Source organism: Nuphar pumila, chromosome 3, assembly GCF_984573655.1.
Source record: "Nuphar pumila chromosome 3, dmNupPumi1.hap1.1, whole genome shotgun sequence".
In the NCBI taxonomy this organism is placed as follows: domain Eukaryota; kingdom Viridiplantae; phylum Streptophyta; class Magnoliopsida; order Nymphaeales; family Nymphaeaceae; genus Nuphar; species Nuphar pumila.
Window position 1 is genome coordinate 80,824,084 of NC_143251.1, and position 72,089 is coordinate 80,896,172.

The 72,089-nt window shown below is 38.8% G+C and overlaps 1 protein-coding gene across 1 annotated transcript; it reads right to left on the bottom strand.

Annotated features, from left to right (window-relative positions):
- Positions 1 to 15,316: 15,316 nt before the first annotated feature.
- On the bottom strand, positions 15,317 to 26,700 carry LOC149843086 (protein SIEVE ELEMENT OCCLUSION B-like). Its single transcript, XM_090000825.1, has 8 exons — positions 26,512 to 26,700; positions 25,064 to 25,171; positions 19,989 to 20,440; positions 19,512 to 19,621; positions 18,852 to 18,991; positions 17,132 to 17,650; positions 15,559 to 16,453; positions 15,317 to 15,381 (listed from the first exon to the last, which is right to left on the bottom strand). The coding sequence occupies exons 1-8, from the start codon at positions 26,698 to 26,700 to the stop codon at positions 15,317 to 15,319; spliced, it is 2,478 nt and encodes an 825-aa protein (XP_089856951.1).
- Between the last annotated feature and the right edge of the window lie 45,389 nt (positions 26,701 to 72,089).

Genomic DNA, 72,089 nt, shown 5'->3' on the forward strand with positions numbered 1-72,089 from the left:
TACTTGACAAAAGGTCTCTGCAATGATTACCGTTAACCCAGTAAGGTAGGCCATCTTTAAATCCATTGGAGTATGGCAAACGACGTAAGATAGTTTGTAAACAGAAACATTGTTAACAACAATGTTAAAATACGAATCAACTGGACTAAATCAATAACCAAAAACAACATAAAATACAACTGATATACCATGAAATAAGGGTTGACGATGCTTATAGTTTTGCTTGTTGCGTTGCTTTTAATATAACTGACGAAATCAGATATAGTCTAATTGCAGCAAATATGATGTTGTTAATGTACGTACACATGACTTACATATATAGATAACTCCTACTAGTTTCATACGAACAAAATTATTGATCATGTTGCATTGTGCGAATTCATCGTGCATCCGTTTGATGTCCTCCAGGAGTGATTGACTGAGTTTTCGCCCAACTTCGTCGGTGGATGTTCTACTGAAATGAATAAGGAATTTGCAATGAACGATATTGATATTACATTATACAGTACACAACACAAATCGCAAAACGGCATGAAAGAGACGGATTTTGATGAAAATGGAGACGATGTGTAGACAATATACGCCTGATTCGCCATCGTTGGTCGTGTAGCTGTCTTCGTCTGCCTCATCGACCACAATTTGCTATGTAGCTGGTTACATGTTCGAGTGACGAACTCTAGGTTTATAAAGGAATCGTCAGTTTGACTGTTGCTCCTTCACGAAGTAGAAGATAATCACACCATCAAGTACTTGTGCGACTAGTTATGAGCTAAAAGATCTATTGCTCAGCCACCGTGATTAATGAATAATGTACGATCAATGAAAATTTTTTCAATACATCCTTTGCTGTCCGTATGAATCGCATATGTGTTCAACGATTTACATTCAATGACGATGAGGAAAATTGCGATTTCTAAACGACAAACGTACCTTATCACTGCTGACTATTATCATTTAACGGGGAACATTAACATGTTTTTTTGACAGCATACAACACAAATTTATTTTGCGATTTTCAATACAGGAGGTAGAGAATTACAACAATTAGTGAACGTCAATCATTTCTTATCGATCTTTACTTTTATCATTTCCGAACGTCGATTACATGGCTGTGTTGACCAAATAAATCGCAAATGTGTTCTCCGATGTTCATTCAGTTTAGGGTATAGGGTTTATGTTATAGAGAATCGGGTTGAGACTTCATGTTTAATTTTCGTCTCGATTTGTACTGTATTATGCTATACGTACATCGATTTCTGTATTGAAATCGTTACTTTGTTATAAAATTTTCATTAAATCGATGCACAGTATTTGAACTACGAATCATTGTAAATATGTATTAAGCGTATATGAATGACTGTTATAGATTTCTCATACAAATCGCAGCCGGATGACTGCGTAAATCGCTATACAGCGAATACGAAATCGATTCACGCACCACCAAGCACGGACCACAAATCATCATCGACAAATTAAAATTCAGCGAATATGAAAGTCTTCCTCAGCAAGATCAGTGGACGTCTTAGGAGTACCGCTGCGGCTCGAATAAGAAGGGAAACCCAACAATTTTTCAGTAAATGAGCTCTGCTGTAAACCCTAAACTCTTAACAAATTCGACAATGTGGAAATCGGGTCATGCAAAGAGGCATGACAACTTAATTAATAGCCCAAACGAGATTCTTGTGTACCAGCTTTCTCTTGCGAATTCATCAGAGCCTGTCATGAAACAAAAAATATAAAACACTGCCTTAAGTTTCACAAGAAATGCAAACCGCACCCCAACATTGATTACATACCAAAAGACTTGTAAAACTGAAGCTATTGTTGCCGGAAATCTGGTCGGGAGGAATAAAGGTTAGCACGTTGGGTATTACGTCTTTAGAGTATTGCTGCATGTTGGACATTACACGAGTTAGATATTGACAAACTTCACGTAATGGGAAGCAATATAATGTCTTACATACCTGTTCATGAGAAGGACTTTGTTGCTTTTGATTAGAGGTTGGTTGTTTCTTAGACCTTTTCTTGCCAACCAATTCTAGTGCACCCTTTGTCCTCCGACGGCTGCGATCAGAGGCATGTTTTCTTTTGATACCCTTCGCTTCATGAATATGTCCATCATAATCAACAACGTTCACTACTGACTTGTTGAAGATGATGTTTAGGCTACAACACAACTTCTCAGGAGTGTCAAGCGAAGCATGAATTTCACCTACGCTTTTCGATCCCATTATCTTCGACTGATATTCATTCACTGCAACAGACTGAAGGTTAATTAACTGCACGTTTTCAAGTAACTCCCTTGACGCTTTTCTCATGCATACATAGCCTTCTTCACTTCTCAATGCCAAATCAGCAACATGCATAAATGACCTACACAGTTATTGGTAACGAAAGGCTATGTGACACTTCTCGTCGACACCAGATTTACTCACATTGTCCATATCAAGCATTTCAATATTTGCTTGTCTTCTCCATCTTCACATTACATAAGACTCCGGTATTTCTTGTATCTTCTCTTGATTAAGTGCCTTTAATGCATGACAACATAAAATACCTTTGAATTCATACATTTTGCATGAACATTCAACTCTTCCATTGTCCACATTGTACGTGACATGTGCTTCTTGCCTTTTGTGATGATTTTCGCCCTCCCATAAAATACGGTATTTGCGCATATTCTCGGTTTGCACGGGTCCTTCTATATTGCAATATTCATGACATGAAACACCTCTTTCTTGATCCATTCAAATACAGTTAGTGTATACATATCTGCAGGTCACATCAATATTTTTATGCCAAAAGTTGGAGGTCGTGTATTGAAGCATTTCACGTCTTGTTCAAGCTTATTCTATCTTAGACCGTTTATAAATAATTCATATTATTCCATGATGCGAAACATTGTTAAACATAAATACAGGGTTTTTTTTAGCGTGGCATGCATAAATTCAACTCTTTGTGTGCTTATCATACCTGCACAAAAGTATTGTCTTCTATATGCCAATGCCCACTTCTTTTTTTCTGCATATAAATTTTGTAACCACAGACAATCTTTAAGGTCGTATGTCTGAATCATTTCCTCCCAATCAGACATAAAGGTGATCTCGTCTACGCTCTCAAGTATACACCTAGTAAACTTTTTATCAAACCTTGTCTTTTGATTAAATATGTGTCCTATGTTCTTTGCTGCATTTTGAAAGATATGCCACAAACATAGGCGATGATGTGCATCTGGCCACACATGAAGCACTGCAGCTGCAATTGCGTGATCACCATCTGTAAGTACAACTTCAGGTTGTTTCTCGTTCATTGCCTGTGTAAATACTTTGAACAACCACTCAAAGTTTTCCTTGGTCTGGTCATACAAAAACGTGCCGCCTAATATACAACTCTGTGAGTGATGGTTTACTCCGACAAACTGCGCAAATGGCCACTGTTCAATATTAATCTTTACTGTAGTATTAAATACAAGCACATCATTGAAGCATTCATAATCTACTCTTGACTTTGAATCATCCCAAAACATATTCACAACATATCCATCTTCATTCAGTTGCATTGCACTAAAGAAACCTGGGTCATTGCTTGATTTCTTCTGTAAGTAATCAACCAAAGAACATATTTCTCCATTCTTCATGTTATCTGTCCTTTTCTTTCTCAAGTGGTTTCTTAGATCCAAAGGTGTGAATGGCACATTATCGCGACCACCATCTATGTGGGCAAACAAATTATATGTCTTTCTTGGTGTAATGTCGACGCTATCAGCTATTTCAGCCATTACAGCATGCGCTACAATTACTTTACGATGTAACCTTAATATAGGAGTCATAAATGATGCAGATAAATCATGATTATGATCACTGATTAAAGTACGAACTAGAAAATTTTCATTCGGATGTCTTCTCAAAACCATTCTTGCTTGACATCCACATCTTGATTCTGGCATGCTCCTTGTTGGATTTCTCATTGATTTCTTCTAACCTTGCTTGGAACAAACATATGTCTTTCTCACCACACAACTCTGTGCATTTTTTGACCAAGAAAACCTTCTCACATTCAAGCCAACTTTTAAGGCATAATCATTATAAAATTTATATGCAGCTTCCTCATTATTAAACTGCATTCCTTCTACCGGAACATAGTCAAGTGTACTTCCATATTCATTCGCAGTGCCTACACTTTTATTATGTGTACTGTCATGATAATCTACCTCATTATTGAATTGCATTTCTTCTACTGGAGCATTGAAGTCAAGAGTGGGTCTAATGCCTGCACCCTTCTTATCATGTGCATCATTAGTGCAGATATTCAATTCTTCAGTTGCGTCATTAGTATAGATGTTCAATTCTCCATATCTTTCAATTGATTGAGCTAGATCATCTTCATTACAACCTGATGATAAGCTCAACAATGTTATAAGCAATATATCAGTTTATGTTGCCAGCAAAATAGCAAACAAATCGATATTAACTAACAAAACAATACCTCACAAATCGGTAGTATGTTACTAATACAGCGGTTTGAGATACAATGCATATAATGAGTGAATGTAGGATACCTGATGGGGTAGAGACCCTTCCTAGCATTTATAAACAAGCATTCTTGTCAACAGGTCCCAGCGTCTTACAAATATCGATAAGTTTCCAACCATCGTAAGAACAAGATCTACCTGCAGTAACAAAACAATGCCTTAATGGCACACAAGACGACATACGTTCTTCTTCGACAGCATGATGAGATGGAAAGCTACTCACGACGCTTTAATGGCACTGGTCAGAATGTTTGTGCGTCATTGCTTTCTTCCATAATGCCTAACGACAACGCAAAAGAAGAGAAGACATGAGAATGTTTTGTAAGCAATATATCATGTTGCGTTAGCAAGCACATACGTTTACTACGATTTAATCAGAATGCATATAACAACGGATACCGATAAGGGTTAGCAAGTCAAAGAATCGATTTAATGAATGATAGTATAAAAGCAAGTGCGGTTTGATATTTGCTTATACTGAGCATCGAGTTGTCACTTACCATGCCAATAAAAGACACGAAATGTCGTACATGTGTGTTGACGATAACGCTGTCAGTAGATCCAAGAGGCTGTGAAGCGAGTTCAATAGAAATTGCTGAGAGAGCAGCGATTTGAATGTGTGTAACAATGTGTTTCTGCACGCACACATTTTCAAAGTCTGTGTACAAATATCTTATGAATACATATTACAAAACATATAATATCTTACAAATCGATATACATATCGAATAATATATTGAAAATCGATACGGCAGTTCAACATAATAACTTACAAATCGACAATACAAAACCATAATATCTAAAAGGTCGATAAATATATCGCACAATAAATTACAAATCGATACGGAAGAAATTGAGCATAATAGCAAACAAATCGATATTAACTAACAAAACAATATCTCACAAATCAGTAGTATGTTACTAATACAACAGTTTGAGATACAATGCATATAATGAGTGAATGTAGGATACCTGATGGGGTAGAGGCCCTTCCTAGCATTTGTAAACAAGCATTCTTGTCAACAGGTCCCAACGTCTTATAAATATCGATAAGTTTCCAACCATCGTAAGAACAAGATCTACCTGCAGTAACAAAACAATGCCTTAATGGCACACAAGACGACATGCATTCTTCATCGATAGCATGATGAGATGGAACGCTACTCACGATGCCTTAATGGCACTGGTTGGAATGTTTGTGCATCATTGATTTCTTCCATAATGCCTAACGACAACGAAAATGAAGAGAAGACACAGGAATGTTTTGTAACACAAGGCAGGCACAAGAAGGCAACAATGTGTTGTAAAATAGGATAAAAAACAAGGCAGAAACCTCGACTGGAGACGAAGACAAAGTTTGCGTTGACAATAGGAGCTACTGTTACAGCAGATGGCACAAGAGTTTAATGAATAGCGAACGTCTACACCTTAAATAGTTAACATCAAACTTTCTAGATGGAGGACTTTTTTGTCCTTTTCTCAAACCGTAGTTTCCCAACTTTTGAATGGAGGATATTTTTGTCATTTCCTCGAACCGTCATTTCAGGGCAAGAAAAGCAAGTAAGGGTGATTAAGTCTTTGCAACAACACCAGAGTCCGATGCAAAATTATGTCAACATACACGGGAATACAAGCCCCATGTGCGTAAATACATGGCGCTCATTCGCCCCCCGAGCACAGACGTGGGATTCAGTGAATCATTGGGGGAGAGCATACACCACCCTCTCTCATTATAGTGGTACACAACACTACCATGGGGAATCCTTTTAGGCTCCTTTCAAGGCTATTTTGTACCACTGTTTGAGATCCCTTAAGGGCATTTTTGTATCACCAGGGCATTTTGGTGGTACGGACATGCTTCCTTACTGAGGGGTGTGGTGGATATTGAAGATGATTTATATTATTTTGCTATTTGTTGGGTAATGTTAGATTTGTAGAATGATTTGGTTTATGCTTTTAGTTCTTAAGACAAGATTTGTATATCGTTTGATAGTTCTTTTGTGATTTTTGAAGTGTTCGGCTTTGTGATTCATGCTTCTATTTTTGCCTTCAACCATGGTTGTGTTAGTGTTATCCTATTATCCGCATAAACCCTTATTCATGTTGAGTTAGTGTCTAAGTTTTTGCTACCCACTTTCTCATGAGTTTTGGATCTAGCTGTAGTTTGGTTTTGGTAGGGATGTCATGAAGCTATAATTAGTTTAAAGGTGTTGAGGTAAACTTTGCTCCAGTTCACGTTGCTTACTTGGTGGTGAATCCATTTATGGGGTAAATCATTGCTTTGGGGATTGTGCGGTGGTTGTAATGACAATGAACCACATAAAGAGGGAAGGGACCGTCCAACCAAAGAAAGGTCCAAAATCTACAACCAATGACAATCTAATGGCTCCCCTTCTCCTATGCTTGAGCATCTCATCAATTAGACCTCATATATTTGTTCTTTATAATTTATTTAGTAAAAATATGTTTTACACGAAGGCTCTATAAGATATAGGCATGTTTTTCGAAATACAAAAAATTGACTGCTTACAATACATTTAAAACTTTACAATACAAAGTATTGTGAACCGTTGATTTTTAGCGATTTTAAAAACACATCTAAACATCATAAATTCACAATCCAAAATATGTTGCTTACTAAATGAATGATAAAAATCCAATATATAAAGTTCAATCGATAAAAAACTTGATCGTTAGAGAAAGAACACAGTCCTGTGGTTGGATAGTCCCCTTTTCCTCTCTCTCTCTCTCTCTCTCTATCTATCTATCTATCTATCTATCTATCTATCTATATATATATATATATATATATATATATATATATATATATATATATATATATATATATATATATATATATTAGAGCATAGATGCTTGAACATTAGGTGCTTGCGATATGTGCTTGATAGGTTTTTCAGGTTTTTTTCATTTTATTTTTAAATTTTGACCGTACATATGTGATCTATGTACTTGATTTTATAGGGATCACCTCTTGAAGTGTTCAATTCTGACACATGAGTGGGTTTTTATAAGGTTCAAAAAATCAGCGGTCTAAAATTTTTTAGGCTTCAAATATCATTTTTTCATCGAAAATAGATGCCCAACACATTTATGGGGTCAAAAATGCGAAAAAAATAGCAGAAGAGAAGGAAAACCCATCAAACACATATATAGGGATAATATTGTCTACACTTGTAGGTAAGGAACCACTAGTGAAAAATATAATATTTTTATTTTTTTCAGTTTTTTTATACATTTTACCTCCAAATGTGATCTATATATTAAGTTTACTAGAAACTGACCTTTGGATCATACTTTTTCTCACATATATTTCACATTTTATGAGGGTTGAAAAATCAATGGCTTATAATGTACCAAACTTTCAAACATCAATAAAACATATATTTACGTCCAAAAACTATGATTAGGAGTTGATTCATATATATAACATGCATCATAGGACATGTTGGGCATCGAACATAGTCCGACATGCCTAGTGCACTCGATTCATTTTTTTTTTGGTTTTTGGATATTTAGCGGCCATCGCTAAATATCAAAAATGCAAAAAAACAATGCACATCGTTGATCGTGTGCATGATCAGTAGTGCTTGTTTCGTCCGACATAATCCTACTATACATATATATTTACATATGGGTAAATATTGGCTACTAATAAAGGTAAGGAACTAATGATCACTCTTTTCTTCAATTTTTTTATATTTTTTGGTTTGTTTAATTGAAAACTTATTTTGAATCATGTGATTACAAAAAGACATATAATAAGACAAAAAGGCTAAATTTGTTAGGGGTTAGGCAGACCCCTAACAATTATACAACTATACAACTAGGTTTTGAACGTGCAACATCCCAACACAAGGTGATGTGCACTAGCTGCTCCTACCAGACTAGCGGAGCCCTTCTTGTCTTGTCTAAGAATTAGGTAAAAAAAAAATAACTCAATCCATTCTGACAAATTTTAAAAGGTTAGATATGTATCTTAAATATTTGCAAACTGAAGTGGCTAAAACATAAATTTGGGATATATGTGTATATTACCTCAACCCATATTCCAAAGACTAGTGTTACCATCATTTCACCATACTTGAAATGTGGACAAAAGAAATAATGGGCTAGATAATTTCACTCATTTTATGTTCTCTCAGTATTCTTGCACCCATTTCCTTTTTTTTCTTTTGATGATAAAGAACTCTTGTTGAGAGTCGAGTCATTTAATGGGCCCACCCTGTGTGAGGTAAACCTTGTGTGGGGTCACCGACACCCAAGCCTTTACGGAGCCCACCAATTAAAGACATTTGCACACTTGAGGAGTCAAACTTGAGACTACTATAAAATAAGGAGATAATAGATACATAACTACGGCTTATGAAAGCCATAGTTAAATGTAGTTATTAACTAGGGTTTAATAAGAAACTATAGCTAATAATGAGTCCTGAGACTTTTAATTATAGTTTTAACTGTGCTCAAATAGTGCACATGGTATATCCTTTTAACTATGATTGCAAGGAAGCCATAATCAATGTTTTCAAGTATTCACGGGTTGGGTAATGTAATGCCCAAAAATTTTATTCCCAAAATCATGATATATATATATATATATATTAAGTAGGCAGTAGATTGAGTTGGGTCCAAATGGACCCAACCCAAACCCCCCTCCCAACACTCTTTAAGTGTTTTGGGTTTGGGGTTGGATCCAATCATATCTAACCCAAACCCAAAGCCACACCCACCACCATTGAGAGGGGGTTATAAAACCCCATCCCTCTCTCAGTCAATTTAAAAAACCCAACCCCCCACCGTCCCTCTCACTCTCTCGATATTCTCTCACTCTCCTCTCTCAATTCTCTCTCTCTCTCTCAATTCTTTTTCTCTCTCTTTCTCTCTCTCTCTCACCATCAGGGAGATGCACCCAACCGTCACTGTCGCCAAGGTGAGACCCTGCCCACCTTCTTATTTTGCAGTTTCATTAAGAATCGATAGCAACTGCTGCTGCTTCTACAGCTGGTCTAAGGCCACCCAAGTCCCGCCGTCACCCTCTCTATTCTTCTGACAGTAGCAACAAGTGTTGTTGTTGTCCCTTGGATTGTCACCATGAGCCAGAGTGACCTGCACCACCCTACGCTCAGGGTGCCTCCTGGGTTGCTGGGGGACTAAGCTCGACATGGTCAAGCCCCCACCAACCACCCTTAGTGTCAGGCTGGCTGGAGGCGGCCATAGCCCCGACACCCTATGGTTTTGTGCTTGGCTCGAGCTCAACCGAGCCCAGCTCGGTTGAGCCCCAATCAAGCTGAGCCCCCCCACTCTTATGGTTTCGTGCTTGGATCGAGCTCAACCGAGCCTGACTCAATGGATCACTAGCCAAGCCACACTCCTTAACTCTTGGTTTTTGAGCTTGGCTCAAACTCAACCGAGCCCGGCTTGGTGAAGACCTAACCAAGCTTAGTTAGCGAACTCCAATTGAGCCTGACTCAGTTCGATGACAACCTAATTAGCATGGTTCAACCTCGATTGAACCCGACTCAGCCTAACCAAGTGGAGCCTAGTTCGATTCACTTCTCAACTAAGACAACTTGGTTCATTCTTAAACTGAGCCAACTCGGTTTAACTGATACCAAGCTCGGCTTGGTTTAGCCTAAATCGAGCCAACTTGGTTTAATCGATACCAAGCTTGGCTCGGTTCTACCTAACCGAGCCCGACTCAGTCCAGTCAACTCGAAATCAGTTCGGGTTCAACCATGCTGCCACCGTAGTTGCCACCTCTACCAACGATATGTTTTTAATCATCTCTCTCACCGCAGTTTTTGCAAGAATCTTTTCAGTGCTTCGAACTTGCACAATCTACGAATTTTCGTACCTTTGGCCTGAATAACGAGGCACGGGCAAGCTGTCACTTTTCAAAGATCGTTTTTTTTTAGGTAGGAAAAATACATGCCATGATCATGGTTGTGCAATTCTAATACATGTATTTTATATTTACGTCATATATATATATATATATGTATTATTTATTTAAGTATGCATTTTTTAGTACTCTCGCTTTATTTAAATTACGCACATATTTATTTACAATGGCATTTATGCAAACACAACTTAGTTATATGTGTATATATACCTACATATGTATGTATAATTTATTTAAGTATGCAGTTTCACATACTCCTATTTGCTTTAAATTATGCATGCATTTATTTATGTAAACAGTTTTGAGCATGTTTGCTTTATTTAAATTATGCGCGTATTTATTTATGATGGCATTTATGAGGATACAACTTTGTTATGTGTATATATACATACATATATATATATATATATGTATGATTTATTTATGAACACGGTTTTGCATACTCTTGCTTTCTTTAAATTATGTATCCATTTATTTACGTACATAGTTTTGCTTACACTTGCTTTATTAAATTATGCATGATTTACTTACATACGCATAATTTAATGTGTGTACACGTGCTTTCATGCTTTTTTCAAAAAAAAACACATATGCAAGATTTTACGCTCGCAAGCATCAAACATTCTCAATTATTGAGCATTATGAAACCTTAACCGTGCATGGTTCGAACATTAAAATGTTGTTCAAAAATGAAAATGTTCGATACATTTAAAAAATACACAATCAAAACTATTTTTAAATGAGAAAAATATAGAACTTCAATTATGTGGACCCTGATCGCATGTATATCAAGTTCTCTGATATGCATCTGGGAATAACCTAGATCTACATCAACTTGAGGATCGAGATATCGTTTTGGTAAACAATTATCTCCTACAATACCCCTATTGGTTTTAGAAAAACAAAAGCATTAATCATTTTTGAAAAAATAGGTTGTTTATCATCACTATGTACTATAAATCATGTGAGACATGCCCATACATTGATGAATGAGTCAAAGTTTATGACAAACCTTGTAGTGCAGCAATGCACTATCCTATAAAAAATCACATGCAAATTCAGGGATCGCCTTTACATGCAAGATGCTCTATCAGTTTCAAGACCAAAGCACGGTGAATGAGTTACAATAATAACAAACTTGTGAACCTACCTAGAACGGGTAGATGATGTCCACCCGAGTGAGACATATATCAAATATGCTAAAACCCCCTTAGTAATAGAGGATTCAATAACTCATTCAACCATAATGCCTATCTAGAGAGGATAAGAGGTACAAACTTTGATGAGCAAGTTGTTAACAACTAAGCTCCATGAGTGGTAATGACTCAATGTCCCCAATCATCAGAGTTACGAGACATGACTACCAATTATTACCCTAAGTAGTAGATCCCACAACTTCTGCAGAATTTAGGATGCATTCTTGTTTATTTCAGCCTTTTGAAATTTATCTCTCAGTTGCTACACTATCCCATTTAGATCAGACTCAGCTAATCATTCAGGTTATCAATTTACATAAAATAATAAACCTCCGAGTGGTCTCAGTTGTTTCTACGATTTTATCATGTGAGTACCCATAGGTAGGTAAATATCGAAACAATGACATGATGCACATACTGTTTATTCAAAATAAAAATGATATCCCACTTATACAAATTCGTGGATCGTTTGGTTGCATGTGATACAATATTTCAAATCATGATTAATACTTGTATTGGTTCTATATAACTGTGTAACATCGTTGTACCCATCAGGCTTTCATGGGTCTGACCCTTTTCATGGGATCTAGGTGATGAGTAAACTGTTGCTACAAGCGATGACGCGATAACGTGACGATATCAAGAATTTATTCTTTTTATTGTTCTCTCCTGAGCACATTTTTGATATTTTGTATATGGACTTTTGTATAAAACTATTTTTATCTAAATCCTTAGTTTGAATCTTTATGGTTTTGAATGATTGTGTGAAAATGCAGGCCCAAATCCGAGACATTTGAAGACCCAATGCATTTGCTGGAGATTTCTCCTGTAACTTGCCCAAGGTTCGCTAACTTGATCTTTTCAAACTACTATTCCACTAAACTATCATTTTAACTCTGAAAATGATTAACTACATTTTTTTTTTTAAAATTTTACAAGTTAAATTTTTTGAGGCATTACACCTAAACCAGGTCCTTTAAGTTTTGGACTGAAAACCCTAGTCGAACCGCTTACCGAGCCCAAACCACACTCACCCAATTAGCCGTTTGACCATGTTTCTCATTGTTCTGCCCTAACCGCAATCACGAGAAACCTTAGACCTCTCTCCCACTATGTCAACCAGGGCTCAACACCCTCGACATGTGACCCATAGGTTCCATGACTCAAAAACTGCAGGTTTGATCTTCTTGAGACCGTCAGGCTCAAATTGCAATATTCGTTTATTGTAAATTCAAATCTACATTTTGATTCTTCTTCCAAGCCATCCATATCGAAAAATCTGGAGTGCATAACATGCACTCACATTGATTTCACAAAATTCATTTTCAAAATCAATTTAGAAGATGTGAGACGTTAGTTTCAAGCCTCGTCTATTACTCCATGAGAAGGTGATGCAATGCCATGTTTGACTTTTGTTTGTCCACATACAAAGTCCAAACTTTCAGTTAAATAATATAACATGCAAATTAGATCAAGAGAGTGTATAAATACTTATATATCAAATAATGAAAAATGAATATAAAAGCAAGAGTAAACATAAATAACTGAATAAATCTAGATATTACCTTTTTTTATTTCAAGTTTCGTTAGTCTTTTAGACACCAACTTGCAGTCTTTCTCTGCCAGAACCCCTCCTGAAGCATATATGGTGGTCTAAGAGTCAGCTCCCCACTGCCTGAAAGCACCTTCACATAGATGTGACGGTGTGAAGAATGAATCTGGCCACACCTCCAGGTAGGCATCCAGGATTGTGACGATAGAGAGACAAAGTGACAATGTGGTTAAGGAATTCCTTTTTTCTAGGGTCATCACTTAGGAATGGATTATTGGTTTTGGGTCGTAGATCTTGGTCCTAAGAATCTAATTGGTTGTTGCACTGCGACCAACGGCTGATTGGTTGTATGGACTACATGGCACCCTTTGATTGGCTGAAGATGACATGTCTTATTCTTATGGGCTTGTGTCACCCAACTTAGAGGCCAAAAAACTAAAACCTCGATTAGGAATGCATATGAAACTCATCTTGAAGAATATAAGAAACCATTGCCACACTTGGTTGCATCTAGGGTGGTGGCAATAATTATATCTTTCTCAAACAAGGTAAGATGTGGGATAATATAAACGCCGTCACCCTACTTTCATTGAAACCATTAACAAGCTTCTCTCACTTCCATTGAGGTTGCTTCTATTTCTTTAAATATGATTTTTGTATATTTTATATCAATTTCATGATTGAAATTTGAGAAGACATGCAAGCGATCATTTTCATACTTGCTTATACTTTTCATAAATTCTTGTAAGAGGCAACCTTACCTCATTAGCTTGAGATTGTTATATATTTTTTCTTTATTTAGTTATTGTCTTTAAATATATTGCTTTCAATATTTTGCTTTTACACGTTGCATGAGACATTGGCCCATTGTTATAGCTATACATAGTAAAATTAAGTGATGTTTTGATTTTTAGTGCGTTTGCTTTTCTTAGCATTTCTTTTGTCCCAATATATGTTATGATATTATTCTTATAACATAAATAATGAGATGTAATTTTCATAAACTCATACCATCCTTAAGGGTACCAAAATCTCGTATCCATGTCTATTAGAAACTCATACCAAATTTTTTAGACACACGTTTCAATGAAAATGTACCTGAAACTTTTGAGAGTTGTGGGTACCCATACCAATATCTCATACCAATACTTGTCTCTAGCAACTATAGTCCAAACCCATATTAGAGACCGCTTATCAGACTCATGACTATCATGAGGGCTGTCAACGAGTCTGGTTTGTGTTAGGTACCTGATGCTACTCAAACCTGAATTTTCGGCTATGGGCATGGAAAGTGCTGACCAGAATAATATTCAGGTCAACCCAAACCCAACCCAAGAAACTGACTCGAGTATTTTATACATATTTTTGATAAAAATAAATTTCTAAAATTAAGTGGGTCCAAGTTTGGGATTCTATTTTCATGACCCGACAAAACCTGAACCCAAACCCAGACCCAGTTATTAGTTATATGAGTGGGTTCAGGTCAACCTGACCTGACCCGACCCATTGACAGCCTTGAGAGATTGTTACCGTTTTTTTTTCACAAGTGGGCTTTTATGCTCTTGTAGGTAACTTGTTAATCTTTTCTAATTTTTTTGCTTTTAATGTTGCTATGTTTGGCTCTTGTTCGTCTGTGTTTGACAATTGAAATTTGGTTACAATACAATCTTTTAATGAATTTCGTTTCCTCTTTCTCACAAAAAAAAAGAAATTTGGTTGTGCCTGCCAAGTGTTCGGCTAAATTCCTAGAAGAATTAATTTTTATACTTTGTAGGATTTGTTTGGGTGACTACTTGTGCCTACCAAGTGTTTCTAAAATGACGAAACCAGTTCTTGTTTAATGTAGAGACATTTGGAAATTGCACTTTATAATCATGGAATACATCATGAGATTTTTATTAAATTTAATCAGAGAGAGAGAGAGAATGAGTTCAGCTCTTTGTCTTGCAGTTTCAGTTCCTTGTTTTCCAGTTTTTATTTTTCTACACATCTTTGTGGTGGGTCGTTTAGGTGAAAAAAAAAGGCTTAAGGATGCCATAATTTTCTACAACCGCATCATAACAGTGTAGTTAACCAAATTGATAACCTCAAAGGGAAGGGAAAGCTATGTTATTGAATCACTCTTGAAGCAGCAATCTTCTGGACACTAAGAAGGCTGCAAATACAGGTTCCACAAATGGAACTGTGGACACACTCAACAAGCAGACAGCAGCATCAAACAACATAAAGAAAATTTTAAAAAACCACTCAAACATATCTATTCATGGTCCCCAAACAAGAGCATGCTTTCCAAGGCCTTTATTTAGTGGAGAACCCCTGAATGAAAATGGCTACTGCAGCAGTGTGATTGGTGCTCAACCTTGAGCAGCAGGTGGAGGTGTTGGAGCTGCAACTTGGGCAGCAGCCGCAACTGGAGCAGCAGGTGGAGGTGTTGGAGCTGCAACCTGGGCAGCAGCCGCCACTTGAGCAGCAGGTGGACGTGTTGGAGCTGTAACCTGGGCAGCAGCCACCACTTGAGCAGCAGGTGGAGGTGTTGGAGCTGTAACCTGGGCAGCAGCTGCAACTTGAACAGCAGGTGGAGGTGTTGGAGCTGCAACCTGGGCAGCAGCCGCAACTTGAGCAGCAGGTGGAGGTGTTGGAGCCGGCGTGCTGTCACAGCATTGGAAGAGAAGGTACATCTCCATGACCCGCCTGCACTCAGGGCATGACACATGATGCACTGGACTGTGGCTGGGAAGCACAAGCCGAACGCAGTGATCGCCGGTCTTGAGAGGATCCAGACCCTGTTGAGCTGCCGGTATGAATCCTTGCCCGGGAATTCTATCCTTCCATGTATCATACTTGCCCAAGAGGCTCAAGACCACTGCCCCTTCAGCCTTCACCATGTGAAGAGAGCCTTTGCTTATCATTGCCCAACCATGGGCGTTGTTGCCATATGTGAGCAGGGTGATCACCTCCTCTAATATCTTACCAGCTTCCGTCGTCTTTTCGCTCTGCATTTTCGAGTGCATCATGCTCTCCAGCCTTTTCCAGAAGAACCAAATGCTCTCAAAGTTCCAATAGAGGCTCAGATTCTCTTTCTTGATCACTTCAATGATCTTCTTCACTGGCATTTTTGGATGGTTCTTTCCCACATATATCATCTCAATGGTGATATTTGCTGCCTTCATAATTTCTTTCATCTTGCATGTGAACTTCCTGATCCAATCAATGTCCTCTCCTCCATATAAGCAAACGTACTTGCCTTCACTTATCTGTAATTGAAATCAAATTGTTCACAAAATATTTGATGTTCAATTCAGAAACAATGCAAGATGTTTGTGCCTACAGTTATTTCGTAAGCGGATAAGACCAAAATCAGATATGAGATCCCTTGTTTGCTTGAGGGTCGGATCCAGTGTTGGGCCTTATGCCAGATCAGAACTTGAGCCATGAGATTCGAGGATCTCCGAGCCTAGATATCTCATCCAGTACTCTGGCCGAGTACTTAACAAGGCACTTGGCCCACACAAAACACAAACTAGCTGTGCCTAATGGAACACCGGATCCCATCATTTGAAATAGGATGGGTTCCATCATACATTTAACCCTAGCCATCCAATCAACGGCTAGATGGTTCTGTTGGATGACTAGGATTGAATGTATGATGGAACCCATCATATTTCAAATGATGGGATCTGCATAATGTGCACCTATTGCATGCAGCAACTTGCCATTTTTTATGCAGCGATTTTCTGTGTTTTGTGTGGGCTGAGTACTTAACCAAGTACTCGGCCTTGAGTACTGGATCTGCTCTCGATCTTCAGGGCAATCAAATGCACCCTAAATGTTTCATGGCGTTCTAGACTACCCATTGAAGAAGTAATTTCTTGAAATGTGAAAGATTGCTAATTGTCACAAAAAGGGGGGTAAAAGATTGCTTAGATGTATACCCATGTAGACAAGTTAAGGTCAATGCCATCCACCACAAGCTCTAGCCTCCATGTCTCAGCTTTCCAGAGTGCTTCTTCCTTTGTACCTGAGAAGGGGTAGGCCAGGGTGCCCCAAACGTACACCATATACAAAGCATTTAGGTTTGTTACCTTACCTTGTCCATCCAGAACCACCAAGATAGGCTTCTTGCTGTATTTCCATTCCTTGCATATGTATTTAACAAATGCTGAGTTAGGATGTGGGTGTGGGTATGCAGTATACCATGGCATTTTGGCTGCCAGTTCTATCAGAGCCTTCCCTTGCTGGTCAATCAGACTGGTGCTGCCAGGGTCCGCAACATGAACCAGTGGGCCAGCTTGGTCCAGCATGGGAACCCACACAAACTCGTAAAAGTTGTCATAACCGTGTCCATGGGTGGCTTCATAGACTTGTTCAAGAAATGAAAGCTCCTCTGGCATGATCTGTAGATCTGAGATCAACAGTAGCAGCATCTTTCTTCGCAGAACCTCCACATTTATCTGCAAACAATAGGAAATACAACAAAAAAATTTAAGTGTATACTTGGTAAGTCCTTCAGTATGTGCAAGGAGCTTTTATGCTCTGTCAATCATATTGAGCCCAGTCACTTCTAATAGCTTTTCACATCTTGCACCACCAAATGGAGTATTTTTTTTTTTTTTGATAATCCAAGGAAAAAAACCCTCATCATACAATATTGGCTGGTCTTCGGTTGGTAAAACCCTTGAGGTCCCTCCCTGCCCACTGGGGAGTACACCCAGCTTCGACCTTGAGGCAAGGGATGCCACCCGTGGTTTCAAACTTGTGACGTCCGTCAACTTGGTGACATTCACAACTCGCCCCTAACAGATGAGCAGAGCCCTTGTGGGCATCTTGCACCAAATGGAGTTGTCAAGTGCATAGTGACAAAGGGTTTAAAATGGCAAGTCTCAACAGCCAAAATCTCGTGAGAAAGGAAATTTTTTATAAATCTCACATTTTTTGCAAAATATAAGTAGGAATAAATAGATTTAAAGAATTAGAAAATAGATTTGATGAAGAAATAAAATTAAAAGATATATAAAATTAGAATCACGTATTTTTATGAAAAATAGATGCTAAAAACATAACTAGTGTGATAAAAACATAATATTTACATTTTCATGAAAAAATCATGATATTTTGAAAATCTTGTTAGTTAAAACATTTGACAATTTCTTGCATTTTTTCACGGTTTTTTTTCAAAAAATATGCAATATTTTCACACTGATCAAGTATGCTAGTAATACTTTGACTCATAAGTTATGCTAGCATATATTCTATACTGCACATTATATAGGATACATTTTGACTATATAACCTATATGAAGAAAAATATTAAAAAAATTCAGAACTATTATTCAAGACACCCATTTAAATGCTCTTAAATAAAATTTGCTTGTTATTGTGAACAGACACTCATTTGACTGTATGGAAAACTTAGCTAAAACTATGTCCCTTAAGAGGGAAGGGTTATGACACATGCCCCTGAAGAAGAAAGATTACAACTCTTTGTGGTCATACCCATTAACCAAATGCCATATATTTTTCAAAGTAAAAAAATAAAAATGATTTTACAAAATTTTCATAATTTTAATACATTCATTATTTTGAAATTTTATTACAACATGCTTAAGATGTGCATGCATGTAACTTTGAAAATTAGGCTCTACAAATACTGACCTTCTTTTGATGCGAGCCGTGAATAAAGGGGCAGTCATCTTTTGAAGGGAAAATGAGCCTCAAGATCTTCATGTTATCGAGGTGTGGTGTTACAAATAGATGTTGAATAGCTTGATAGGACTCTGCCTGCCTCTTCTCCTCTGTTAAAATCAATGTCTATGGTGAGTGCAGAGAGAATTCTCATGCTGGTACATGTAAATAAATGAGCTGCTATTTAGTTAGTGGTGCACAATGAGTTGAGCTACTCGATCTCGGTTCATGGCTTGGCTCAATCAATCTTGACTCATGCTGGTACATGTAAATAAATGAGCTGAGCTCGAGCAAATGCCCTGAGCCTGATCAGTTCCAATCGAGCTCGATTAGGCTCATTTAATGTGGTCATACAGATCTTTTGTTGCACAATAGGCAAAAAAAGATGTATGTCCTACGGAAGTCGAGAAATTACGAAGAGGTGGGCGGGTTTGAATCCCTCTCCCCCCCCCCCCCCCCCCCCCCCCAATTTTTCATTTTTTTTTCTAACAATATCAAATGGCTTAAGGTGATTTGAGCTTGAATTTTTTTTTTTAAACGAGCTCAGCTTGAGCTCAGGTGGTGTACAGCCCTATATTTGGTTAGTAAAATAACGCCCAATATTCTTCGATCTTGGTGTTCTTTGCTTACCTATCATACGGCGGCATTTTTCCAGTTGCTTGTTTAGGTGGCCGTATATGTTATTCACTTTGTGAGCCAAGCTAGAAAGCTCCCAAGCCTCTGAAGTTGAAGAGAGATACCTGAACCTAGTGTATATCAGATTGGATTCGATGATGAAAATTGATGTTGGTAATGAAAAAAACATGCAAGTACTAATTAGGCGAGCAGGTCAACAATGGTTATATTCAATCTCCAAAAGGAGGGCAGATGAGGTGCAATCACATTGCACACTTTGGTGTGCCGCGGATCCGCCCTCCATCTCGCCCAACAGAAGATGGAGGGCAGATCAGGTGCAGCAATACACTAAAGTGTGCAATGTGATTCCACCTGATTCCCTGTCCCCAAAAGAGCGGGCTCACGCGCATCAAGTGAGGTGTGCGGTTGGGATTGAATATGACAGAAGAATCGGTTATATGCAATATGACATGATCTGCTCTCATTACTTACTCATGGCCCATGCCATTTAACCCAATGATTTGAGCTGAGGATGTCACAATGCTCTTGATGATCCAATACACTGCAGTTGGGATGTGGGAGCGCGCTGTGGCCACGGCAGTGGTGTCCAAGAAGATGTAGTCCATGTGTATGTCATTGAACTCGGTCATACACCTTGTGAGGACCAGCAGCGACTTGACCAAGTTGTTAAGGGCCTCGAACCGGGGCTTGAGCGCTTCAACATGCTCCAGCATGTCCGGTAGCTGCTTTAGGAGTGCGACAGACTTGGCTAGGGGGTTGACGGCATGGAGCTGGCCAGTGAGCCAAAACTCCCCGTAGCGCATGGCAAAGGCAGCCAGGGTCAGCACCACCTTTCCATCCCAGCCAAAGTGGCTCAGCGTGGTGCTAAGCAGTGTCATTGTTGTTTCATGTGCATCTGCGCTGCCTGAGCACCCGCATGATATCTGTCACCACACCAACAAAGCGAGACTAAGGTTGAGTTTTCTTTCTTGTTTTCTGAAAGGCAAGCTGGGGTTAGGCAGACCCCTACCAGTTATACAACTATACCATTGGGTTTTGAAAATGCAACTTCTCAAAGGTGACGTGCACTGGTTGCTCCAAAGGTACAAAACTATTGGGTAGAAATCACCCTTTTTACAATTTTTTTTATTTTTTATTATAAATCAGACCTTACAGACGTGATTTTTTTTTTAAGGAAAGTAGGAGGGGGACTTTTTTTTTGAAAGGCAAGCTGAGGTTAGGCTGACCCCTACCAGAACAACAACCGCCCCATGTGGTAGAGGGATTCGATCCTGGGCCTTCAACTTGACACAGGACCCCGCTTGGGATACCACCTCGATGATAGGAAATGAAAACTTATGACATGAAAGAGAGATTAAAAAATTAACCGCCCACAATATACCAAAACTTCATAACTCAAATAAATTATGTTTTCATATCCATAAGATAAATTCTAAGGTCCAATCCTTAGCAAACCAAAGTGATGAAGATATGTATTCACTTAAATTGAGTAGATGCACCGAAGTGGTTCGAAGCAGGTTATATGTTCCCCCCCCCCCGAACAGGGGAGTTAGCTACATCTCATGTTCGGGGGTCCCAAAGAGCACCACGTATGTAAGCATGTGCGTCTCGTATCCTCATGTTTGTCAGCATTAATTAGCGTTGGAGTTTGATGCGATTGCAAAGACTTAAGTACCCTCTCCTCCATTGGTGCAAAAAAAAAATGACGATTCTTGAAAATGAGTGGTTGTAAAGACTTAAGTGCCCCGAAGATGATTATTTAAGACCCAGTCTCTGCACTGCAGGATTATCCGAGAAAGAAATCTCCCTTGGAGGAGGCCATGAACATCAACCCTCTCACACTTTCTCTCCCTTCTATTTCTGCTTTTGTGCACATCCAGCAGAGGATCCTACATTGCTCTATCAAGCACCGACTGACCTGCACATTGACTGTTGTGGAACCTGATTCAGAGTTTTTACCCTTACAGGAGGAGGGTTTGGGGGCTCATCTCAGCGTGGGTAGCATCATTCAACTAAATGAGTTGTAGATCCTGATTCAGAGTTTTTACCCTTACAGAAGAGGGGTCTGGGGGCTCCTCCCAGCGTGGGTAGCATCAATCAACTTGAAGAGTTGTTGAGTCTGATTCAGAGTTTTTACCCTTACAGAAAGGGGGGTCTGAGGGCTCCTCCCAGCGTGGGTAGCATCATTCAACTTGATGAGTTATGGAGCTTGATTTAGAGTTTTTGCCCTTACAGGAGAAGGGTTTGGGGGCTCCTCCCAACGTGGGTAGCATCGTTCAACTTGATTCGTTGTGGAGCCTGATTCAGAGTTTTTGCCCTTACAGGAGAAGAGTTTGGGAGCTCCTTCCAGCGTGGGTAGCATCGTTCAACTTGATTCGTTGTGGAGCCTGATTCAGAGTTTTTGCCCTTACAAGAGAAGGGTTTGGGGACTCCTCCCAGCGTGGGTAGCTCCCCCCTGACACGGGTCCCAGGTGTCGTGGTCAAAAAATGCACAAGGTGTCGTGGTGAGAAAGACATATGTTTATTCCAAGCAAGGTTGGAAGAAATCAATGGAAAATCCAATAAGGAGCATGCTAGAATCAAGATGTGGATGTCAAACGAGAATGGTGTTGTGCAACTCAAATAAAATAAAATAATAAGGGTCTGGTTTTTAGTTAAAATGGGGAATAAAATGATTATAGAAATTGCTTAAAATTTGCAAAAATAAACTAGACTCAATAACGAAGACACCACTTTTTACGGATTTGGAATATGACCTCCGGTTAGGAAGATATGGCCCTGACAAGTTTGTCCTAATTCGGGTAGCGATTTACAGCGATTTGCTTACTGAATAACACTACAAATCACTATAGTGATTTGCGGAAGACACTACAAATCACTATAGTGAGATTCAAAAACACTATAAATCGCTATAGCGATTTGAGAAAGACACTACAAATCGCTATAGTGAGATCCAAAACACTATAAATCGCTATAGCGATTTGCGGAAGACACTACAAATCGCTATAGTGAGATTCAAAAACACTATAAATCGCTATAGCGATTTGCGAGAGACACTACAAATCGCTATAGTGAGATCCAAAAACACTATAAATCGCTATAGCGATTTGCGGAAGACACTACAAATCGCTATAGTGAGATCCAAAAACACTATAAATCGCTATAGCGATTTGCGGAAGACACTACAAATCGCTGTTGAAAAGCCGAATAACACTATAAATCGTTGTGGGGCTCGTTGGAGACCCGAAAATACTACAAATCGATGTAGGAAAGCCCGATAATACTACAAATCGCTGTTGGAAGGCCCCAAAAAATTTGGTCCGAAGGGCGCTGCCCCCCGAGCCTCCCCGCCAGGGGCACCCCCCGCCCGCTGACCGCGCAGTGGGATCCGCGCCGGGGGGGAGCCCCTGGACCCCCCTCCTGTAAGGGCAAAAACTCTAAATCAGGCTCCACAACTCATCCAGTTGAATGATGTTACCCACGCTGTGAGGATCCCCCAAACCCCCTCCTGTAAGGGCAAAAACTATTTATCAAGCTCCACAACTCATCAAGTTGAACGATGCTACAGTCAATGTGCAGGTCAGTCGGTGTTTGATGGAGCAATGTAAGATCGTCTGTTGGATGTGCACAAAAGTAGAGAGAGAAGGGAGAGAGAGTGAGATGGTTGATGTTCATGTCCTTCTCCAGGGAAAACTCTTTGCCTCCCTTGATTTTTTCTCTAGATAGAGAGAGAGAGAGAGAGAGAGAGAGAGAGAGAGAGAGAGAGAGAGGGTTTTACAGTGTTTTACGGAGAAAGAAGAAGAAGACTTTGAAGAGTCAACATCATCCTCGACTTTCTGGATGGAGGACATGTTTGCCTTTTTTTTGAACTGTTTGTTTTTTCTTTTTTGAATGAAAGGCATTTTTGTCATTTTCTCAAACCATCACTTTATGAGAAGAATAACAAGAAAGGGTACTGAAGTCTTTGCAACCACATCAGACTCCAATGCTTAGTGATGTCAACATACACGAAAATACGAGCCCCATGTGCTTGTATACGTGGTGCTCATTCAAAGCCCCGAACATAGACGTGGGATTCAGTGAATCATCGGGGGAACATACACCACCCTCTCGAAGTGGTTGGTAGGATCTGTCAGTGCACGTCTCCCTATGGTGGGACGTTGCATGTTCAAAACTTCAGTCTGAATAATAACGGGTGGGGATCTGCCTAACCCCATAAACAAATTAAATAAATTGAGTAGATGCAGCTTGCACCTGATTCCTAGCAAATGGACCATGGTGAACCTATTTGGAGGGTCGGATTTGCTAAAACAGGTATAAGAAATACTTAGTTCACACTTTAGTTCTCACACTTTAGTATATATATATATATATATATATATATATATATATATATATATATATATATATATATATATATATATATATATATATATATATATATATATATATAGAGAGAGAGAGAGAGAGAGAGAGAGAGAGAGCTGGCTACCACTTTTTTAACCTACCACTAGCCTACCACCAGTGAACGGTGTTTTCGGGTCGTTTTTGGTAAATCTGACCCTTTAGAAGTGTTTGGCACAGGCGATTTCTAATAAATGATACTTGGATAATGTTTTTTTAATAAAAAAAAAATGCTCTTTTAAGTCTTGAATGTTTATGTAAATATTGCACCGTTGATTTTTAAACCTTATAAAAACCAATCCAAGAATTGATTCCTATAAAATCAAGCATGTAAAACATGTCTATACGGTCATTTAAAGAAAACATGAAAAAAAACTTAAAAACCTGATAGTTTAGCATTATACTAGAAAAGTGGTAGGCAGCTACCACACACATATATATATATATATCACTTTGGGACGTCCTCTCAACTTGGTGACATTCATTAGTTGCCCTTATCAGGTGGACGGAGCCCTTGTGAGCTCTCAACACGGTCAAGATTTTAACATAAATGGTTCACTTTGGGATGAATGGACCCATTGACATTGGACAGGAGATCAGGTGCAATCAGTGTGCCGCTGCACCTGATTCTCGCTCCACATGGGCCCCACAGTTGACAGGCTGCATTGTGATTGCACCTGATCCGCCCTCTTGATATTGTGCCTTTGTTATGCCTAATTCCTAGAAACTAATTCCCTTTTACTTTCTAAAATCAAACTAGTGAGTTAAAACTAATTTTGTTAAAATCCGTTCACTGGATGAATAGGTTTCTTAAAAAAACCTAAGAATCGAATCGAATCGTTTGTGAATGGACAACTTTTTACCGTGACATCATTTTTTTGATAGGCAAACTTGGGTTATGCAGGCAGACCCCGATAAGTGACATGCACTAGCTGCTCCACCAAGTATATGACATGCATCATTAAACAATAAAAATATTAAACAATTTTTTAACCTCTTAAAAAATGTTTAAAAATATTAAAAAGTATAAATTGAAATGACACTTGAATCGGCTAAGGGCCTATTCAGACCACAATTTTAGATTTTTAACAACAGAAGTTAAAACTAATGCCCTTAGACTTGGCTCAGTGGGCTGATCATACCTCGCAAGCAATCTTGTGGATGGTGTAAGCCAGTGCGTCCAGAGTAGTATCGATGGTCGTTGCCGTATGACCGTTGCCTTCTGCTGAAACAACTTGTAATGGAGTGGTCTACATTGCAATTCAGTGTAAGCACAAAGTAGCAACAAAATAGTAGCAGCAGCACTTAATAGAGGTTAACTGCAATCTACTTCATCAATGGACCAAGTCCCATAAGAATATCCAGATCCAAATCTTAAGATCTGAACTAGCACTTAGGGGTGGGCAATGGGTCGGGCAGCCCGATGGACCAAGTCGACCCAGCCCGCCATTGCCCGGGTTTGGGTCAAGGTTTTAGGCCTGGGCCCGCTAGCTACCGGGCTGAAACCAGGCCTGTTATATACGTGGGCTGGGTCCGGGTCAGCCCGCGGGATAACGGGTTAGTCCGACAAGCCTGAGCTATTTATTAATTTTAATAATATAAAATTTTAAAAATCAATTAATTGCATAGTAACTTGGTAACTATTATTATTTATTTAATTAATAATTATTTTATTATTTACCTAATTAGCTGCACAACTTAATTGGGTTTGGGCCGGGCCTGGACTACATCACATTGGCCCATTGAGCCAATGGGTTGAGTCATGGGCTGCTCTTCAAACCCGAGCTTGTTAAGAACCGGGTCAAAGCCAAGCCCGTTAGTACGTAAATGGGCCGGACCATCTCCGGGCCGGGTTGCACTTAAAGCCCGGCGGGCCGAGATCTAAATGGGCCTAGGCTAGCCCGATGCCCACCCCTACTAGCACTGATGAATTAGAGCCGAATATGGATCCGGATTCAAGTTGATAATACTGGGTCCTGCAAAAAACATTTAGATCAATGAAGATTTTTGCGTGTAAAAAGCATAGATGGATTAGTACTGGGAACTGGCGGAAAATATTGATCGGAATCCAAATTCTTGGTCCGGCTAGACAAGTTCGAATGCACATTCAGATCTTATTTTAAGATCCATATTCGAAAATAAATTATCGGTATCATTGAAGGTCCAACCAAACCCGATCTATTTTATATGGTGACGAGAAAATCACTAATGAAACATGCTGATCTTGGTGAAACCAAATCAGGTCGTATTGTATAAGAACGATGGTCCGTTGTATTCAATCCTGGCCATACATCTCACTTGGGAACCGTGAGAATGGGGCCCACGCAGATCTCCATCAAGTGACGCGTGATGAAGATTGAATATAACCAAGGAATAGGTTTATATACAATATGATCTGATCTGCTCTCGATTTTGTGCACTTCTCTTATTGCTTTGGTTACCTACAGCCTATAGAAGTCATTGAAAGTTAAACCGGCAAATCAGCTGTGCCTTTTTACTAATGGGCTCTGTAAGGGCTTGGAGATTACCCGCTTTGGAGAACTTTGTCGTCACAAAAATTAAAAGAAGCTCAAATTAAGAGAGGTCTTACTATGACAGCAGTGGGAGCAGCAAGGCTGAAGACGTGCTCGACAACGGAGAGAACGGGCTTGACGTCGAACACTCTTAGGCTGTCTGGCTTGTGAGTCTCCAGGATCATCCTCGTTATTGCTGCATCGTCGGAGGCACCAAAGAAGTGCTGCCTGTACCTGGCTGGCTGCAGCAGCTGCTTCTGCTCCATGTTTTCTTTTCTTTTCTTTAAGTGGCGACTCAAAAGATGAATTAGTGCACTCAAACAATGGTTGTAGTAGCCTGCAATGTGGGGTAGGGGGGCGGGGAACGTTTCTTATATAGTGCAGAAAAAGTGAGTAAAGGAAGTGAATCGACTTCCTTGCTTCTTAGCAGGGTTATTTCTCTTTTGTTGGGGGGCCACATTGGTGCGCTTTACTGGGAAAAAAGCCCATCAAGATCATGTCACATCCACACCAACCTTTATCTTTTGGAAATTTTACATTTAACCACCTAAACCTTTGACAAAGTTACGTTTAATCTGCATGTATTTCATAACTTTTCTAATAGGCGCTTGAGTTTTTTGGTGATTTATTGAGGTGACATTTTAATCATTTCTTTTTAGCTGTATTGTACTTCTTCTGATTGTAATACTGTTAAGGTTAAATACACATTTTTAGCAAGAAAAGTGATACTGGCAGTCATTATCAGCAATACGCTGAAAACTAAGACTCCTAGCTGCAGTTAATGTAACGCCCCCAAAACCCTAATCTTGAAAATCTTAAGATTTTTAAAAAAACTTTTTTTGTTGAAAATATTATGTAAGCTGAAAAGGATTGAAAAACTAAGTTAAAATTTTAGGTGAATTACAGAAATAAATCAAACTTAAGAACCAAATCACTTAATATAAAGTATGCTATTGCTTTACAAAATTTGAAACCGAAAAAACATATACATCAATTTCTCATACAAAATATCTCACAAAAGCTGAGAGTTTTCACCAAAACCAAAACCAAGACCACATTTGTCCAAATGTGGGTCTCAAGCCTGCGCAGTACGCCTGTCACCATCGCACATCTATCAGTCATCACCTGTATCCCCATAAAACGGGGTCAGACCTCTTGTAAGGTGGTGAGATAAACCATTCACTATACACATTTCAAGAAAGTATGAAATATGATAGCAATTATTATGTAAATAAAGAGTAAATAGTAAACTATGGCTAACTTGATGGAACATTAAGAAACATGTATTCAAGGCATAAGTGCATGTGAGCATCTATGTAAGATGCTACAAGTGCTAGAACTACAAGAATAGCCAAAGTAAAACATCTACAATACGTATAGCAAGAAAAAACACAAGTACAGTTCCAAAGTAATGAAGTAAAAACATCTAATAAACAAGGTCAGCATTGATTGATTAGTGTTTATGTTCTTCTTGTTTACTCTTTCGGATACGCGAAGAAAAACTCACATTCTGTGAAACGAGCACCCAGCGTCTGTAATTCAATTCTAATGTGATAATCGGTGTCCCTACAAACCGAGTAACCTTGTGCGGGCAACCATTGGCTGAGAGAAGACCATACAGAGGTATGGATTACAATCCACACTACTGCAGTAGTGGAGGTACCTCAACAGGTAACCTTGACCTCCCTAACTTCGAGTGACTGGAGGCCAAAATGACACCTTTGCTCCTTAACGTATCGTAGTAATGACCTGTCACTCGAGGTTTGTACCAACCACTCTCTCTAAGGTAGAACATTTTGTGAATGGGTAACAGGACGACTTATCTTACTTAGGCTCAGTTAGTGGACCATAGCTCCCTTTGGAGTGTATAGGCATTCTTGCCTTGTGTCCCCCGCAGGGTGACATGAATGTGGTCTTTGCCCGCCCATTCACGTGCTCAAGCCTCACATGGCTAAGAGGAGCACGTCGCCGATGAAGACGACCATAACACCATTTTATTAATTCGTAGGGAATGCTACATAACTCTACGTGAGCTCACTCACGAGTGAGGGCACATAGCCCAAAAATGACTCTTGGGAGTCCACAATGATGATTTGGAAACATGTAGCTACCCTAACATAGTGTTCTTTGAGCCACAAGTGATCATGTGCATGTGGTGTTCTAGTAAAATAATTCCACAATCATTAACGATACACATGAGAGACATATTTACACAAATAACGTATTGCATGCATACGTGGCATACTTTGACATGTGTGCAACATTGTAAGAGTATAACTATGACAATTTACAAGCATACACTACTCTCATCGTGCTTACACCTCTCTTTAAGCATACAAGGTGATACATGCACTCTTCGCGAAACCATTCAAATGAGTGCCATGATATGCTAAGTGCATATGACGAGTGAGAATTTGTTTAGCGTGGCATGGGAAAACTAACTTTGCATGTCATTTGGCAACGGATTTAGAGTAATTTGAACGTGGGCATTGATATTGCGTGCCCCACTTAATGATAATCTTTCACATGCATTCATACACATACTATCATATTCGATAAGGAAAACGATGAGTGAAGTTACTAACTAGCTTATCCGCCTTACAGATGCCAACCAAAACGTGCAACCATAGTTAGTGGTTGCCAACGAGGATTAACGTTTGCGGCAAACATGCTGCCAAAAGAGTACAACCACATATTTTTGTTGTAGCAAAAACATGCGACGGGAAAGGTGCTTGAAGTTTTCTCGCTGCCTTGGGAATGAAAACTGACCCGACCCATGTGTCAAGTCAGATCTGGAGTCCTGAGGAGTTACGACCATCAACCGACCAGTTACGGCAAACCGAATTCCCATAGATGGGAAACTACAAGGCCCACAAGTCTGGTCCTGTAAGGTCCATGATAATTTTGAGGAAATATTATGCGAAGTGTTGTGGTGATTGAAAAATTCTTGTTTGATTTGCGAGCTTTTCATTTTTGTACCTTTATAGAGACACGAAGTTGAAAATTGCGTAAGTTTAATGTAAATAGCAATTGAGGGAAATCCGTGAGGAATTAACTTCTGAAACTTTAAGGGTAAATTCATAATATGCATGCTTAGTTTATCCCCAAATTTGAGCTTTAAACAAGAAAAAAACCTCGTCAGTGCATGTGCATTACTGGAAAAGCTTGCTGATAGCGCACGTATCATAACGAGAGTATTTCTCGCAAACGAGGGGAAATGTTTCAAAGGAGCTTTGAACATTTTATGACATTTACGAGATTGTGAGGAATATGTCATGTTGTGGTAATGTTAATATATATATATATATATATAATGCAAGCATTTTATTGTTAAATTATGTTTTGGGTTTGGATTCGAGCATGGGCGATCCAGACCCATGGGGCGAGTTTCCCTTAGGGATGGTTGTGGCCATGAGGACCAGCTGGTCAAGGGCTGACCAATCTGAGTGGTGGCATGGAGGTAATACTCCATTTCTGTTTGAGGTGCCGGCCATGGGTTGGCCAAGTGGGCGGCAACCCATGGCACTTTTGTAAATTTTCTTTTGTAGCTTGAAAGGTGCTCAACATTTGGCTAGAGTGGGCGGCAGCTTAAGGGCTCCCCACGTAATTTTCTTAGAACTTTGATGGCTTATGTGTAGGCCCTTGAGGGGCATTTTTGAAAGAACTTTAGAATTTATTTTGAAAGAGGACATGCATTGGCTGAATGGGGTGACCATTCATTGCTTCTTCAGAGCTTGGTGAGGCGTGTTTGACCCCAGCCACCCATCTCCTGCAGCTTAATCCTAGCCCTTGGTTTTTATGCTTTAGAGTATAAAAACTTTTAGTGAAGAAGAGAGAGAGCATCCCTTTGGAGTTGACGAGTTGGAGCTCCCTCTCTTCCCTCTCATCTCTCTCATTCACACTCTCTCATCCTCTTCCCCTAGACATGTGGTAGGGTGTGGCTTAGTCACCCTTGGCGTGGAACCTTTGCAATCATAACCCTTTCTCTTTCGGAAAATCAAGGTGAAGCTACAACCCTTATATTTCGGTTTCTCTTAGAAATGGTGTATGGCTCGAACCATGAAGCTTTGAAGCCATTGCATTCGTGTATGCATGGATTCTCGGTGGATTTAGTGATGTACCCCACTTGTTTACATTATTTTGTTTGGTTCGTATGATTGAGTTCCTCCTCTACTTTCGATTCATGATAAGAGAGATGATGTTCCAACAATCGGACTGGCATATCATCGTTTGTTTTTTTTTTTCATTCATTGGTTGTTGTGGTTTCATTTAGAATTGGATATTTCTTTGCCTCTTATTGCATGAAAAAAAATTTGTTTATATCGTTGCTTAGGGTTTAGGGTTTTCATTTTTAGCCTTTTGGCTAATTGCCATTAAAGCTATAATGAGTTCTTTTTTTTCTTCTCTCGTGTGGAGTGCTTTCGGTTGGTCTGCTCCCTATAAGGACCGACCTAGCTAGGCGCACCCTGGTCCGAGCAGGGCTCGGCCAGGTGCTCCCAGCTCCCTTGGCCATTTGAGGCCCTTATCCTTTTTCAGTTTGGCGCGTGTGGCGGGCCACCGGGTAACCTAGTCGGCCTAGGCGTTGGTTTCACTACAACAAAGCAGTAGATTAGCGACGACCACATTCCGTCGCGAATCCGTCGCTAACCATGTTAGCGACGGATTAGCGACAACGCGGCGACAATATGCTTACGTCGCGAATATTTCGACGCTAACTGGCGACGGAATAATTCCGTCGCCAGGTCCGTCGCTAATTGCGATGGAATAACGAGCGCTATATTCCGTCGCCAATCCGCCGGTACTAAACGGCGACCACGGCTTGACGACGGATTTAATTCCATCGCTATGCCGTCGCTAGATTAATATGAATAGCGACGGATGGTTCCGTCGCTAAGCCGTCGCTAGATTAATATGAATAGCGACGGAATCATCCGTCGCTAATCCGTCGCAAACACGAAAAAAAATCAAAAAAAATTTATTTAAAAATTAATTACCGAGAACTGTACAATTTCTATTTCCTGTACAATTTATATTTCCTGTAAATAAAAAACAAACCACACAAAAAAATTCATATAACAAGTATCTATAATAATTAATCGTTCCACCTTAAAATTAAGAAGTTTAATTATTTACAATTCAACAATTACAATTAGGAAAAATAAAAAAAATAGAACTTCTTCAACACAGTCCTCTAATCATTGCCAAGATTTTGTGCGTCTTCTTGTTCATTGTCTTTATCTGTCCCTTCAGCTTCACTACCCTGATTATCGCTAGCAGCCTACACAAGAAAAGAACAGTCAGTATTGATAAACAAAATATAATGAAATAAATTACACACTATATGTGATTCTATCATGTGCTCATGTGTGATCTAAGGCAATAAAAAAACTCTATATGTGATTCTATCATGCTCATATGTGTGCTAAGGCAGTCAAAAAATTGAATATGTGATTATAGCATGTTCATATGTGTTCTAAGGCATCTAAAAAAACTCTATATGTGATTCTACCATGCTTAGATGTGCTTTAAGGCAGACAAAAAACTATATATGTGATTCGATCATGCTCGTATGTGTGCTAAGGCAGTAAAAAAATTGAATATGTGAATATAGCATGCTCATATGTGCTCTAAGGCAGGCAAAACCAAAAATTTTATATGTGATTCTATCATAAATGATATATAACATGTTCATATGTGTTCTAAGGCAGTTAAAAAACTCTATATGTTATTATAGCATGCTCATATGTGTGCTAAGGCAGTCAAAAAACAGAATATGTGATTATAATATGCTCATATGTGTTCTTAGGCAGTCAAAAAACTGAATATGTGATTATAGCATGCTCATATGTGTTCTAATGCAATAAAAAAAACTTTATATGTGATTCTATCATGCTCATATGTGCTCTAAGGCAGACAAAAAGTTAAATATATATATGTGTGATTCTATCATGCTCATATGTGTGCTAAGGCAGTCAAAAAATTGAATATGTGATTATAGCATGTTCATATGTGTTCTAAGGCATATAAAAAAACTCTATATGTGATTCTACCATGCTCAGATGTGCTTTAAGGCAGGCAAAAAACTATATATGTGATTCGATCATGCTCGTATGTATGCTAAGGCAGTAAAAAAATTGAATATGTGAATATAGCATGCTCATATGTGCTCTAAGGCAGGCAAAGCAACTTTATATGTGATTCTATCATGCTTATATGTGTGCTAAGGCAGTAAAAAAATTGAATATGTGATTATAGCATGTTCATATGTGTTCTAAGGCATCTAGAAAAACTCTATATGTGATTCTACCATGCTCAGATGTGCTTTAAGACAGTCAAAAAAACTATATATGTGATTATACCTGAGAGGGACCTGGAATCGAAGATCCCCTATCCTGAACAGCGGCCTTGATCTCATTTCGGAGAAAGGGGGCGACGGTGTATTGGAAGTAGTTATTCAGTGATTCATTAATGATCTCGCGTACATCATCACCGGAAAGAATAGTCGGCTGCTTGGAGCTTATGTCGGCGCAAGAAGTCGGTGAGCCGTAACTGGAAGAACCAATAACTGGTGAAGTGTTCATATTACTCCCAAACCCGAACACGCGACCTTTTTTGGGTTCACCTGCTGCAGTCACCCATGCTGTAGGATCAAATGATGGATGCTGAGTAGCGTCTTCGCCATATCGCTCTACCATCTGTTGCTTATATGCCTCCTACAAAATAATGTTTAAAGTATTCATTAATAATTAATGATAACATTATGATAACTTGCATATATATTGCAATGATTATTAATAGAATTAATACATACCATTGTCGTTCTCGCCTTCTCTGATACGAAGACTCCCGTGGTCTTCCGTTTATGTGTTTCTACAAACACATCCTTATATGGTACACTGCCTCCTTTTTCTGCTTCCTGCGAAGTTAAATGACAAAAGATTTAGTACAAAAAATTGCAACAATACTTATAAAATTAATATTATATATTAACGAGTTACCATTTTCTTTAGGTGGCTCCCAAATGTCTTAGATCCACCTGTGTGTAGATGGGCTTCAGGCATCTTCGATCGATTTTGTGAAGCCTTCGCAGAGCGATTTTTAAATGCATCTCCCGCCCACATATCGCACATTTCATCCCAGTAATCTCTCCTGATAGTAATAGGACCATGGCCCTTCCACAGTAATGGATCATCTACTACGCCAGATGCTTTTTTTGCTGCAGTCTTCATAGTTTGCAGCATGTCTGCAAATCGATTGGCAGCCACCTTCTGCCACACCTTCCTTGTATCATTTTCTTCCACCGTAGTTGCAAAGCGATTCGAAGCCTACAAATATTTTCAGAAAGTTAGTAGACATTGCTTAAATAAATTAAATATGAAACACATTAACTATGAGGAACAACTATATACCATGAATGAGGACCACAATCTGTCTAACACCTCCTTTGGGTACTCTTTCCATTGAGCAACTGGTCCTAGTAGATGTTGAAGAAGTGAATTCCTAATCTCCCGTACTACTTCTTGTGGCTCAAACCTCGTGCTGTACATGAATTGTTACACAGTAAATATCAATATAAAATATTTAAAAGATATGCAATAATTGAAAACAAAATACTTACGGTCGATTATCGATATACACTATTCGAATGAGTCTTCTTGTGCCAGCCTGAGAAGACCCTGTTTCTTGTGTTGGCTGTTGACTTGTGCGATCAACTGGTGTAGGTGGGTCGTGTACAGGCGCAACATCATCTGTAAAAAAATACATTAGAAATTCTCAGAATGTGCATTTGAACTAATCAAGCATCTAATTAGTTATATGATATACCTATCACAGGAGCCCGTGAAGATGAAGGTTGAGTCTGGCTACTACTGGATGAGCGACCACTATAACCTCCACGAACCATATTCTAACAAATAACATATGTCATACAATACATTCAAATAATTCACATCAAGCATTACAATGCATTCAAGTCATTCACATCAAGCATTGCAATGCATTCAAATAATTCAAATCATTGACATCAAGTATTGCACTAATTCAAATCATTCGTTAATTGCATAAATTATAATACATTCAGATAATTGAAATCATTCACATCAAGTATTACAATGCATTCGAATCATTCGTATCAAGTATTACAATACATTCAAATAAAATTTTTAATCATTCACACCAAGTATTGCAATACAATTCACATCAAGTATTACAATGCATTTAAATAGAGGTTTGTAGTATAAGATTTTGCTCACTAGCTTGAGAATTCTTCCTCGTCACTAGTTTGACTTTCTTCTTCTTCTTCTTCTTCTTCATTGTTTGCCCATCCACTTGGTACATCATTTGGATCACATTCCTCTATGAATGTTTCATCAGCCAATGGAGATATGACATGCATATCATGCGCAACATCGTGACCATAAGCGAAGTCACAGACATCATCTGATTGATAGTAATCACTGTCTTCAACTAACTCATCTTCCTGTAAGGTATAGTTTGGATTTCACCTTGCAAACTGCCCACCATTCATTTCTATCTGACTTTTTTATACACGGATATGAAGTATAATAAACTTGTTGAGCTTGCGAGGCTAATATGAATGGTTCATATGTTCCAAACCTGGATTTATGATTCACCTCCACAATGCCTGAAGCTTTGTCGAGTCTTGTTGCAGTTGGATCAAACCAATGACACTTGAATACCGTAACCCTGTTATTCATGCCTAAGTAAGTCAACTCCATTATTTCCTCTATAACACCGTAGTAATCATGTTCATTTTCACCGTAGCTGCTACCCTTGACACACACGCCACTATTTATCGTTGATTTGTTTATACCGTAGTCTTTTGTATGGAATCGATAACCATTTACGATATACCCGTTGTAGCATCGCACAACTTTGGTTGGACCATTTTCTAAATCACATATTCCTTGATCTTTAACATCACCATTGCGAACCTACGCACAAACATAAACAATGATTGTGATCACGATCAATTAAGTAACTTAGTGTTGTTTATAAGTACAAAATTTATGTTAGCTTCTTTACCAACTGTTTCAACCACTCCACAAACTTAGTTTCACGTTCTTTTTGTACTTCTGTATCAGTGAGATGTGAAACTTCGTTTCGCAACTCCAGATCAAATCGTCTGCAAACCACAAATACTTATATTACCGAGTCATGTATCCACATATAGAACATAAAAGGATTTATAATTGAGTTGCATATATATATACTTACTCGATGTATGGGTCAATCGCTGAGCAATTAAAAAGAATATAGATGTGTGCAGAATCTTGCTCTCGATCTGTCAATAGCCTTGATCGGCAACTACCAAATGCATGCCCAAGTGGTTGAAATATCGACAGCTTGTCAGCTACAGTTACTTGTTCTCCATCATCGTTACGGGGCGGGCATGTGTAACGTGTTGGAATATGGGGTTCGAAGTACATAGATGAGAAATTTGAAATCTCTTCTAAAGTGTACGCCTCACAAATAGAGCCTTCTACTCTTGCTTTATTACGAACCTTTTTTTTTAGGTCGAACATGCATCTGACAAGAATATACATTTCAAATTTTAAATATCTGTCATTAAAGAGACAAATATAAAAAAACATATACCTTTCAAATGGGTACATCCATCGATATTGCACAGGGCCACCAACCCTTAGTTCATATGGCAGATGTATGATCAAATGTTCCATAACATTGAAAAATGCTGGCGGAAATATCTTTTCTAACAGACAAACAATGGTGATGACAGAGTCCTCGAGATTCTTTACATCTGATACAATGACCTCCGATACGCACAATGTTCTGAAAAATCCGCTCAACTCAGACAATACCCCCCATATAGGTTTGTCTAACATATCATGGAATGCTAGGGGTATCAATCGTTGCATAAAGATATGACAATCATGGCTCTTCAACCCATATAACTGTCCATCGTCAATCTTCACAGCCCGAGAAATGTTAGAGACATATCCATCTGGAAATCTCAGTTGTCTCAACCATTGACATACATGTTTTATTTGATCAGGTCCGAGCACGTACTTCGCCTTTGGTTTCAGTACTTTGCCATTATACTCTTTGAGTTCCAATTCTGGTCTTTTACATATTAATTTTAAATCCATACGGGCCTTCGGATTATCCTTCATTTTTCCTTTAATATTCATTACTGTATTGAACACATTATCAAACACATTTTTCTCTACATGCATCACATCCAAATTATGTCGTATCAATAGGGTCGGCCAATACGGTAGTTCCCAAAAAATAGATTTTTTCGTCCAATTGTGTTCCTTCCCAAATCCACGGAAGGGTGTAGGACTGCGGGCATCTGTTAATACATCTGGAAAGTATCGCAATCTTCTTAAAATCTCTATGCCAGACAATCTTGAGGATGGACCTTCCGTTTCAGTTGTGCCTGCTGTAAATGCATTCTTTTGACGTCGGAACGGATGATCGCTGGGTAGAAATCGACGATGGCAATCAAACCAGCAAGGCTTCCTTCCATGCCTCAATCTAAAAGCTTTGGAATCCTTCATGCAGTACGGACAAGCCAACCTCCCATGTGTGCTCCAACCAGATAACATACCATATGCAGGGAAGTCACTGATTGTCCATAGAACAACGGCCTTCATGTTGAAATTTTGTTTTTTGTGGGCATCATACGTGGTAACACCGTCATCCCACAGTACTTTTAATTCATCAATCAATGGCCTTAGATATACATCAAGATTTTGGCCAGGTGAGGTCGGACCAGGGATCAATAGAGACAAGAAAAGATTTGGACGTTTCATACACAAGCTTGGTGGAAGGTTGTATGGAGTTACAAATACTGGCCAGCATAAGTATGGAGTTGATCTACCCCCAAATGGATTAAATCCATCTGTACATAGACCGAGTCTAACATTTCGCACTTCCATTGCGAAGTTCTGATGAGTACGATCAAAGTGCTTCCAAGCTTCAGCGTCAACAGGATGCGTCATCTTGTTTTCATCGTGTCGAACTTTATTTGCATGCCATCTCATGTGTTTAGCTGTCTTTGAAGACATATACAATTGCTGCAATCTAGGAGTGATAGGAAAGTAGCGGAGCGACTTGTATGAAACTTCCTTTGATCTCGTGCTACCATTGCCTCTTGTCTTTTGCTTGAACCGAGGATGCCCACATGAAGGGGCATGATATGTCATTTTCCTGCTCCTTGAAATACAACATGCAGTGATTTGGACAAGCATCAATCTTTTTGTAACCCATACCTAGAGCGTTGACTATAACTTTAGCACGATAGAAATTTTGTGGCAATTTCTCATCTTTAGGCAACATACTCTTCACAATCATGCACAAACGGTCAAAACATGATTGACTCAAATTATACTTGGACTTCAAATTCATTAGTTGAAGAACTGCAGACAAGATAGTGTGACTCTCACAACCGTTCCAAAGTGGCTCATCAGCATCTTTAAGTAAATCATAAAATCTACTAGCTGCATCGTTTGGTGATTCTTCATCTACGGCAGTTCTTACATCACTAGAACTCATAGCAGAACCCAGTTCTGTTCCTGCAGCATCAAATATCAAATTCGTATATGGATTATCGTGCACCACATTCACCCGTGCATCAAAATCGTTTCTAAATTCTTCTCCATGAAACGTCCAGTTCTGATAATCACTCACAAAACCCTTCCTGTATAGGTGATGTCTAACGCCATGAGGTTCTACAAATCGATTATTCTTACAAATCTTGCAGGGACACCTAATCCGACTTGTGGGATCTACCGTACTGACACTCGCCGTTGCAAATTCAATAAAACTATCGACACCATCCATATATTCATGCGATAACTCATTGTCCACTATCCTACGGTACATCCATTCACGGTTTGCAGTCATTCTGTCGTATGATGTTACGAATAGTATCCTAACGAATTAAGAAAAAAACAATCAGAATGCTACGATGAAGAAAATATCAAATTTATCATGCAATATACTATGTCAAACAATAACAAGAATTTTGATGCATGTATTGATAACTTAATATTTTCATGTGCAAACTATTAATGACACGATACAATCATTTGAAGCATGCTTTTATTATAAAATTTCACATGGAAGTCAAAATCAAATTGAAATTAACTACATGCAAGCATGGATACAATTACATCAAACATTGCAATACATCATAATCATTCATATCAAATAAATGGCAAACATGTACCTGCAACAAACACACTTCAATATCTTACTAACTACTATCATGCTTAGCATGGACTCCGTACTCCAAAAATAAGAACACTTCCATATTTCTACATTAAAATCATGCTCAGCATGATCTCCGAACTCCAACAAAGCAGTCCTAGATATCAACAACTAAGTGAGTGTGTGAACAATAAAGTGCTGCATTCAATAAATTAAATAACATGTGATACGTTTGTATCACTTACTCACCACGGGTATTTACCCGATTTGCATTGTTTTTGTCATTTACTTACCACAGGTGGCCGAGCACGAGTTGGTTCCGTTGAAAAATCTGCACAAAAACAAAACAAATTAAGTAACAAACTAACTAATCATGAAACACGATGAAACACTAACTAAAAAAATTAAAACAAATTAAAACAACTCTAACTAATTGAAAGAAGAGAAAAGAAAAATAGTATATATGTTAAGTCAAATCTAACTAGAAGATGCTAATTTAACAAACCAGCTATAACATGTTGAACCAGTCGACTAACATAAAGTCATAGACAATTTCTAATCTGAACTACTTAGCAAAGGAATAGTAAATCAATCAATTAGTTTACTAGAAAAGATGTGAACTCCGTTTAACCACCACTATCATAAAGAATTCAAATAACCCTAATCTAACTAACTGATTGTGAGAACATTAAATACCAATCTATCTAAGAAAAATATAATTATAAAAGACTAATAGATTGAAATACTCTAACTAACCAGATTTCAAGAAAACAAATTAAAGTAAAACTAACTACCAGTAGACATTAACAAACTAACAAATTGATAAAAATTTATGAACTACTCTAACTAGATATAACTAACAAATTGATAAAAATTTATGAAATACTCTAACTAACCACAGTTGATTAAATCTCGACCTAGCCAGTTGATTTCGATTTGAATTTTTTTTTTATAATTTAGTCATTATAGTTGTTGATTAAACTCAAAACAATAAATCTTTTGCTACGATTTTATTAATTTTACAACTGTTGGGTTCAATCACAATAGTCTATTATATTTTAGCAGTGTGGTTCTTCATAACTACAGTCGTTTCAAATTTCAGCAGCTTGAATTGTAGTACTGTTGTTATTCTTTTTATTTCAACAGCAGTAATTATTTCTAATAATTACGATCTGATTTTAGCACAACATAAAAGTATTAATTTTTTTTATTCAAATCAACATGATTTTCAAATACAACAATTTGTTTTCAATTTGTTAGTTTGTTTTCAATTTGTTAGTTTGAAAGCAGGGCAGGGGGTTAAACACCCTGCCTTTCCGGCAGGGAAGGGGGTTAAACCCCCTGCCGGAAAGGCAGTTCCGGCATGGGGGGTTGACCCCCTGCCGTGCCTTTACGGCAGGGGGGGTCGACCCCCTGCGTTTCCGGCAGGGGGTCGACCCCCCATGCCGGAAAGCACGGGGAGCGGCGGCTGGCGAGGTCGCCGGTGGCCGGAGTAGTCGACAACAGAGAGGGGGAGACCTGGAGCGAAGCTCGGGGGCCACTGGGTCGCCGGAACTCAGAGCGGAGGCGAAGAGGTGGCTGCAGGGAGGATCGTCGGCGGCTGAGGACGCCGGTTGCGAGTCGCCGGCGAAGGGGAGACAACACCTCCCGGCAGCAGCCACAGGGAGGAACAACAGGGAGGAGGAAGAGGTCGGCGGCGGGTCGGCGGTGCTCGGGGTCCCTGGCACAGCCGCTAGCCAAGCAGGGAGGTCGGCAGCGAGGATCGTCGGCGAGGCAGCGGCGGCCGGACGGTGGCGAGAGCCGACGGGCGGCGGGAGGGAGAGGGCGGCGGGCGGGAGCAATACAGCGAAACAGGAAAAAGAGAAAGAGGGATGTGATTAGGGATTTACGCGACATTTAGCGACGGAAACATTCCGTCGCTAAGCCGTCGCTAAATCAAAATACAAAAAATGCGACAGACTATATTCTGTCGCTACGCCGTCGCTAATTAGCGATGGATTAGCGACGACAGAGTTCCCTCTCTAAATCCATCGCTAAAATGGTGTTCTTGTAATAAAAAGTAGCGACAAAAAATTTAGTCGCTAATCCGTCGCTAAGTAGCGACAGATTAGCGATAAAATTTGTTTCCTCGCTAATCCGTCGTGAATTAGCGACAGATTCTATCTCTAGCTAATCTGTCGCTAATTAGCGACGGATTTTTTCCGTCGCTAATTTCCGTCGCTAATTAACAATTTTCTTGTAGTGTTTGGGCCTATGTCCTATGACTGAGCCTGGTCTGAACCATGGGTTTAGACCAGGGGGTCTGTCAGACTGAGTGGTCCGATCCAAAGGACCAGACCATAGGCCCAACCACCCTCTTTTCGACCTAGGCACATAGAAGTCGTCGGGTGCTAGGCGCACCCGGACAACCCTATTCCGGGACTACTATCCATTTGTTCTGCATGTTTGGACTGAACCATGGGTTCAGTTCAAAACCTAATCAGATGTGTGCAGTCTGGTCCAGAGGACCAGACCCGCTTTTCCTTGTTTTGGCTTTAGCGCATGACAGACCATCGGGTGCTAGGCGCATCCGGGTCACCTTGTATCGGGACCACTGTCCCTTTTGTCTCACCCGTCTAGACCGATCCAAGGGTTCAGTCCAGAGCATATTCAGGCTTGTTCGGTCTGGACCAGACCCGTTTGTCTTTATTGTTTTTCATTTTAGTTTAGCTTTGGCGCCATGATGGCTGCCGGGTGCTAACCGCACCTGGATAGCCCCTCAGCCCCACTATTCTATAACAGTGTGACTGGTCTGAACTGCGGCTTCAGACCAGTTGTGTTTTCAGCCCTATGAGGTCTGGTTCGGACGACCAGACCTGTGCGGTTTGCCTTGGCCGTTGGCCCTTGGTAGAGTGTTGCAGGGTGTTGCACCCACCCGAGCGCACTTGATTTCGAGTGTCCCATTGTGGATCAATTTTGGGGGTCTGGTCTAAAAGACCAGACCACAACCCATTGGGTTGTTTTGGTTGGTTCGGGGTACCGAGAGATGGTGCACCCCGGGCAGCTTCGCTAGGTTAGTGTGCTCCTTGCACCAAGTGGTGCACTAGGCTGAACCGAGTGGTCTTGAGGCGACCCAAAGTCTCAACCACTATGACATTTGTATAATGTGTAAATGAGATGTTCAAGCATATATATATATATATATATATATATATATATATATATATATATATATATATATATATATAAGTATAGGGTAGGACGATGTAGGTGCTACCTATGGGAAACTAGCCGAACACATGGCACCTTCGTGCTTTGTCCAAGTATTCCCGCGATAACCCTTAGACTCGAGTGCGAGTTTGTGCCACATAGGGGTTATACCTTGTAACCGTCCAGTCGGATGGCTCCAAAATTTGACTATGAATTCGTAGTAAACCCCATACCTTCCTTGATTTCTGTTTCAATAGTTAATACGTATATTTGGGTGAGCACTATTGCTAACCGCACGTATATAAATCCCTACATTGGTTACAGCTGCAGACGATTTGTCATACCTTTGTAGGCGCGACACCAAAACCATGGAAATGCTAATGTTATTCGCATAAGTTGGGAATATCCTAGATTCCATACTTGACACATAAGTGTGTCAAACTTCGTAACCTAGAAAAGGTGAGATACACATATCTTTTGTGATTTTAAATACATTGGTTCTTCTGCAAGAGCAGTGACACACCGTGTAATGATGATATGAGTCACACTTGTATGGAAATCACTTAGATTTCCATCTCCACACAAGAATGGACCGAGATCATGAATCCTTTCGATGTGAGTGGCCTCTGCGTTAGAATTGCCAAAATCTTAACACTGTAGTTCCAACTACTTGAAAGATGAAATTAAAGATTTGCAACATCTATTTTCAGACTTAATGAACTTGCAAATATGTTCATAGTATGTGCATGCCTATTGGAATTGAAGAATTGTACACTCACACGCACATTATCATGTAAGTGCATTATGTTTCTCAGTTATGCAGTTGTATCATGCCTCTGTTTCTTATGTTGTGCAATTGACTTAAAATCATGTGGTACATAGTTACACCTAGCATATAGCGCATCTTGACACTTATACTGCTTAGTGCGTACCTCGACTGGTACATTGTGAGACTTGTGCTTGAGGCATTGATGAGTGCACTAAGTCCACCTTATTCATGTAATGAAAAGATTGATACACAAAACTTGAACACCATAGGGTATGAGTAGTACTGTTGTGGTTTGGACTCTGCTGGAGTCTTGGCCCTTTGTTCGTGAATGAACTCACTTATGACTATACCCTAATTGTGAAAGAAAATAATATGATGTTATGATCGCTTTCATGAGCGATGTGCTCTTGATAGCCGTGTGAGGCTGAGCACGTGGATGGGTAGGCTAAGTCCTCGTTTGTGTACCCCACGGGAACCACGAGACACAAATTCCTTGAAAGGAGGTATGACTGAATTATAACCTAAGAAAGATAAACCTGTTTTGCCCCATTCACAGACAGTTCACCTTAGAGAGGGTGGATGGTACAACCTTGAGTGACTTGTTACTACGACACTTGTTTTGACAGGAGCTGTAGCGTTCTTTGACCTCCAGTCACTCTGAGTTAGGGAGGTCGAGGTAATCTATCAAGATACCTCACTACTGCAGTAGAATGAATTGCAATCTTTACCTATGCGAGAGTTTCTCTCAGTTGCGTGTTGCTCGCATGAGGTTTACTCGGTCTATAGCATCCCCGATTACCACATTAGAAATTGAATAACAGACGTCGGATGCATGACTCACAGAATGCGAGGTTCCTTCACGTACCCGAAGGAGTAATAAGAAGAACTTAAAGACTAACCAATCACAACTGACGTACTGTAGATGTTGCTTTACTTGTTCACTATTTCAGTACTTGTTCTGTTCCTTTACTTTTCCCTAGCTGCTTATATTTGGTAGTTGCTCAGTTCTGTTATCTGCTTTACCTTGTTAGTACTTATTACACGTGCACTTACTTGACACACGCACATATACTTTAGTGTAAATGTTTTTAACTGTTCCATCATAGCAATGATAGCCTGTTAGGATTGTATCATGTTCTGGTTTCATGCTATATGCCTATTTCTTGATAAATGAATATATGTTGTTGTTTCTTCACCAACTCGCTAGAGTTCTGACCCTGTTTTATGGGGATGCAGGTGATGAATAGGTACAACAATGATGCGATGGCACACAGTGGAGGCTTGGGGACCCACACTTAGCTGCAGATCCTGCTCCTGTTTGGTTTTGGGTTTTGAAGGGATGTTTTCCCTATATTTTTGACAGACTTGTAGTACTTTGTCTCCTTTTTGTAAATTTTAAACTGATGGGTTGTACACCTCTTTAAACTGGAGATTTGTATTTATTTTTATATGACAGACATGTACGCTTTACTTACCTGTGGCTCGCTCAGGCTTGCGGCCTTGTTACCTAGTTACCCATTTCCCTTGCTTTCCATTGTTTTTCGCAAAACCATTTCAAAAAAAAAAAACATAGAAATTCTAAGGTTTTCCCAAGGTCGGGGTTTGGGGCGCCACAGGACCAACTTGTTGGCAAGAGAAGTCAGTGCCCTAGGCACTTACTTGGCCTGCAGCAAGGTGCATGCTCTGTCATGGGGCAGACCTTAGCAGGTTCTGCTGCAGGGGACACTGTTGCATCCTTTACTGGGACGGACAGAGCTGGCTCAGTCTGTCAGCACTCAGCTGATAGGTTTGCACCTGACACAGTCTAGACCCTGACACTATTGACCCTGCAACTGAGTGCAGAGTGCACTCGGTTGCAAGGGGAGGGCTTAGACACCCGGGGAAAACAAGGAGGACTGCACCTGCACCTAGGGGTGTGTGCAGTCCCACCTAGCAAAGCGAGTTGGGGATGGGGTCCAGGCAGAGGCGTGCGGGGTCTGAGGCTCAGATCACCGGGGCTTGTTGTCCCCCTGCTAGACCCCGACTGGGTCAGCTGCCAAGGAGATGCCTTGTTGCAGGGGTACAAGGGAAAAGTGAACCGGACGCTGGGCGTCTTGTATGGTAGTAAAACAAGACTGGTCTGGACCGAGTGCGGTCCAGACCTGGTCTCGCATAACCAGAAACAAAAGGGGTCTGACTGCAACCTACCTGAACCCATTTGGCTGTGGGTAAGGCTGCAACTATTTCCCCACCACAATGCACCATGAGGTGCGAACCAGCGCAGCAAGGGGGAGGAAACGAACCTAGAAGCCCTTCGAAGAAATGGGCCATATGCGTAGCTTGGGCATGGTCAGGTTCAGGTCAGCGAAAATCGACCAAGGCCGAACCCAAGAATGGGCATTGTTGCCGATCTTGAACCCAGTCTGGGCCCTCATTGCTACCCTAACCCGAGTGTTGGGCAACCCTGAGGTGCTGCCATGGTAGGGCGGACCTTGGGCTGCTTACAACAGAAAGAGGAGGGTGAAAAGGTGCCGAAAGGGGTCCCCATGATGAAAATGTCGAGCACCTAAACCGACCCCCAAGCAAGAGAGAGGAGGTAAGACCGAACCAAGAGAGGTTGGTCCTACGCTCACAAAAAAAACCTCACAGCTTTTTCTTAAGGTTAGAAGAATCCACAAAAAAGAAAGACAAAAGAAATCAAAACGAAAGCATGAAGGGAACATGAATGGAAACTCGCAAGGAAACGAAAACGAACCACAAGCATGGCAAATATGCAATGAAAAGCTTGTAATGAAAACAAAAAATGAACCACAAGTAAAACACAAATGCAATGGTTTCTCACTACCAAAAATGGAAGAAGGTGAAATGAAAACTCACCCTTGATGTGTGCAATTGGAAGTATGGTTTCCCCTTTCGTTTAGAGGGTAGAAGAGAGTCCCGGTTGGTATCCTCTTCTACACAAAAACGATGAGGAAGGTGAGAAGGTAGGCTCCCACGTTGGAGGAGAGGAATTTTTGGGAGAGAGAAGAGTGAGAGAGAGAGAAGCTCCCACGGTTGGAGGAGAGGAGAGGAAAGGAGAGAGAGAGAGAGTGTCTCAAAAAAATGAAGGCACTATTAGCCTCTCCTCTCAAAAGTGATCCCTTTTAAGGGCTAGGGTTTCAAAATGTGTGGTGGGGATTCATTCTCCAAAATAAATGGTGGAGATGGTGCTCACGCCCTTCTAAGGTGCGGCACTTCTGAAATTTTCTCAAGTGTTCTCTTGAAGAGCCAATCGAGTTATAACATTTGAATTAGTTTTGAAAATCTTTCAAAACTGCCACCACCCAGCTTGGTGGACTTTTTCCTTGGTCTTTGGCTTTATTACATAGCTGCTCCTGGCCTCCTTTCTGCGAGCCAAGGTGCACCAACTTGGGGCCACCTTGTCGACGTGGGTTACATTCTAAGTGCTCCTGATGTGCGACAGTAAGCCAAATACAACCGAAGCTTTTCGCGAAGGCTTCTCTTAAGGTGATTTTTTTTAGATTTCTTCTTAATTAAGCATCAAACTTGCGCCAATGTTCCGACGAGCATGGAAGGTTAGAAATTGCCTTCCGAATCCTATGTTTACAAGTATCGACTAACTCGAATAATAATTGTCACTTTGTCACAAGTTTTCATCAAAATTTCTTTAAAATTTTTACGGGTCTTACATCCTACCCTCCTTAAAAGGAATTTCGTCCGCGAAATCACATATATCAATTTTCGAATAGGTTAGGATATTTTTCCTTCATACTTGCTTCAGGCTCCCATGCGCATTCTTCAATGCCATGGTGTTGCCAACGCACTTTGACTAACGAAATTATCTTGGTACGCAGGACTTGATCACATCGATCAACGAACTCAACTGGTCGCTCAAGCACAGTCAAATCTTCTTGGACTTTCACGTCCTTATATGAGATGATGTGTGATGGATCTGGAATGTACTTTCTTAACATCGACACATGAAAAATATTATGAATCTGGGCGTATTGCTGAGGTAGCTCAACCCGATAAGCTGTTTCTCCAATTCTCTCGAGAATCTTGAATGGTTCGACATATCTAGGGCTCAATTTCCCCTTCTTTTTGAAATGAAAGACACTCTTCGTTAGTGACACTTTCACAAAAACCATATCATTAACATTGAAATGAAGCTCTCGCCGTCTCTTATCGGCGTAACTTTTCTGTCTATCTTGAGTTGCCTTCAAATGCTCTCGAATCTTCTGCACTTAAAGAGTGTAGTGCTGAAGAACAATAGACAATTCACTGAATCTATCGCTGATATCATCCCAATACGACGGTGATCGACAAGGTCTCCCATACAATACTTCATACAAAGCCATTCTGATGCTGACGTGATAACTGTTATTATAGGCAAACTAGACTAAACACAAGTGTGAATCCCACTCGCCTTGCCAGTCAAGCATACAAGCTCACAACATATCTTCCAAGGTCTGAATCATCTGTTTCGACTGACTGTCTGTCTGAGGGTGAAAAACTGTGTTGAACTTCAGCCTTGTTCCTAAAGCAGACTGCAATTGACCCTATAGTCGCGACGTGAACCTAGGATCACGATCCAAAATAATCGATATCAATACACCATGTAATCGTACGATCTCTCGGATATACAAATCGACTAAGCTTTCAAGCGACTGACTGATCCGGATAGGCAAGAAATGAGCAGACTTGGTGAGTCTATCCACAATCACTCATATTACATTATGCTTTCGTCTGGTTCGTAGTAACCCTACCACGAAATCCATAGTGATGTCCTCCCACTTCTATTGAGGAATCTCGATTTGCTGCATGACACCACCAGGAGGCTAGTGCTCAATCTTGATCTGCTGACAAGTCAAGCATCACGATACGTAAGCGGCGACTTCCTGCTTTATGTCGTTCTACCAATATCTACGCTGGAGGTCCTTGAACATCTTTATACCGCCAGGATAAATCGTGTACTTAGAGGCATGAGCCTCATCAAGAATCTCCTTCTTTAACTTAGGGTCATCAGGCACCCAAATTCGATCCTTCATGTGAATGCCACCATCATCCGTAACTCAAAAAGATATACCATCTTCTCACGCTCTAGCCAAGAATTTTGCGTATCGAGCATCTTGCATTTGTGCTACGATAATTTTGGACACAACTTTTGATCGAATGGTCAGACCAAACAACTGGATGGTCCCACCACTGATAGAAAATGGCTTCCAAGCCACCAAATCTTCAAGTAATTTATGACTTTGCACAAGGTTGGCCACAATACCATTGAATTTGCGACTAAGTGCATCCGCCACAACGTTCGCCTTACTAGGGTAATAAGACAATGTGAAGTCATAGTCCTTGATAAACTCGATCCAACGCCTTTGTCTCATATTCAATTCCTTCTACAAGAATAGATATTTGAGACTCTTATGGTCTAAAAATACTTTAAAAGTGTCTCCATACCGATAATGTCTCCAAAATTTCAATGCAAACACTACTGCTGCTAACTCCAAGTCATGAGTTGGGTAGTTCCTCTCGTGAACCTTCAACTGCCTTGACGCATAAGCAATGACCTTGCCATGCTGCATCAACACACATCCTAGACTTGTCCCCGAAGCGTCTGTGTACACCACGAAACCACCTCGTTTTGAAAGCAAAGCTAACACTAGCAAAGTCGTCAGCTTCGTCTTCAGAATGCAAAAAAATTCTTCACATGCATCGATCCATTCAAACTTGATACCCTTCTGCAGAAACTTTGTCATGGGTAAGACAATAATAGAGAAATCCTAAATGAAATGCCGGTAGTATCCTGCTAACCCAAGGAAACTCCAGATATCGGATACGCTTTGTGGCTACTTCCAGCTAATTACAACTTCAACCTTCGCTGGGTCGACGAAAACTCTGTCTCTGGATATCACGTGACCCAAGAACATAACTTGAGTGAGCCAAAACTCACACTTGGAGAACTTGGCGAACAACTGGTGCTCCTGAAGTACTCCCAAAACAAGTCACAAATGCTCTCGATGCTGCTCAACGCTCTCTGAGTAGATTAAGATATCGTCAATAAATATAATAACGAAGGTGTCCACAAATGGACGGAAGATCTGGTTCATGAGATCCATGAATGTTGCATGTTCGTGAGTCTGAAAGGCATCACTACAAACTCATACACTCTATAACTGGTGCGAAAAGTTGTCTTCACGATATCATCCTTCCTAATCAGTAACTGATGATAACCCGATGTGAGATCAATCTTTGAAAATACCTTTGCCTTCTGCAGTTGGTCAAAGAGATCCTCGATTCTGGGTAACGGGTACTTGTTCTTTATCGTGGCCTGGTTGTGCATTCGGTAGTCGATGCACAACCGCAACAATCCATCCTTTTTCTTTACAAATAACATTGGTTCACCCCAAGAAGAGGTGCTAGACCTGATGAATCCTTGCTCCATTAATTCTTGCAATTGATGTTTCAGCTCCTCGAGTTCTGCCGGAGCCATATGATAGGGTACTTTTAAAATCAGAGTCGTTCCAGGTAACAACTCGATGTAGAATTCAATTTCCCACTGAGGAGGTAATCCTAGCAATTCTTCAGGAAACACATCGAGAAATTCCTGAACCACCTCAAGGTTTTCAATAGAAGTCAGCACTGATTCGACCGATCCCAGACTGACTAAAAAAACAACACCTTCCTTATGGAGGTACTTTTGATTCTTGAATGACAAAATCAGACAGTGATCTGTCATTGGTTGAGAGAGTCGAATCTCTAGTACGGAAAAATCGGGCGGAGAAAGCACTACCTTGTCTTCTCTACAAAGAACCTAGGCATGTACTCAAACAACCAACCCATGCCTAGAATGACGTCAAACTCGGTCATGTCTAGCAGAATGATGTCCGCTGGCAAATTTTGTTCTGCTACAGATACATGAATACCAGGGATGTATTCTACATAGAGGGATTGATCACCCGTCGGGGTGTAAACTTCTAACGGAAAATTCAAAGTTTCTACCGAAGTAGACAAATTCCTAGCAAATCTAATAGAGATAAACGAATAAGAAGCACCACAATCAAACAAGGTAAAAGTTGCATGACCGGCTATCAACACTGTACCTTGGACCAACTCTCCCTTAGTCACCTGCTCCACGGTGGTCGCATAAGCACGACCCACCACTGTCTTTTGTCCTGAAGACCTCAACTGCTGAGGTTGCTATTGATGTTGCTGAGGAGGCTGCGATGGTCGTGGTACACATTTCCTAGCATCATTCGCCATCTTCTTCCGACAATCACGAATATAGTGGCCCATTTTGCCACAGTACAAACATCCTCCCGTGTCTCAGGGACACGGCCTACCAGAATGATCCACCAAACACTTTGGGCATCCAGGTGCAACTACCGGTGCCTTTTGCTGCTGCTAAGATCTGAGGCTGCCCTGGAATCTTTGCTTCTTTCTTGAGGGAGTGAACTTCCTCCTGCCAGAGTTCTTTTGAGAGTGTCTCTTCTTAGGCTAACTATTTTGGCCTGATTGTTGGTTTCCTCGAAATGGCTGGTTCCTCTGGGACTTGAACCAATCTTGGTCCAGAAGGGTAACCACCTCGATGGCCTCATCTAAAGTCTTGGGTCCACGGATGTAGACCTTCGTTCACAATGTTGGCTTCAGTCCTCACATGTATTTCATTGCTCTCTCCTCTTTAGCAGTGTAGAGATTCAGACAGTAGCACTCCAGACTACGGAATCTCGTGGTGCACTCTGTCATTGAAGCACTTCCCTGTTGAAGGTCCAGAAACTCCTGCATCTTCCGGCTACGCTCATGCTTTGGGAAGTAGCCGCATAGAAGACCTCGACAAACTGCTCCCAGGTCACTGGCTATTTGGCAAACTTCACCTCGAGGGTAGTTGCCCACCAACGCTTCACATCCTCTCGTAACCGGTATGTCCCAAAGTCGACCTTCTACTCTTCAACCACCTGAAGAACGTAGAAGATCCGCTCTATCTCTCGAATTCAGCACTCGGCTGCCTCATGAGTCATCTTGCTGTTGAATGCCAGAAGATTCATACCCATGAACTGCTTGTAGGGCACTACAGTAGCTGAGGTCGGAGTAGGAGTCTCGCGCCCTTGAGTCGCCTGTTGAAGATTGTTGCCCATAGTATGCATTGTCTCTGCTTGACGCCCAACAACCTCAGCCAGGTTGCTGAGGGACTACAACAGATCATCACATTGGCCTTGCCACACCATCTTGAACAAGAAAAAGCTCATATAAGCGAAAGTATACTTTCAAAACGAAAATTCTATTCATAAGCAAATGATTCATGTATTTATCATTACATTCAAGCCCAAAATACCCTTTTCACTATAATGGGATTGCAAAACATATCCAACTATGTTGGAAAACAAAAAATGAGACACTGACTCAGTGTTTCCACAAAATTTTCATCATCCAACAACCATCTTCACTCCCTGCTGGTGTAACAGTCTCGGTAATCATTCTGGTTCCCACACCGTCTCTGCTTAGGATGAGGGGGAGATGTTTGTGTGTACTCAGGAGAACTCAGAACTTGGGATAAGGGAGGTGAAGTCGGCCCGTACTGAGGAGAAATAGAATGAGAATAAGAAGTTAGCAAGTACTGGGGAGAGTTTGGCGGAATGTGTAAATCCCTCTCTTGGTTGTCAACTCTCAGGGGGTACTGGACTAGTCTCTAATGTCAAGTCTTCTACCGTTTCAGCATTACCCTTCCAGATTTCATCACACACTTTGATCTGGCACTCATCTTTGATATGCCCTTTGAGACCACAATAAGGGCAATCATTCAGCTCACGTGGACAAATTTGTCCCACATGTTCCATCAGACATCTGGCACACGGAGGTGCCTGATTCACTATAACTTGGGCACTTTGTACTATTTTCTGAACCGCTTGGTCCAAGGCTTCTACACCTTGAACCAAGTCTTGTAAGGCTTTTAGAATTTTCTCGTGTCTCGTTTCTGACGACATCTAATACATCATATATCTAATAATGCACAATGACTTAAACAAAGCAATAATCAAGCAGAAAAACACTAAAACTACTAAGTAAAGTATACTTACAGTGCTTGAGATGACATATGTTGAGTCTTGGACCACACTTGAACATAGCTCTGATACCAGATCTGTAACGCCCCAAAACCCCAACCCTAGAAATCCTAAGATTTTTAGAGAAACCTTTTTTTTTTTAAAACATTGCGCAAGTATAAAAGGAATGAAAAACTTAGTTGAAACTTTGGGTGAATTATAGGAATAAATCAAACTTAAGAACCAAATCACTTAATATAAAGTATGCTATTGGTTTAAAAAATTTGAGACCGAAAAGACATATACATCAATTTTCCATACAAAATGTCTCACAAAAACTAGGGGTTTTCCCCAAAACCAAAACCAAGACCGCGTCTGTCCAAGTGTGGGTACCAAGCCTCCGCAGTACGCCGATCATCATCGCATATCTATCAGTCATCACCTTTATCCCCATAAAACGGGGTCAGACCTCTTGCAAGGTGGTGAGATAAACCATTCACTATACACATTTCAAGAAAGTATGAAATATGATAGCAGTTATTATGTAAATCAAGAGTAAGTAGCAAACTATGGCTAACTTGATGGAACAGTAAGAAACATGTATTCAAGGCATAAGTGCATGTGAGCATCTATGTAAGATGCTACAAGTGCTAGAACTACAAGAATAGTCAAAGTAAAGCATCTACAATACGGATAGCAAGAAAAAATACAAGGAAGGAAACACACATACAGTTCCAAAGTAACAAAGTAAAAACATCTAATAAGCAAGATCAACATGTGATTGGTTAGGGTTTATATTCTTCTTGTTTACTCCTTCGGGTACACGAAGGAAAACTCGCATTCTGTGAGACGAGCACCTGACATTTGTTATTCAATTCTAATATGATAACCGGTGTCGCTATAGACCAAGTAACCTCGTGCAGGTAGCCATTGGCTGAGAGAAAACCCTGCACAGGTATGGATTGCAATCCACACTACTTTAGTAGTGGAGGTACCCCAACAGGTAACCTCGACCTCCCTAACTTTGAGTGACTGGAGGCCAAAAGGACGCCTTTGCTCCTTAACGTGTCATAGTAATGACCTATCACTCGAGGTTTGTACCAACCACCCTCTCTAAGGTGGAACATTTTGTGAATGGGTAACCGGGCGACTTATCTTACTTAGGCTCGGTTAGTGGACCATAACTCTCTTTGGAGTGTATAGGCATTCTTGCCTTATGTCGCTCGCAGAGCGACACAAACGTGGACTTTGCCCGCCCATTCACGTGCTCAAGCCTCACAGGGCTAAGAGGAGCATGTCGCCGATGAAGACAACCATAACACCATTTTATTAATTCGTAGGAGATGCTACATAACTCTACGTGAGCTCGCTCACTCATGATCGAGGGCACATAGCACAAAAATGACTCTTGGGAGTCCACAATGATGATTTGAAAACGTGTAGCTACCCTAGCATGGTGTTCTTTGAGCCACAAGTGATCATGTGCATGTGATGTTCTAGCAAATTAATTTCACGATCATTAACGATACACATGAGAGGCATATTTATGCAAATAACGTATTGCATGCATACGTGACATACTTTGACATGTGTGCAACATGTGTAAGAGTGTAACTATGACAATTTACAAGCATACACTACTCTCATCGCGCTTACACCTCTCGTCATGCATACTAGGCGATACATGCACTCTTCGAGAAGCCATTCAAATGAGTGCCATGATGTGCTAAGTGCATATGACTAGTGGGAATTTGTTTAGTGTGGCATGGGAAAACTAACTTTGCATGTCATTTGGCAACGAATTTGGCGTAATTTGAGCGTGGGCATTGATATTGCATGCCCCACTTAACGATAATCTTTCACATGCATTCATACACATGCTATCATATTCGATAGGGAAAACGACGAGTGCGGTTACTAACTAGCTCATCCGCCTTATGTATGCCAACCAAAACGTGCAACCATAGTTGGTGGTCGCTAACGAGGATCGACGTTTGCGGCAAACATGCTGCCAAGGGAGTACGACCACACATTTTTGTTGTGGCAAAAACATGCGACGGTGCGACGAAAAGGTGCTTGAAATTTTCTCACTGCCTTGGGCATGCAGACTGACCTGACTCATGTGTTGAGTCAGATCTGGAGTCTCAGAGAGTCACGGCCATCAACCGGTCAGTTACGACAAACTGGATTCCCATAGATGGGAAACCACAAGACCTGCAAGTCTGGTCCTGTTTGGACTAGCTTGCTGGCAAGAGAAGTCGACGCTTTAGGCACTGACTTGGCTTGCAGCAAGGTGCAGGCCTTGCCATGGGTCAAACCTTAGTAGGTTCTGCTGCAAAGGACACTGTAGCCATTGCTGAGACAGACTGAGATGGCTCAGTTCGTCAGCACCCAGCTGACAGGTCTGGACCTGACACAGTCCATACCCTGACACTATTGACCCTACAACTGAGTGCAGGGTGTACTCGGTTGCAGAGGGAGGGCTCAGACACCCGGGGAAAACAAGGAGGACTGCACCCACACCTAGGGGTGCATGCAGTTCCGCCTAACAAAGCGAGTTGGGGTTGGGGTCGAGGCAGAGGCATGCGGGGTTCAAGGCTCAGACCACCGGGGCCTGCTGTCGTCCTGCTAGACCTCGATTGGGTCAGCTGCCAAAGAGATGCCCGGTTGTAGGGGTACAAGGAAAAAGTGAACCAGACGATGGGTGTCTTGTATGGTAGTAAAACAAGACTGGTCTGGACCGAGTGCTGTCCAGACCTGATCTCGCATAACCAGAAACAAAAGGGGTCTGACTGCAGCCTACCTGAACCCATTTGGTTGTGGGTAAGGCTGCAGTTATTTCCCCACCGCAATGCACCATGGGGTGCGAACCAACGCAGTAAGGGGGAGGAAATGAACCCAGAAGCCCTTCTAAAAAATGGGCTATATGCGTAGCTTGGGCCTAGACAGGTTCATGTCAGCGACAATCAACCAAGGCCGAACCCAAGAAAGGTATTATTGTCGGTCTTGAACCCAGTCTGGGCCCTCATTACTACCCTAACCCGAGTGTTGGGCAACCCTGGGGTGCTGCCATGGTATGGAGAACCTTGGGCTACCTACAACAGAAAGAGGAGGGTGAGGAGGTGCTGGAAGGGGCCCCCATGATGAAAATGTCGAGCACCTGAACCGACCCCCAAGCAAGAGAGAGGAGGTAAGACCGAACCAAGAGAGGTTGGTCCTATGCTCACCCACAAACCTCCCAGCTCATTCTTAAGGTTAGAAGAATCCAAAAAAAAAGAAAGACAAAAGAAATCAAAACGAAAGCATGAAGGGAACGTGAATGGAAACTCGCAAGGAAACGGAAACAAACCACAAGCATGGCAAATGTGCAATGAAAAACTTGTAATGAAAACGGAAAATGAACCACAAGTAAAACACAAATGCAATAGATTCTCACTACCGAAAATGGAAGAAGGTGAAATGGAAACTCACCCATGAAGCGTGTGACCGGAAGTACGATTTCCCTTTTCGTTTAGAGGGTAAAAGAGAGTCCTGGTTGGTACCCTCTTCTACACAAAAACGATGAGGAAGGTGAGAAGATAGGCTCCCACGTTGGAGGAGAGGAGGTGTCCATGATTTTTGGGAGAGAGAAGAGTGAGAGAGAGAAGCTCCCACGGTTGGAGGAGAGGAGAGAGAGAGTGTCTCAAAAAAATGAAGGCACTATTAGCATCTCCTCTCAAAAGTGATCCCTTTTAAGGGCTAGGGTTTCAAAATGTGTGGTGGGGATTCATTCTCCAAAATGAATGGTGGAGATGGTGCTCACGCCCTTCTAGGGTGTGGCACTTCTGAATTTTTCTCAAATAGCCTTTTGAAGAGCCAATCAAGTTATAACATTTTAATTAGTTTTGAAAATCTTTCAAAACTGCCACCACCCAGCTTGGTGGACTTTTTCCTTGGTCTTTGGCTTTATTACATGGCTGCCCCTGGCCTCCTTTATGCGAGCCAAGGTGCGCCAACTTGGGGCCACCTTGTCACCGTGTGTTGCACTCCAAGTGCTCCCGATGTGCGACACTAAGCCCAATACAACTGGTGTTTTTCGCGAAGGCTTCTCTTAAGGTGATTTTTTTTAGATTTCTTCTTAATTAAGCATCGAACTTGTGCCAATGTTTCGACGAGCGTGGAAGGTTAGAAATTGTCTTTTGAGTCCTATGTTTACAAGTCTCGACTAACTCGAACTATAATTGTCACTTTGTCACAAGTTTTCATCAAAATTTCTTTAAAATTTTTACGGGTCTTACAGTTAAAGATAAAATTCCATTATCTTTTTCATCTCTAGATTTTGTATTAAGCGTACAAACTGTCCTTTTCTCTTTTGAGGGTAGATCAGGTCATATTGTATAATACCGGAGTTATATTCAACCCCCACTGCATATTCACTTGGATCTGTGATAGTGGGTCCTATGCACATATCCATCATATAAGGGTGTCAACTGGTCGGTTTTGGTTCAGACTCAAGTGGAACCAGACTTGAACCCAATTTTTTGGTATGGTATTGGATCTAGACCCAGGTCTAGTTGGGTCTATTATAAGAAAAATCATACCTGGACCCGATAAGAACTACATGAACCAGACCCGAATCATACCTGGTAAAACATATTTTTTATCATTTTTAGAATAAAAAATTGTGGATCTTAATCGAAACTTGGGTCAAGTTCGGGCCTGGTATAAAATTTCACAAACTATACCCGAGTTCATGTATTAATCGAAATTGGGGTTATATTGTATAATATCAGGGTTATATTCAACCCCCACTGCATATTCACTTGGGATATGTGACAGTGGGGCCTATGCACATATCCATCACATGTAAGGGTGTCAACAGGTCAGTCGGGTTTGGTTCAGACTCAAACCAGATTTGGATCCAATTTTTTGGTATGGTATTGGGTTTAGACTCGGGTCTAGTCGGGTCTATTATAAGAAAAATTATACCTGGACATGATAAGAACTACATGAACTAGACTCTGATCATACCCGGTAAAACCATATTTTTTTATCATTTTTACATTGAAAATTGTGGGTCTTAATTGAGGCTTGGGTCGCATAAAATTTCACAAAATATACCCGGGTTCATGTATTAATCGAACCTTCGGGTTGTTGGAGGAGTGTAAAACCTGTTTCCTACCTAGATATGAATCCTATACTTTTTGAAAGGTAGTTTTGTAATTTTATCCTAGACTTCTTGTTGGATCAGACTACAAAAGTCTAACAGTGTTTTAGTGCGGCCGTGGACGTTGGCAATTCTTGTCCAACTACGTAAATCTTTGTTTCTCATGTGGTTTGATTTTTTCTTTTGCTTCTTCTCATTTATTTATTTGTTGATTCATCGGTTGTGTGCCTATCATTTCCCAACGCTGGTATGATCTCGGGTCTTATTATTTATCACCATACCTGGACCCTATAAGGTTTGGTTCAGGTCGGGTATGGGTAAACCCAATCCGTTGACACCCCTAATCAGGTGAGATGCACTGTGGGGGATCCAATACGATCAATGAATTGGTTTGTACAATAGGAACCAGACTTTTTAGTCTAATTCATATGCACACCAAATTTCTTAGGGTTTTTCAATTCTCCACTAAAGTTTTTACTTGGGTTAAGCAAAAGCAAATGACACCTAGCCTTACTGTCAATAACTTTTGTTATTTTTCTGTGAAAATAACCAATTTATCCATACATTTTAGAGATAAACATTGTTGAAATGAAAAAACCTTTTGTTAAGATGCTCTCTCTCTCTCTCAATTAAGTAGATCTCAAATATCTTTGGCTGTACTATAAAATGGGTCTAAATTTGGACGTCCAACTCAAATATCATAAGGCATGGATTTGTGTAGGATCTAAGCACATACTCAACCCGTTTCTTCCGCCCCCGCACCCGCACCCACCCCCACTCCGCCCCTGCAGAAAAATCCTGCTTCCATTTGTTACAAGGGCAAAATAGTAATTCTAAACCATGAGTTGGTGCATTTAGGGTGAAACTAATAAATAAGGTAAACATGATTCGACTTCTTATCTTAAATAAATAATATAAAAGTAGAAGCATGAGTAGTGGAGGTCAAAAAGTTTCTCCATTATAACTTTTTTCTTAAATTATTCTAAAAATAAATAAAATTTTTTCTTAAATGGCTTGTTTATCATGTGTTTCTTGAGTAGAATTATAATTTTTTTGGGCATTTGTAATTTTTTTCAAAAAAAAAATTACTTACCTGATAATTATGTGATTTTTTGCACAAAATTAAGATTTACCTCTCTATAAGAAAATGTTGATATATACAAATCTCTCTCTCTTCTCAATGTTTTCAATTGCCAACCTTGCATGACCTACCTAAGGTCATGGCTCTCCTAATTTTTTGCCATTAAATTCTGTTAACTTACTTTCCTCATAAAAGGTATTTTCGTTCTAATATTTTTATAAAAAAAATATTTTTAGATATATCAATATTATTTATTAATCATGTTTTTTGCTGTAATAGAAATTTTAGTATAAACTTTATTTTATCTAAGCCCGGCCATATGGACAAGCCGCTGCAATGTGCTAGTCTATGGTAAAAGCAAAACATTAAGGTAAATATAACAATTTTAATCAAGCATGAAGGGAAGCTATAAGGGTAAAATAGTAGCTTTAGAACAACAATTAGTGCTAACCCAAAGAACCACTAACGACAGTTAAATGGGGGCACATTTGATTAACACTGATAAACTTTTGGTGAGTAATTGAAAGACCCCAAAAATTTTGTGTGCATATGAATTAAACCCAAAACTTTGGTAGGTATTTGAAAATTTTCCTATATAATATGACCTTATCTGCCACTTTTCTTTATAGGGTATTCCTTTGGTAGGGAATGGTAGGCACGAGGTTATGATACATGGAAGCTAGGGTGCTTTCCTCTTTTCTCATTTGTAAAGCTATATACATGGGCCCAAGTGGGTTTGGCGTAGTGGTGTGGGGGCCTTGGCTGCTAGAAGGGCAGTCAAGGTTCAATTCTCATGGGCATTGCTTCTTTGCATAAGCCACCACATAGGGCAGGGGTCCTAGCCTCCGGGTTTTACGCTGCGACACGATGACTGTAGGTATGGTATGCTGAGCCAGTGCGACTAGGTCTTCGGGTGCAGTTTCTTTGGGTTATAAATAAAAAAATATTATGGTTAAAAGGACACGGCACATGTTGCTTTTGTGTAGTTCTATATCAAGAGTGTGAACACTAATGAGGGCAAATCTAGTGATGTAAGGTACTAAGTCTAATAACTGGCAGCCATGCTCCAGCCCCTGTTCTGAAGGGGGCTTTAGGATGTGCCCATAGTGACAAAAGTTAAAAACGGCAAAATATCCGCAGTCAAAAACTCATGACAATATGATTTTTTCTTTTAAAATCTTGTATTTTTTCTGCAAAATCTCAGCAATAAAAAATATTTTTTATATAAAAATGTAATTAAAAATTATTAAAAATAAAAACCACATGGTTTTTTATGATAAATCGCTGTTAAAAACGTAAATATCACATTTAAATTGCAATAATTATGTTTTGACACAAAAATCATGATATTTTGAAAATATCCCTTGAAATTGTCATTTTTAACTTTCAAGTAATTTCTCACGATATTATCATAACATTTTTATAAATCTCGTGATATTTGTCACCATGGATGCACTTCATGGATTGGGCAAGTACCTTTGCAAGGTACTTGGCCGAGCACCTGATCTGATTTCCACACTAGGAGATGACATGGGAATAAATTGAAGTAGCCCTGCGACATAGTTTCCAAGTAAAAGAACTCCATGCCAATGAAAATTGGTTCACATCAAATGGTTGAAGTCCCACTTGTACGCATCGGATCCCGACTGAACCCATTTGGTTAGGTCCCAACTCCCAAGTTGCATATTCCAATAAAAACTGAGACACTGGTTAAGTCCACGCAGCTCTCAGGTGCATGTCACTAGAGCTGAGTATAACCCTCTGTGTAAGAGACTTTGAGCTTAAGCTTTTGTCTACGATCTAGGAATGAGGAATGTACGGTGTTTACAAAAGTTGAAAAGTAAGGGAGATGAATACGGTTGGTTCATAATTATGTTGAGAATGTTTATTTACGAAAGATGGGAAAAAGAAAAGGAGAGGATAAGGTTGGTTTACAATGGAATCGTCTTTCTTTCTTTGCGTGACTAGAGTGAAGTAGTAGGCATTTTCTATATTTTTTTTGCAAATCGATCCTGCAAATATGTTTAACATGGTCTATTTGCTAGGAATTGGCTGTTAGATCGTGTTTTTAGACAGAAAAAAAAAACATGATCTTTTGATGTTTGAATATTGAAAAAAATCTGAGCCATCGATTTTTCAAGCCTTACAAAGTTTTGCTTATACATTAGAATTAGATTATTTAAGAGCCCGTCTCTTTAAAACAAAGCATGTACATCACATCTGTGCGGTCAGATTAAGGAAAAAACAAAAACAGAAACCATGAACACCTCAGAGTTCTCATATATATATATATATATATATATATATATATACATATATATATATATATATATATATATATATATATATATATATATAAGGATTAAATATGAGAACTAGAAATATGGGCATTTTCAACACTTTTTTTTTTGTAAAATCCAATCAGGTGGATGTGCTTGGCATGGTGAATCAACCATTGGATTGTGTATTTTCGAAAAATCTCATTTAATGTTAGATTAGGGATGGAAGTGGATCGAGGAAACCGGAGCCCCGCCCCGCCTCGCCCCATTTGGACCGGGGATGAAGAGCATGAGGCAGGGATGGACTTACACTTTCCCCCGCCCAATCCCTGCCCCATTCCCGTTAATAATATTACTAAAATACCCTAAGCTAAATAATAAAATTACAAAAAACCACATTTATATATACTAACTTACTAACCCTAAATCATATTAGTAAAAAACGGAGTCAGTCGCCGCCCAAAGGAGAGAGAGAGAGAGAGAGAGAGAGAGAGAGAGAGTTTTGAGGGATCAAGATGATTTTTGTTTTGCTATTGTTTGAAGATTAGGATTCTTTGCGTTAAGTTTTCTTTTTCAGTGGTTTGTTGATGATTTTTGTTATCATTGGAATAGTTCTTTTTTTTGTGGTTTGATTCTAAAACAGTGTTTGAAAGTTCCTCCTGCTTTGAATAAGTTCACAAAGACACTTGACAAAAATGTTGGTAAGCTCTCTTTGTCTCTCTCATTCATATTATGTGTGTTAGCTCCATAAGGACTTAAGCGGTCTCTTACAATTTGGAATCCTAGGCAGGTTGGTTGATTATGGTTGTTATGCTAAAAATTCAGTTTTGATAGTTGTTACCTATCTAGATCTTTGGTTTCTGAGATAATCTCTGGGTTTAATTTTTCCAAGTCTGTAAATTTGCTTTTTCTTCTTTTATACCATTTCTCCGCTGTCTCTAATACCAAAGGTGTGATCCACATTTTTCTATTTCTGTGTTTCAAGAGAGAAGGTAGATTATGAATCTATAACAGAATCTGAGAAACTGCAGCCAGAAGCCCTTTGATCGGGCTGCAAGATCATTCTCTAGTTAATGCTGGTAAGATCTTGCTAATGCCGGTTTCCAAATCTTTTCGTATGTCATAAACGATGGCGACGTCTAGTTAATAGTGGAAAGATAATGACTCTAAAATGGGAGTTTTTTTTCTGTGTAGAAAGAAGAGTATTATTGCCAAGTTTTGGTTTCATACGGCAGAATTAAGATCTCCTAATCGACAATGTTAAATTTGTTCTTTGTGATTTGAGTTGACTTCATCTGTATTTGAATGTTTACATCTTAAGTTGGAAGTACTGCTGCAAGTCTTGGGGTTCAAAGTTAATAGAAGGTTTAAAATTTTAGCCCATTAGCAAACTGAAGATGTCTGAATATGTTTATGATGCCTGCTGTGATTAAGGTACTTTCATCCAATCATGATCTTTTTTGGTCTTTACTTTTTTAAAAGTGCATGATTTAATAGAAAATAAAGGAAAGATGCATAAAAGAGAGAAGAAACATGCTAGTGTAGCATAGGAAATTCATGTTCAGTAGTTGGAGATTTTTCTATACTTTAATCTTACCATAAGCAATTTTTCTGAATTTTGAGAACTCGAAATTGACAAAGAGATCTTTTGTTCGGTTTTATGACTAGTATTTACTAGGTGATTTCTGTGACAGAATGATCGGTATCAGACCGTGCTGTTTTTTGATTTGTTGAGAAATAATCTTGTCCTTATATTATGGTGCTATGCGTCCCCTTAGGAAAGCAGCATCACAAACTGAGGACATCATTATAGAAGGAATGGTTGCTATTTGTGGTTTTCATGCATTTTTTATGAGTAAGAAATAGTCATTCTTAATAGTGTTATGTTGCTAGAAGCGTTAGTAAATAGTTTTCTGTCATGACATTTATGTGTATTAGATGATTCATGCAATTGACAAATTTAGAGTTGATCTATCATTACCATCTTTTGTTTTTCGTACACGCGTTCACACACACAGGTGTACGTAAATTTCAATGTGCGAGATGCAATTGCTTAATATGAAAATTTTAAACAAAGTGAACGAACATAATGAGAATATACGAAGTTTATTGAAGGAATGTACATCATATCAACTTTCATGTATTGCAATAGGAAGTCTGATCATTCAAGAGATGATGGAAAGATGGATGGAAAATCTTAGTGTGAGTTTTTCACGAGTCTCAATCACATGCAAATCCAAGGAAATTAAGAAATGTATATCACACAAATGAAAACTATGCTCTGAGATTCGGATTTGACAAGAACTCCAAGAAGCTCAAGGAGTAAATTGCATATCCATCAGTCACCACATGTTACCATGGATCTCACTGCATAAAAACCTTACTTTTCAACCTAAAGTATATGTCCCTACCTTTCACCATTACAACACAGATCTCAAAAAGGCACTACTGTGAATGTCAATCAATTGGGTCTAGGATTTCAACATGACCTTGACCTGAAGAAACCCAAGGCATTTCCTTCTTAGCCGCAACAAATTGAACTCATTGTCATTCACTTTAAGGAACACAGGTTTGATGAATTTTGAAGTACTGGTAATATATGAGTTTCTATTTCCAATATATCATATTTGTTGATATTATATCTATGTGCAGGTAACACAGCTCACTAAAAATCAACTGGAAAACTCACAAAAGTGGACAACTGTGATACTGTAAGGACTTCAAATAGTCATTCATGGGGAATCCAGTGTATATATCAGCATACAACATTTTATTTTTTGATGCAGTCGATTTGGTAAATTTGTTGAAATACAATTTGACAAGAGTGAAAGAATTTCTGGAGCTGCAGAACATACCTTCTTGAAAGATTACCGACTTTGTGCCGCACCCTCAGATGTTAGAATTATATCATCCATGGTAATGATAAATTATAAGACAATCATTGTTGCCTCATAAGGTGTTGGGATTATAGGTTTTCATGACAAAAAAAGTTTTACGCGTCATAAGGTTTGCAAGTCAAACTGACCTTTGAAAACGTTTTGAAAATAACTCACCTCTATTTTACAATATGAGAAAATTTCGTAGAATGAGACTCGCCTGTCGGTACGAGGTTCAACCGTTCCTGGCGCCATAACCAGGAGTAATCGAACCAAGGATCAATCCTGATCTTTGCTTTGCTCAACGGTCTAAATCGTTATTCTATTCCTAAATGCACGAAGAAGCAGACATGAGCTATGACTTTGAAAAATTCAGATTGAAAACATGATGTATGCTTCGAATTTGAAAATATCAAGAAAAAGGAGATGATTAAAAAATCATTTTTTAAACTTGGCAAACACTTTTGAAGAAAAAAAAACTTTGGAAAATCGTGAGCCAAACATAAAGGAATTTTTAAAGGAAAAAAAACTTGGAAGTTGGGAGTCAGACTTGGAAAATATTTGAAGATTTTGAGAAAATCGATTTTGAGGAAAAGAAGGCTTAGAAAATGATGCTGACTAGCTTATATAATGAATGGAATATGGTTTTTCAAAATCATACTTGAAAGAATTCGAGAAAAGCTTTGAGAAATCTCTCTTTCTTTAAGAAATCGATTTTGTATAAAAAAATTTTATGTGCCTTATAGAATTTGGATAAGATAGATTCGCCACATATCCTTGACTATGACCACGAATATGTAATGAATATATCTCATTTGATTATAAAAAGAAAAATACTTGAAAAAGCTTTTAAAAATATACAATGATTTTTGAAGATAGCCTAAGATTGTAGGCTATGTGTAACTTAAAAGAAGATGATAAATCTGAGTTTCATTCATATTCTGACTATAGCCACATATACGAATTCCACTGAGTTTATTAACTCCTTAGAGGCAGGTGCACATGTCATTCATTTTGACCATTGTGAATTTGAAATATGCATGAATGACAAGCAATAGCAGTGATATATCAAAATCAAACTATATGCAAATGTATCTTAAGCTAAGCAAAAAAGTAAAATGTTCTTATTCTAATATTACAATTATAATTCACATCAATAATTGAAAAAAAAGGAAAAATAAAAGAAAATCTAATCCTGAGCTTTCCTGCAAAATTAGCAAACTTGTTAATAGAAATATGTCAGCTTTTCTGGATTTATCCAACAATATCTAGAGATTGAGGGATTTATCTGGATATAAGCATTTTCCCATGCTTCTGTAAAATAAAATAAAATAAGGATAAAAGATGATGCAATACTAAATAAATAATAAAAGTAAACAAATTAGAAATTAAGAATTGAGGAGAAAATAACCAAAATACCATTGAAAATTGATATTATTTGTAAAACAGGGTTTTTTCATAAAAGATTTTTATAATATGCTTAATCTGGGGACCAAACGAATTCAAAATGATGACAAATCGAGTGGAGAGCACCAAAACATGATTATGAAAATGATCAAATCTTAAAAATATAAAACGTTTCATAAAAAAGATTGATTTTTGCCTATATTTCAGTTGAATCAGGACTCTGCAGGCATCTTGTTTTTGTGAAATAACTAAATAACATATCAAATGACTTCTAAAAATCATAAAAATCTACATGGACACTGATAATAACCCTAAAAATAACATGCAATTGAAAAATAAATTTTTGTGATTATGCAAGAAATAAATATTAAATAAAACAAGAAAAATATGTTGGTTTACCTGCTATCCCGTACCTATCATGGTGTTAGACCAGAATGACATATCAAACAGAAATAAAAATTTATGAAATTTAACAGGGTGAAACTAGACAGATCAATGAAAATAACCCTTTTTACAGATTAGAAATACGATCTTCGGTAGAGGAGATACAATTTTGACAGGTTGCGCTCGATTCTGACCAACGTATAACAGTTCAAGAAAAGTAGGTTCTGATTTCAGGTTAAAGAAAAATAGCAAAAAAAATTTAAAAATTACCAAAATCACACTAAAGAAACTAGATACAAATACAAACACAACACTATTTATGGATCAGTGAGATCATCTCCGGTTAAGGAGAAATCACTCTGGCAAGATGACCTAGAGTTTGAACAACGCCTAACGGTTCTAGAGAAACATGTTTTGATTTTGAATAAAGAAAAAATAATAAATGACCATAAAAATTTCTAAAAATCACACAAAATAAACTAGACACACAAACAAGCATGCCACTTTTTACGGATCTGAAATATAATCTTTGGTTAGGGAGAAATGACCCTAGAAAGATGCTACTGATTCTGCACAATGTTTTAACGGTGCAAGAATCAGGTTTCAGTTCTTGAATTCATAAGCAAGGTTACAAAACTCAAACAAAATCAATTTTTTTACAGAAAACCGTAGACAGATTCATGATTCTACCATAAAAAATTTAGATTTAAATAATGAAATATAAATAGGTAAAATAATAGCACAAATAGACAGCTAGAATCTAAGATAGTGAAATCTAAAACCCTAGAACAAAATAAAACCTAATCAAGCATGACAAAATTAATAAAACGTGTAACTGAGGCTATGAATCATGATTAAATGTGTAAAATAATAAAAATATGTATGAGCATGATGAAATAAAAATTAAAATACAGGGAAGCATGATCAAGAACTTGATTTAGCCATTAAAAGAGGGATTCAATCCATAGAGGGATCAAATCTCAATTTTTTTAGGCGTTAACGAAATAAATTGAATCTAAGTATTATTAATGGATCAAAAATATGTAAAGAACATCAAATACCCAGTAGATCATATTCTTGAATCATGAACATCGTTCTTGAATGAAAAAGAATGAAGAAGATCCAATAAAAGAGGGCGGCAATGGTGTATTTAATGGAAATCACAAAAAAATTAAATAAAAAAGAAAGAGAAGGAAGAAGCTTACTGTGATCGTTGCAAAAATTTTCTCTTTCTTTCTTCCTCCCTTTTGAAAATAGATTGATTTGATTTTGAAGAAACTCGCCTCCGTTTTGAAATTTGCCGAAAAATGGAAAGACGAGATTCACTTGTCAGTACGAGGTTCAACTGTTCCTAGCACTTTTACTAGGGGTAATTGAACCAAGGATCGAATTAATGCATTTTGATTTGCCTAAATTTGTCTAAGTATTCTAAATCCTAAATGCACATTGAATCAGGTTTGTGCTATGATTTTGAAAAATGTGTATGCTCTTTGAAAATGTTCAAAAATTTGGATTTTTCCAAGTGATTCTGAAATGAATTTGAAAACATCCTTTTAAAAAGTAAACCTTAAAATTCAGAAATCGATTTTTGAATTGAAAGGTTGAAACTTGAAATAAAAGCTTGAAATTGGATTCAAAGTTGAGAACTTTGAAATCTGAGATTGAAAATCAAATTCGAATTGATTTTGAATTGAGAATCAAACTTAGAACTCGATTTTGAGATTTGAAATCATAATTGAACTTGAATTTTGAACTTGAAATTAGAATTGAAGTTTGGATTTGAAATAGGAATTCGAACTTAAATTTAAAATTGAAATGGAAATTGAAATCAAAATTAAATTTATTTTGGATTTTAAAGTTGATTCTAAAAATACTTTGATTTTTACAAATGATTTTAAATTTGAATTTGAATTTGAAATTTGAATTTGAAATTCGATTTCGAAAACAGTTTTTGAATTTAATTCTTGAAAAATGGAAAAAAAATTCAAAAATCACTTGGAAAATGCTTTAAAATGATTTTTTTTTTGAATAATTTTGAAAATAATGATACAATTCTATCTTAAATGATGCAAGTATTTAAAAGAATTTATTTGAATTTAGAATAAAAAGCAAATTTCATTCTTTAATAGAATTGAAATAAGGTTAAATTTTAATATATTCATGACTATGGTCATAAACATATTTTAATTTAATCTTTATTTAAATTCCAAGAAAAAATAAAATAGATTTCTGTGCCTTTATAGAATTAAAGTAAGATTAAATTTCTATATATTCATGACTATAGCCATAAATATATTTTGATTTAATCTTTATTTTAGATTCTAATAAAAAAAGAAAATATATTTGAATATATGATGATTTTTTAAAATGAATTATATTTTAATAAAGAATAATAATTCTAAGTATTATTCACATTCGAACTATGACCGTAAATACAAACTTTACTTAGTTTTATTTATCCTCTATTAAAGGGTGCACATGCCATTCGTGTTTTCCCATTGTGTCATTTTTGAATAAAAATAAAATGCCACAGTCAATTATAAGAAATTGAAATACAACTACATGCTCATCCATTCTAATCTAAATGAAAAAATAGAATTTCTCATTAAATGAAAGTATTACAATCTTTAAATTTAAATTGAACATGGAAATTTCCTAATATAGAAGCGAAGCCAAGCTCTTCCACGCTTCCCTGCAAAATACAAAATAACACACAACAGAAAAAATACAAGAGGAAAATGCAAATACTATGCTAAAACTAGAGTACATATGATTATACTGAAATGAAATGTTTAAGCTTATGCTAGAATGAAAATGCATATGCCTATACTAAGATGGAAATGCATATGCCTATGCTAAGATGAAAATGCATGATTGAATGGAAAATGCATATGCTTATGCTAAATGAGAATGCATATGCCTATACTAATATGAAAATGCATATGGTATGCTAAAATGAAAGTACTATGCTGTCATGAAGATGGAAATGCTTATGCAAAATGCAAATGCAAATGCAATGCATTTGCTGAAATGCATATGAGAGTGCATTGGCTAAGATGAAGATGGAAGTGCAAAATGCACTACATAAGCTGAAATGCATATGAGAATGCATTTGCTAAGATGCATATAAAAATGCATTTATTGAAACATATATGGAAATGCAATGCATAGTGGAATATAACATGAAAATGCAGGTGAATGTATAAAATGCAGGAAATGATATGCAGATGATTAGTATGCAAAGGATATGCAACACATAGCAAGGCAATTGAATGATCTGTAAAACACATCCATGTGACTGAATGTTGTGAATGTAGATACCATCAGGCTAAAAAAGTTTAAAGGAAATTCTGTTGTGAGTTCACAGCAGATTCGATTGCATGAGTGTTGCTGATTATGCAGGAAATGATATGCAGTGAACATAGTGCAAACCGAGTGTAACTGAGGCAAAAAATGGTGATGCAACAAATGTAAATCGGAAGTTTAGAAATGCAAATGAGGATGAAATGGAAGATGAAGGGATGATGATGCAATTTTAGCAAATGAAAGCATGGCAGATGAAGATTAAATAAAAAATAACAAATGTAGGTCAAAACATTATCAATCACAAGATGGACATACTGTTCACAGGAAATACACAGGAATCACAAGATGGACAACAAGATCTCGGGAGCAAATGCAAATTGAAATGCCAGAAGCTCTCCTGAAAGCTGATTATCACTGAGATACAAAACCTTTGGTTCTCCCATAAATGGTAAATCATGTGGCTTAATCAATGAGCCAGTAATATTATAATTTTTTTCTAAGGTTCAGGTATGGAAGTGAAACTGATATACCAGAGAGAAACCCTTTTGAGAGCAAAAAGTCACTTAGATCAACATAAGCGGCATTGGACAAGAGCAAAATTTTCTCACTGATTACACTGTTGAACCGATCCTGATGTAAGCCAATCATTATCATCATTTTTTTTAAACTCTGAAGGTGATTCAAGCCAGCAGGGATATTCTGAGTAAATTTATTACATTGAAGATTCAGAGAAACCAACTTAATCAGCGTACTGAAGTAAAAAAGGCAGCACACCAGACGAAGAGTCATGACTCAAATCCATAGGCCGGAGGGGCATTAACCCACTTTATCAGCACTGTAAGGTTTGTGGATACACCTACATCCGAATTTGCAGAGAGATTCAAACTGTTGAGCGTAATACCAGCAATGTTGCTGACATTACAGAGGATGCACTGTAGATCTAAACCTGCAACTGAATTGAAATGTAAGAAAAGAAGCACAAATATTTTGCTAAATTGAAACATTGATACATGCGGTACAAGAGATGAAAGTACATACATAGGCTATAGTGAAACATTAACATATGATGTAGTGAAACATTAAATATGATATACACAACCGAATGCACACAGTCAACAAATTGTCGATGGAAATGTTGGAAAGTCGATTAGGTCGATGCACATGCACAAAGACTGATATTAAATCTACAGTAGTGATGTGCAGGTGAACACAGAAAGGCAACAAATGCAAACGATGCAGAACACCATGCAGAAGTGGAAACTGAAACCAAGAATGGGAAACAACACAATAAGTGATGCTGAAGTTGATCTGTTGCAGGACAGATGCAGAATGTATTAAAAGTGAAAGGGCATACAAGAAGGGAAGTACGAAGCAACAAATGAGCTGTTGTGATGAACAAATGGTCGATGCTATAAATCAAACAATTATGCAACAGAGAATTGATGCAAATGTTTATGAAAACATAAAATGTTATAAGAAAATGCTGGCATGCAATGTCATAATAGGCAAGCTGATGGACAACTGAAATATAATGCTATTGAAATGCTATAATGATATGCTGAAGATGAGTCGTAGAATCAAAGGAAATGATGACACTACAGAAGATGGATGACCATGTTGCCGATGGACAAGAAATGAATTAAGCTAGAAGGGTATGCAGTGTGACAATATGCATGCAATGAAAAGTCTTAGTGAATGTGCACACAATGAAGTGATCTTAATGAATAATGAAGTGCTTCAGTGAATGTGCACACGGTGAAGTGAACTCAGTGAATGTATCTTAATACCACCTTTGATATATGCTAATATTAGAGGAAGTTTTAAGATAATGAAAACGATGGGGATGATATTGAAATGAATGCTGGGACGCACAGTAACGGGAATTGTAAGCAGTGAATAGTGTATGCAACAAAATAGAGTGAAATAAAATGAAACAAAATGCAAATTAGATCAAGGAATGAAAACATAGGATGATAATGCCGATTTTGATGCAAATGAAATATGAACTCTATATCAAATGCAATGAAAATGGATGTTGAATAATGCAGAATGATCAAAATGAATGCAGGGCAGATTTGCAAATGAATTGATAAAATGATACAGAGAATGAAACTTAACGTATGATGTACAAATTACATGATGATGCAATATGCAATATGCATCAATGCAGATCTAAATGCAATGAAGGAGTGATCAATGCCATGATCAACAAACAAATTAAAGTGATGATGAAGATGATGAAATACAATGAATGGGTGATACGGGTTTGCCATTAGATACAGAAAATCAAATGCACAAACAAAAAACAAAAATGTAACAAGGATTTACAAAAGAAAAGAATGTTGAGGCATAAGCAAAATGGAGATAACAATGAAAAGAAAAGGGTCAATACCCTATTACAATATGCAAATTGATGCTGCTATAGGCAGATTGATGTTGCATTACTTGCATTCCGATGGGTAGTGGAGAATGGAAGAGAAGAAACAACAATCGATGCTATGAAAAATCAAAGCGAAAGAAGAAGAAATACTTAAGCAAAGAGGGAGACAGGTGATTTTCACCGTGAGTTGGCACATGTTGAAAAGAGAGAGATATTTCCTCTGTATGCGATTGCTGGATCAAGCACCCTCACCATCCAAGAAGAGAAACGAGAGAAGGAGAGCAAGATAAGGGAAAGGGGAAGAAGAAAAAAGAGAGGAAGGGGAGAGCATCTTGTAAATGCTCGATGGATCCCTCCCCCGTCCTTCGATGGTGGTTATAAAGGAGAGGGCCGTTACATTTTGTTTCAAAAGTAGTTCTCAAGGTTTTAAAATTTTTCAACGAGAGGGTTTTAGTTATAAAGATTTTCAAAAATCTAAAGTTTATTTTTCTGGAATTTCGCCCCCTTTATGTGATTTTTGAAAGGAAACCTAAAATACAAGGAAAATATAAGGAACTTAAGAGGTAGGATCCAGATGAGGTTTCTTTAAAAAAAAAATTAAGAAAAGTATTGAATTTGAAATTTAAAGGATTTTACAAAGAAGAGTTTGTGAAATAGCAGAATTAATTTTAAAAATTGAGTTTCAAAATGGATCTAGATCCGAGGTTAGATCAAGTACAGAAAATGAAATTGGATTTCAGATCTTTCACAAGGAAGTGAATCTGAAAAATGATTAAAAATTGACTTAATTGCCCTTCTGAATGACTCAGAAGGTGGGTGCTAAGGGAAAAAAGAGAAATTTTGAAACTTTGAAAAACTTGAGGTGTTTACCGATGCCCCTCTTTGCTGCTAAGCCGGTTGAAAGCCGAGTTTAGTAGCAAAGAAAAACGCACCAAATTTTAAAAATAAAAATGCCCCAGTTCGGAAAATCTAAACTAAGCATGGAAGAATTGATTGTGAAAATGATTTTGATGAAAAGGAATGAGGAAATTGTGATGGAACTTTTGAATGAAGGTCCCAAAATTTTGAAAAAGGAGATTTTGAAGAGGTCCCATGGCTGAGACAAAATAAGCTTTTTGAAAAGACTCAGGTTTAGCCCTTAACCTGGATGGGACGATAAATACCTCATGGAATGAGGCTGCAAGAGGCATGATAATAAAAATGGGATTCCCTAAAGCTTTGGAATAGGCATTGATTAGGATGTCTCATGATTGAGACTGAATAGCTTTCTGAGAGATGTCCGTTTTGAAAATGATTCAGGTTTAGCCCTTATCCTGAAGGGGAAGAAAGAAATATACCTCGTTAAAATGAGGTTCAAGTTCAACCCTTACCTGAATGGGAATAAAAGGAATATGGATTCCTCGTTAGAATGGGAAACCCGTATTGGGAATAAAAGAAATACCTCATCAGAATGAGGCTCAGGTTTAACCCTTACCTGAATAGGAATGAAAGAAATATGAATTCCTCGTCAGAATGGGGAAACCATATTGGGAATGAAAGAAATACCTCGTCAGAATGAGGCTCAGGTTTAACCCTTACCTGAACGGGAAAAAGAAATATGGATTCATCGTCAGAATGGGAAAA

What these genes read in the sequence shown, in the direction of transcription:
- LOC149843086 (XM_090000825.1), bottom strand. Translation starts at nt 26,700, where the DNA reads ATGGAGCAGAAGCAGCTGCTGCAGCCAGCCAGGTACAGGCAGCACTTC. An exon ending in TCCACAAGATTGCTTGCGAG is followed by an intron (nt 20,441 to 25,063) that starts GTATGATCAGCC and finishes GTGTGGTGACAG; the next exon opens with ATATCATGCGGGTGCTCAGG. An exon ending in ACGGCTCGCATCAAAAGAAG is followed by an intron (nt 17,651 to 18,851) that starts GTCAGTATTTGT and finishes TATTGTTTGCAG; the next exon opens with ATAAATGTGGAGGTTCTGCG.